Source organism: Juglans microcarpa x Juglans regia, chromosome 5S (genome assembly GCF_004785595.1).
Source record: "Juglans microcarpa x Juglans regia isolate MS1-56 chromosome 5S, Jm3101_v1.0, whole genome shotgun sequence".
Classification (NCBI taxonomy): Eukaryota; Viridiplantae; Streptophyta; class Magnoliopsida; order Fagales; family Juglandaceae; genus Juglans; species Juglans microcarpa x Juglans regia.
The window spans coordinates 21,306,199-21,378,287 of NC_054603.1; the positions used below are offsets into that span (position 1 = coordinate 21,306,199).

General features: G+C 37.3%; 1 protein-coding gene across 2 annotated transcripts; it reads right to left on the reverse strand.

The window, feature by feature from the left end:
- Positions 1-12,967: 12,967 nt before the first annotated feature.
- Positions 12,968-38,892, reverse strand: LOC121267424 (proteasome subunit alpha type-3-like). 2 transcript variants are annotated; one of them, XM_041171286.1, is made up of 12 exons: positions 38,628-38,892; positions 38,399-38,438; positions 38,231-38,314; positions 37,309-37,382; positions 31,958-32,044; positions 31,789-31,873; positions 31,594-31,640; positions 30,128-30,193; positions 18,539-18,629; positions 17,669-17,745; positions 15,178-15,188; positions 12,968-13,010 (listed from the first exon to the last, which is right to left on the reverse strand). In XM_041171286.1, the coding sequence occupies exons 1-10, from the start codon at positions 38,729-38,731 to the stop codon at positions 17,674-17,676; spliced, it is 750 nt and encodes a 249-aa protein (XP_041027220.1). In that variant the 5' UTR covers positions 38,732-38,892; the 3' UTR covers positions 12,968-13,010; positions 15,178-15,188; positions 17,669-17,673. The 2 variants fall into 2 exon arrangements, with proteins under 2 accessions (XP_041027220.1, XP_041027221.1); XM_041171287.1 differs by lacking the exons at positions 12,968-13,010; positions 15,178-15,188 and having other exon boundaries at positions 17,435-17,745.
- Positions 38,893-72,089: the final 33,197 nt, after the last annotated feature.

Sequence of the window (72,089 nt, forward strand, 5' to 3'; positions counted from 1 at the left end):
CCATGTTGTTAAAGAAGAATTGTTTTGATTGGACTGAGGAGGCTAAAAGAGCTTTTTTCCAACTCAAGCATGTTGTGGCTCATCCTCCAGTTTTGAAACTGCCAGACCTTTCTCAAGAATTTTCCATCGAATGTGATGCCTCAGGAGTTGGTTTGGGGGCTGTGTTTGTGATGCCCCCAAATTCTGATTGGGATCGGACGGACATCTGAAGCGTCAGGACATGCAACACAAGGTTACCTGCCCCCATTCATGACATATAAGATGAAATGTTCCTAACATGCATATATCATTATGCAATATTCGCAGCAGATAATTTTTTTTTTAGCAATACTATGCACCAAACTTATAATATCTCAAATAGTTAAAACATAATCCATGCATACTTAACAAAATCAACATCTAAGATTACAAGATGGGTCTCAGAAGACTGTAATCTCAATACAACGGAGACCTGACTCCATAATTACATTGCCAAAATACACTATTGGGCTAGTTCTTTGAGTAACTCGCGTAACTCGACTAACGATGCCAGAATACTATCCAAAGACCTAATTATGGAGGCTGCAGGCTCTGCGTTGCGTCTAGTCAACCTCCTCCAGTCTACCAGTGTTTGTTCTCTACTTTCATCCTGACACATCGCCTACCATTTGGGGGGAATGGTAGTTGGGACTACCACGGTTAATCAAATCTCAACAAGTTAACAGAAAACTTCCATACAAGTTAAAGGTGCATGGATGGTAGTAAAATCATGAATGCATAATCAAAGTCGTAAGTAAGCATAGCATGACTTGACATATAGTATAGCATAAATGACATAACTTGAACTGAAACTGAAACTTAGCTTGACGTGACATGACATGTATGTGAACTTAAAACATAACATGGACTAGCAACATAGCATGAACGTCAACTTGAAACATAACATGGAGTTGAAACGTAGCATGAACGTGAACATACATAATTTGAACATGAACTTGAACATAATATGAACCTGAGCATAACATAATATAAACGTGAACTTGAAACATAGCATGAACGTACATAATTTGAATATTAAATTGAACATAATATGAACCTGAGCATAACATAATAAAAACGTGAACTTGAAACATAACGTGAATGTGAACAAAACATAACAAGAACGTGAACATAACCTGACATGAACGTGAACTTGAAACATGATATGGACTTGAAACATAGCATGAACACGAGCATACATAACATGAACGTGAACTTGAACATAACATAACGTGAAACATGACTTGAACGTGAAATACATGAACCTGGAATCTTATTCACTAGACTTAATTAATAAAAGTGATCATATGGGTGTTACACAGGTCCCCTTGAGCTGTTTGCCCCTGCTGATTACCGCATCACAACACAGGTGTCTATACCAGTTGTGAGTGCGTTAATACGTACTCCACAGTTGCTATGGCCCCACGTATTCTACGTGTCACAATCGCTGTGTCTAACATAATGTATGATACACAGTTGTTGTGGCCCCATGAATTGTTTGGATCACACTTATTGTGGACACATGTAAAATAAAGTGTGGCTCCATCGGCGTTAAAGCCTGGAGCGCTCCGGTGATAGCTAGTTAGGCCCCATTCGCAACCTGTTGATTGTACTTCGTCAACCCAGGAAATTTCACACCTATTTAGACACTCCAGCATGAGCAAAGGAGTTCCACTAGGATATTACCCTCTCCTAGCGCTTAGGGTCGTGATTGACATGAATAACTTAACAAGACTGTTCTTGAGATACACAAACTGTATTTGAGATGGGATGACATGAATACGAAAAGACAGAAGTCCTGACGTAGCGTAATGTGACGTGAACGTAAGACGACATCCATGACATACCTTGGGACATAAATGGAACAAACAATATTTTTGTAACATGGCATACATATAACATGTAATATTTTGTAACATGGCATAACATATAACAGACAACATTTCGTAACATAGAATACATGTAACAGGCAATATTTCATAACATGACATAACATGTGACAGTGAATATTACGTGACATGACATACATGTAACAGATGGCATATGTAATGTAACATACTTGAAACAGGTAGTAACATGAGACAGAATATATTGTGTAACAGATAAGTATTTCATGACAGAATAATTCGTGTAATAGATAAACATGTGATGACATGGCATGGCATGACATATATAACAACATAAGAACATAAATTATAGTTCTCTTACCCATCACACATACACAGTATACTGATAGTAAGTTAAGAGCTAGCTTACCTCGATTGTTGCGATCTACAAGAATAAAGCGCGAAACACAAAAAACTGTAAGAGGGTATTCTAAAAGTTAGAAATTTAAATAATAATAATTAGAAATGTAAAAAGAGACAACTTAGAGTAAAATCATCATTTTACTCTCTACATGTGGAAAAATGATCATTTTACCCCTAAGTTAAGGATTTCACATCCAAACTCCAAAAATTACCAAAATTTACATTTCTCATGTAAATTTTGTCCTAGACTTAAATATCAATTCAGAAAAATTTAAAATCATTCACAACTATGGAAAACTCTCTTTGGCAGAAACATTTGTCGGTCATTTCTCTTGATTTTGGTTGCAATTTCTTTCATCTTCAAAACCCATGCTTAAACCAAAATTTTGTATTGAAGATCTTCATATCCAAAGTTTTAAAACACACGTAAAATTTCCATTAAGAAAAAGCTAATCATCAACACCAAACTTTTTGTAAGAACACCCAAACTTTTTAACAAAAAGTAAACCCTTAAATCACAAGTTTTGACCTTAATAAAAATCTCCAAGAATTCCAAAAAGTCAAATCTTACTTCTAACATATTCATAACATCATCCTAAGATCAAACATGCTTTAAATTAGCAAACAAAAGTCACCAAAAATCACAAAACAATACTTGGAGTTTTTAGTTTTACACTTAGTCCAAAAACAGAAACTTTTCTCTCAACTAACTTTGATCAATCTCTTGATCCATGGCTTAAAGATATTTGATCTTCAAACTAAAACATCACTTGGTTTAAAGATGTGTCCTAAAGAAGATCCAACCATCAAACTTAAAATCACATGACTAAAACTCAATAAAACATGGATATAACCCAAAACATCAAATCTTAGGCCTAACCAAAATCCTCTTGCATAGAAAAATCATATCTTTAAAACTAATACTAAATATCTTCAAAATAACATCCTAACATGTATATAAGAGACTTAGGATCATCATATAAAAATATCAAAACTCTTGGAATAAAATTAAACCATGAAATATTCAAACTTTCACAAAACGAAAACTGTTTTTCCACTTTCAGTTTTCAAGTTTCTAGATTTAAGGAAATCTATCATCAAAAGTTTTATTCATGCAACAAAAACTCAATTAAAATTCATAAACACATGCTAAAAACACTCCACAAAATTTTCGGACCAAGATATGTCCATTAGTTTGGTCAAAAATTCCAAAACATAACATACTCACTCTCCAGTTTCAAGCCCAAAATGACTTTTCCATGGTTAAAAATACTTTTGACTGACCAAATGAGCATGGAATGAGACTAATAATATATCCACGGAAACTAAACTCAAAGATGAACAATTTTTATGAAGGATTAATAGTGCGAAAATACCTAAAAAGGATCGAAAGTCTCCACACAGAAGGACCTAGAAATCTTGCCGAGAGAGCTCTTTTGAGTCTCTCTCTAAGAACGGGGTGAAGAAGTAATGAAAGGGAGTGAAAGGTTTCTTGCATGACTTTAAAATTCTGGAGGGGGAAGTTATGGGATTGAATGACCCTTGATTGGAGGTGGCTATGTAACATAAGGTGGAGAATAGAGAGGAGCAAGGACTGCCTGCAGCAGCTGTGAGATATGGAGGTTGATGGGGTGGATTTCTTCTTCACATCAAGGCACTATTGGGTGCAGCCAATGATAGTGAATGGTATGCCATGTGGGGGAGGAAACTTCTTCAAGAAGCTTTGCCAAGGTGGCCAAATTCGTGGGCCTTGGTGGGCTTCAACCAAGTGGGCTTCAATTTGGGGTTTAAAGGGGGTTTGGTTAGAGTTTGAGATGCTATCAAGTCCAAATCCAATATTTATTGGCCTAATCAAATTTCCAAGGTTTAAAAGGTTGGATAATGATGTCATAATAAGGATTTTATTAATTAATACCATGTGGAAGTGATTTAATTAAGTGATTAAACACAATGCTAGAAATCGGATTAAAAAGGGTTTGGAGGCCAACTTTAAGGTTTGGGGAAACCGTTTAGGGTTTCAATTTCAACCAAGCTTTTGGGGTTTCAATTGGATCCCAACCATTTAGGGTTTCGCTAGGATTGAAACCCTATTTGGTCTAGCAGAATTTGGTTGATCAGATGAAACAAAGCTTTGCTTAGGTGGCATGATCTCACACCTTGATTTCCTTCACAATTCTATCTAATGGTTCCTCTTTGTGTCAAGTGTCTAATATTATTCACTATGTGTGACTAAGATCTTGCCAAGTGTCTAAATAAAACTTCTCTAACCTAATTTGGACATTCCACACTGTAATTTTGAAAATATTGCACTGGCTCATCGAGGTTACTATTCACTTCAAAAAAATGCATAATAAACTTAGTACTGAAAAATCCTAAATATTCATATTAACCTATAGTGAAAATTGTTTACCGAAATTCAACCCCAAAGTGCTCTTAAAAATAATTTCACAATTTCGAACAGGCGTTTCGTCCGAAATTATGAAAATAGGTTATTGCGCCATAAAATTCTAAATAATCAATTGAGTCTAATGGCATAGACCATAACGCATTCTGACACTTCTAACTATCTCAAATAATTATACTCATATTTCTAGCACCACAGTGAGTGATAATACTGACTATGTTGACAGACTAAAACTTGTGCAATTGTTCGATTCGTAAAAACTTATGGAGTTTTTACGAGGTTCCTAAAGTCAATAGAAATTTCACTAGTGAATTTCTAGCATGTTGTTACAGTGTTGATGCAAAACAGCCAGCCTATAGCTTATTTTAGCTAGGCACTTAAAGGTAAAGCCTTACTTTTGTCAACCTATGAAAAAGAATTTCTAGCTAGCACTTGTGAGTGCAGTGGGAAATGGAAACCTTACTTACTTTGTCAGCCATTTAAGATCAAAACTGATCAACAAGCTTTAAAGCATTTGTTGGAGCAAAAAATAGCTACAGAGGCACAACACAAGTGGATCTCGAAGCTCATGGGATATGACTTTAAAGTAGAGAATAAAAGGGGGAGAGATAATAAAGTGGCTGATACACTTTCAAGGAAGATGGAGGAAGATTCTGCTACTTTGGCACTGATCTCTTTTCCTACACCTGTCTGGATAACTGACTTAAAGCAAAGCTATTCAGAGTCTTCTCACATTACTCAATTAATTGAGGCATTGAAGAAAGGGGAACAGGTTCCTAGAGAGTTTTCTCTGCAGCAAGGCCTTCTTCTCAGAAAAGGAAAAATGGTGATTGTTCCCGGTTCATCATTTCAGAAGAGAGTATTGCAACACATCCCCTATAGTCCAGAGGCAGGACATGTGGGTTACCATAAGACTCTACAAAAAGCTAAAGTTGATTTTTTCTGGCCTGGTATGAGAAAGAATATCAGGAAATTGATGAAAGAATGTCAAATATGTCAAATATGTCAAGTCAACAAGTCTGAAAATGTTCTTCTAGCAGGGTTGCTCCAACCTTGGCCTTTTCCTCAGAATCATTGGCTTGATATTGCTATGGATTTCATTGAGGGTCTTCCTAGTTCTAATGGCATGACAGTTATTTTCATAGTGGTGGATAGATTGACCAAGTTTGGTCATTTCTTTCTTTTGTCTCACCCATACACAGCATCTAAAGTGGCAGAAGTTTTTTTCTCTGGGGCTTTCAAGCTTCATGGTCTGCCTAGGACCATTATATCAGATCGTGATGTTATCTTCACAAGTTTGTTTTGGCAATAACTCTTTAAACTGGGGGGGGTACTATCTTGGCCATGAGCTCAGTTTACCATCATCAATCTGATGGTCAAGTTGAGGCTTAAATAAGGTTGTTGAAGCCTACTTGAGAGCATACAATGGCTCTAAACCAAAAATCTGGAGTACTTGGCTACCTATGGTTGAGTGGCGTTATAATACAACTGTGCATGCTTCCACAAGTGTTTCTCCATTTTAGGCTTTATATGGAATGCCACCACCAAGATTATTGTCTTATGTAGCAGGTACTACTACTAATGCTGCAGTAGATCAGCACTTGAAGACTCGAGAACAAGTGTTGTCCTTGTTGAAAGAAAACTTGAGTAAAGCTTAGAATAGAATGAAGGTGTATGCTAACAGGAAAAGGTCAGAAAGAACTTTTGAGGAAGGAGATTGGGTTTTTCTTAAACTTCAGCCTTATATACAAAAATCAATGGCCATGAGACACAACATGGGTGCTTGGGGGGCAGGTTCTTGAACAGGAAGAAGGGTTGTGTTGCTGTGAAGAGGGGTAACAGGAAGGGGATGAAGCAGTAATGACTTTAACTGCCATTGGGATGAAACGGGGAGTTTTGGTTTAAGTGATACACTGTGTATTGTAAATGGAGGTTTGTTGGTGTCGTTTTGTTTGTGAAGTCCTGAGTTTTGGTTTCTAGTTAAACGGTGTGTTTTGTCTTTAGGAGTCATAAGGTGCATTTTACGTTTTAAGTCCTTGTGTTTTGGTATTCCTTCATGCTCTGCGTGTATAAAAGTAGTGCATGGCCTATGTAAACTTCACACTTTGATCATTGAGCTTAATACGATTGGGAGGTTAGGAATTCGTTGAAAATTCCCTGTCAAGATTCACAAAGGGAATCTTACATTGAAGTCCAGTTTTTGTCTCGTTCTGTAATCATGTTTTCTCTTCTCTTGTGAATTATTCTATGTTCTGGTGTTACGGGCAGTGCAGTAGTGTTCTTGATATCAAGAACGTTACAATTTTTTTGTTAATATTTTTTTTAGATTTCTTTTATTTGGCTGATTTTTTTTATATCGGCATTGTGTAAATTTAATTGGCAGCTTCAAAGTCTGTATTGTGTAAATTTATATGGGCATTGTGATTAAACTATGCTAGATTTACACGAAGTCGATTTTCTGTAAATAGGATATTTTGCTGCTTTTGTATATTCATGGACCTGCAGAAGATTTATATACTCAAAGAAGAATTAAATCAATAAACCAGACTTCATGAGAGAAAGACAGTAATGACTTCAATTTTCCTGCTTAAATCTATATAATATTTTTTATTAGTATCATTAAGAAATCAGAGAAGAGAGAATCCTTTGATACTGAAGAAGTCTGTAATGGGATGGTAAGCCTAGCTTTCATGAATGAACTCGTATATCATGAAGTTCATTATACCGAATAGGATAAATTCGCCAACATACTAGTACGTGAAACTGAGCTTTGTAAAACAGAAAGGCAAACTCGATATCATCACAGAGCTCATCAATCATGATATCAGGGTGCATGCTTGTAATATTGTAGTAAAAATATTCAAACTTTTTCAATCATTTGGGCTTTACTAAGGATTTCTATTTATTCTGTTAATGATGCCATTGATAATGAACTAATGAAGCAGAACATTTGGGGAATGTTGCATACATGGAAGCCATCTCTCTAATCTCACCAACTATGCTAATTAATTAGACTTCATAAAAAGTCGTAGTGATTGGCAAAGTTTCAACAGTACTTGAGCAATCAGTGCCATGCTTTGCATTGCACTTACCCCCTATAATCTTCTGTTTATTGTGCCGATAAGATAGAAATAAGATAGAGAGAAAATAGAGAAGAATGCACTTGAACAATATTCTCATGTCTCACAACAAAGTGGTATTTCATAGGTATAGAAGATGTGAATATATTACTATTCACCCCTTTTTTCAGTAAGTACATGTTTTTTTACATAGCCTCGAAAAAGTTGGGTTTTCTAGTTGTGGTTGTGATTTTTAGTTGTGATTTTTACAGATGGATGAGGTCTAACAAATGGATCCTCAACATCATGCCTCTCTCGACAATTGATGAATCAATTTTGTTCCTACTGCTGCTATAGAAGATGCAAGCTTGTTCAGTTGATGATTTTGAGTCTTGTTGTTTATAGTTTTGGATTTCGAGTTTTCTCGAATTGATGTATTGATGTATTCGATCTTGCTCAGTTGATGATTCGAGTTTTTTATGATGTATTCTCATATTAGTTCATCCATTGTATAGTTTTGGATTTCTAGGTTATGATGATGTATTCTCAGACTTGTTATAATTTTCGATTTCAAGTTTTTAATGAAGAATTGAAGTGCAATTTTTACCATTGGCAGTTTTTGAATTTGCTTCTGAAGTTACATTCTTGAGTGATGTCTTATAGTTTTTATTTTGCTGCTTCTGGAAAGTACACTGCTATTTTTATTTCACATATGCAATGTTATGTAAATAAACCACAAAAGCATAGAATTTGTGGAAAACTTCAGTTATTTATTGTAACATCATAAGTTTAGTACAGTGTAGCACATAAAGTAACATCACAACAACTTTAGAAGTGACCAGTCTAACTACAATGCTTACAAACTTAACCAATCAGCTAAGTCTGCAACACAACATTAACAACATTAATTTTACTCTCTTTTGGATTTTTTTAGTTCTCCCTCTCTCTACTGGAGATCTGTTTCCTTAGCAACTGGACTTTTATTGTATTCTTCATGAAGGTTCTAGGATGTGCTTGTGGTTTTGAGGATTAAGATATGTAACATTTCTGCCATGAAAAAAATGGGCAAAATGAGAAAAGAAAAGTTATATTTGTCTTGCAATCCACTGATTGTGGAAGGGACTATACTTTGAATATTATTTCTCTCACATAACCAAAGATATACATTCATTCCACCACTACAAAAGGATAACAACAGGTACAAGTAGTTAAGTTGTAGGGTGTATATATTGGCGAACGATCACAATTAGTCAATCTCCTAAAGAAATTTCTCATGTCGGGGTAGATGGAAGCATATTCTATAATACTAAATAATTTGTAAAGCCATAGGATGTACATAAAGTAAATCAAACATCACGCTAATCCTAACCTAGATTGAAGAGGAGCACACTTGAGCATTCAAAGCATAAAAAATAAAATGCCAACTTTACCAGGCTTTTCATTGATGGTAATGGCCCAAATAACCCAATAAATTATATCCATCCACAGTGCTTGAAACTACAGGAGATGAACCTAATTACAAGCTAAGTGCAGCCAAATTTAGCAAAATGAATTGACTGATTTATGCATTTGGAGGAAATTAAAGATGCTCATAGACAAGAGTCAATAAACTAGTTTACCATGAAACAAGCCATAAAAAACAATATATTTTATAACCAAATACAAATAAACCCCTATTGCAAACCTTTAAAAGTTCCTTCAAGCTTCTTTGTTGCAGCAAGCAACTTCTTCTCATCAATGAACAACAACTTGAAAACACCATGTTTTCCACAAAATACACCTAATATAACTTCCATACTTTGTCAAATGAACAAAAGAAAAAATATCAAATCCATATAGTAAATGACAAGAAACTACCTTCCATGCAAAGCACTTTCCATTCATATCAACCTCAAAATTTGTCCCAAAAGAAGCCTGATTAATATTGAAAGATATATATATTTTACCAATGAAACTGTGTAACAGCCAATCTTACAGAAGGATAGAATTGGACGATAGGTGATGCGGGGTCGATCATTGTGACGACCTGATATTTTCACCCAAAAACCTTCACTTGTTATTTTATTTTTAATTTTGGTTTGATTAGAATCTGTGGCCCAATGGTTGATTAACTAGGATTTGTTTAGGGGATTACTTGGGCCTAATAGCCTAGGCGTCCAAGCCCAATAGAGGCCCAAAACAATTAGGTGGTAATCTACCATTGAGGGGGGGGGGGGGAATTTGGGAATGAGGCAAACCCTAACTAGGATTTAGGGCCATGTGGTGCCTACTTGGAAGAAGAATGGTCATTTTTGCTCTGTCCATTCCCTAGGAAATCTCATCATTTGAAACCTAGGGAAGAGGCACTCTTGGTAAGCACCATGTTGCCACTTAGCAATCATGCATGAGGACTTCTAGAAGAAGCCAAAGGGAGAGAAGGGCATGGGGAGTCGGCACACCCACTCACCTACGACTTGGCACACATGCAAGTCCATCCCTTAGATGCAATGAACCTAGAAGCAAAAGTGGGAGAAAGGAGAGAGGCACATGGGAGATGTCAAAAGCCATGCGCACAAGCTTCCAAGAGGCCTTAGGGTTTCGGCCAAGGGACTTCACGCCTACCTAAGAGAGATCAACCAACACCTTGCCAAGTGTCATGCATGCACTAGGAATGGGGCTTTTCTAGAAAAAGGTGATGATGAGGAAGATGAAGGGTTTTCATGGGAAAGGGGTGCATACACTTACCTAGATTCTAGAAGAATTTGGATGGGAAGAGAGGAAGAGGAAGGGACAGCAAAAGGGGCACAAACTCACATACACGCAACTTGCCATTTGGCAAGCATGCACACGCCTAACCCTAGGTTTTGGTTTTGGGTTTTTGTAAAAAGACATACATGCCCTGAAGGTTCATTGAACCTAGACACAAGATGAGGATGCAAAGAGACTTTTAGGGTTTCGCATTGGGGCAAGAAGACGCCATTTTTCATGCAAGAAGAAGAGTCTTTTGGTTTTCCAAAGCAAGGCAATGATCATGAGGGAAAGTGGGAAGTTTCGGCTAAGAGAGGAAGGGCATGCCGCATGGCACTCATGCACATAGACTCTTGAGTTTCCAATGTCATAAATGATGATAGGAGAAAGAAAGTGTGTGGGAAATTGAGAATTATATAAGGACTTCTTTTGAGGGGCCAGTGCCTACACCCCCAAAGAAGACACCCAAAGGTCATTTTGTGTTTGCATGAACTTCTCACTTCCCTTTTCTCTCTAGCACGTCCACCATAGGGGAAGAACAAGCACTTCTCTTTCTATTTTCTCTCCAACCAAAAAGTTATCTACACTCTACGATCTCTACCCATCCAATCACACGGTGGAAAAAAGGAGCAAGGAGCCCACGTTGAGAGGAGACCCGCACTATAACAACAACTAAATATCTACTATGTTCCTTTCATCGAAACACACACGTTCACGGGGATTCTCTTGGGAAGAAAGGGTTCAATTAGAGTGAAGGGAGACACACTCCATCCCGAGACTTGAAGGAGATTCGAGTGGTTAGGGATTTCGTTTGATTATTGTCAAACCATGGAAGAACTAGGGTTTTCTTCAGGAGGACGACCAAACCACCACTAGCATATACACGTGAGCATGGGACCTTGAAGGGAAGAGAGACCACGGCCACCATCTTGAGTTCAAACTAGGGTTCAATTCTCTAAAAGGTTTCAGTCATAAGAGTAATGATCACACACAGCTATGCCATATCTCACACGTCATGCAACCCCATGACCGAGCCTTGGTAGGAAACATAAACATCATTTTGCCTAGGGAAACCTCTTCTAGGCCGAGCACATGGAAAGCCTAGCTAACCTTGGAATAAGCTCCACAACCATCAGGGAGCAAAACCCTAGACACGACACAGACCTACACCTACTCAAACTAGGGTTTGTGTTGATTACTACGTCTAATAGTTCAAATTCTATTTTCAGCTTGCTTAATTGTGAAAATTATATTGCTACGGATATTTGTAAGCAGACTCTCAACCTACTTTGGAAAATATTTGTATATGCTGCGTGAACTTTGCATTCTTATGTGCTATCCACTAGTTGATTGATTATAATCTCTTGCTATGCGACATCTTATAATTGGATCTGCATGATGTTCTTGCTATGTTTACTTGTTCATGATATTTCAGGTATGCTTAGAAATATTGGTTCAAGTTTTTTGCTATAACATGTTTGTGTTAGTCTCAAATGACTCGGCCATGCACATGTTTTCGGGTTTAAGATATTACTCTTCTACTTTGATATGCCTCAAATGCTATTGCTTATGTTTGTAAACTAAGTATTCGAGTGTTCTAATATTTTCAAGACGTAACATGAGATGTTCAATGTTGTGTTATATGGTTATATGATTCTCTACATTTACATGTTCACATGATGCATGAAAAGAAAAGTGTCACAAGTTCATGTCACATGCATTTGGGTTGTGTATTGTTTTCAAAGAAAAGAGTTTTTACATATTTTATCACGACTCCAAATGCTAAGACGGGAGAATGTCCTAGTGGAACTCCTTTGTCCACTCTGGAGTGTGTAAATTGGAGTGGTAGCTCCTGGGTCGACAAAGTACCATCGACGGGCCTTGAATGGATCCTTGTGGAAAGGATACCAGAGCGGAGTAGCACCTAAGGCTAGTGGGTGTCTGATGAGTGCACGAAAGTGCAATCTAAATACCCTATTATTGGACTAAAATGCTAAAATATGAATAGAAATTATAGGAATTAATGTGTATTCTTGAATTGAGTTTCTATTTACTTTGGGATACTCCAAACAGATTTTTATGTTTAATTTTAGAGTCTATAAAAGAGCAAGTCAAAGCCCAGTCAAATTCAAATGACTTTCAAGTGGGCAAGACGTTGGAACAACCTAAGAACTTTCAACGAGTGTAGGACTCTTCAAATATGGATAATGATAGGGCTTGAGAGTAATTCGGATCAAGAAAAAAAATCAAAGTCCAAAACACGCTAGGAGACAGTTTGGACATACCTTATTATTTTGCTCATAACTTTCCACTCACACATCCGATTGATGCGATTCTTAATGCGTTGGAAAGCTATTTTAAAGATTTCTAAATTCAACCTCATGAAGCACGTATGTAGCTTCCAAGTTGAGTCCTAAAATTTAGACAATTTTTTTATTCAGGAATCATGAAGACATTAGGGTTTCTTTTCTACCATATATAAGCATATCATTAGCATGAAATGGATGAGTTTTTGAAGAGTGGAGGCACAAATCTAGAGAAGACAAAAATACCGTTTTTATTTTTTAGTTCTTCTATGGAGAGCTAAATCTTGGACTAGGGCGGAAATTGATTGCTAAAAATACTTGACTATATTTCAATTCATAGATTAAGTTTTATTGTTTAAGATTCTAGAATTCAATTCTCTATTTGTTTTGGATATTATAAGTTTAAGACAATTATATTAAATCTTGCTATTGTTTGATTTTGTTGAGCTATAAGATTATGAATATATGATTGTGGCTTAAACAGGCTTTTCATGTCATTGATGTGATCTTTTGATGCATTATTATTTGTGAACATAGTGTTGTCTCTAGATCTAATTTTCATTTTTATATATGAAAACCGTGGTTTGTAAAGGGAGAATAGATTCTACAATTAAATTTGAGAAAGTAGATAAATATAATGTCATATCTTCCAATTAAAAATTTGGTGCTATAATTCTTAATTGTGTATATCGTTTGGATTGAAAAAGTCTGAGTATTGGATCCGGTTGAAGGAAGCCCAAAGCTTTACTTGCTTTCTTATACGTGCCATAATCTCATTTTAATTACGTGCTTTAGGTAGAATTTCCATATTCTTGTCATATTATAATTTGATATTTTCTTTTAAGCTTGTGACTCCCTGTAGATCGACACCCTGAACTATACTATAACACCGAGTACTAGTTTGGGCGTAATCAGTGCCACATGTGTTATATGTGGTGAAGGCGAAATGGCGAAATGCTGCATAGTAAGGATTATGATGTAGTCACCACGATTAAGTGGGCCATTGGATAATGTGGTAACTAGTGGAGAACCAACGGTGCATAGGGGAGTCGCGAGGTATCCAAACTACATGTTACAAGAAGTAAACAAGGCAAAGAATTAAAAATGTGTTATATGTATATTGTTCAATGTGCAAAAATGAAAAGATGGTTTATGGAAAGTTAAATTGCATGAACCAAGTTTTGTGTCAAGTACATGTCCATGCATTCATTTCATGGTTTGACTTTATATGCCTATGTTATCTGTGGTATGTTGTCTGTTTACTTACTGAGATTTCTCGAAATCTCACCGTGGTAGTTTTCACTATCATTCCCAACCTAGAATGGTAGAAGTTGTGATAGGTACTCAAGACCCTAAGCAGAATGAATAACATTAGTGACCTAGTCGAGGACGAGTACACTCTTGAGACCCGCTACAATTTTATTATTGTTTGTTGAATGAATACTTCACGATACCTTAAGGACATCCAAGATACTCTAAATAAGGACCACGACTCACCAAGGTCATCCGAGCATAAGGACGCACTCTCCTTAGGAGATCGTATGGATTTTGTAACGAGTCATCTAAGACAAGCATGGTAGTACATCGTAGAAGCCCAAAGGGTTGCTCAGAGTTTGGGGATTCAACAGCCCGAACCGCCTCAAAAGGAAATGAGTCTCTGTATGTATCTCAAATGAATGGACGCTTGGATTTTTATGGGTCATAATGTAAAACACTATTTATTTTGAGGAAATTTGAACAATGAAATCTTTTGGGATATTTAGTTTTTTATGGTACCATGATATTTTTGGCAAAAATTGCTCTAAATCTTACTTAGATTTACATATATTTTCACTATGATTTATTGCATATTGCTATAATACAATAGGTGCATTACATCTTAACTGTCATGTACGGGGGTATGTAGTCTTGAGTTACATCTCTCGATACTTCAGTCACCGTCCAATCCCAAGCGGTGGCTGGGGGCGTAAGAGTCATCAATTTTCTGTATGTTTTGGGCAGAGCACTTGAACTGTAACTTGAAAGTAACAGGTTTACCCACCACTATAGGCAGCAAAAAGAAAAATAACTCAATAAATTAATCCCCAAAAAAAGAAGGAAAAAAAAAAAACTTCTTGTTGGTAGTGTTCCCATGAGTTGATCAAAGGGTTTAAAAGGCTCCCCCAAGAAAAAATTAATTTCTAAATAATAAGATCTTTGAGATCAGAAGCAAAAGGAGGATATTGGTAGGGATAAAATCTGAGAGAGGAAGTAGATAGATGCAAATTCGAAGCTCAATGGTCGTGAATCAAATTTACACGAAGTCAAACCTTAATCGATTGTTAATCAAGAATGGGTTTCGCTAATTCGGGGCTTCAAAAGAGGGAGGGATGGTCGTGAATCAAGGTATGGATTTCGAAGAATCGAGGCTTCAAAAGAGGGATGGAGAAGGGTTAGGGTTTCAAAGGGAGGGGGAAGGGTTTCAGAGGGAGGGTAAAGGGGTTTTGGGGCTTCTAATCCAGAGGGTTTCATCTCTCTGGCAATGAAACAATTTGTTTCATCTGTGTGCACGCAGTCCCTATTCGGGGACTGCATCCAAAAATTTTCAAACTAGAAAGCAAATGGATCTATTAGGAATGAAGCTTCCAACAAATGCCAATCTCTAATGATGGTTGTCGAAAGAAAGCTTTCTATTCGTAGACTTAAATGAGGTTCACAAAAATCGATGGCCTTGAGAAGATTTATTGAAACGAGGTGAAGAGAATTTGGAGACTTCATTGGTTTGCAAAGTGAGATAATCTCATCTTATCTCAAAAATTTTCATAATTTTCTTTCCAAACGTCACTTAAATATAAAACGCTTTTCAATTTCAAATTTTCAACTTTTTTATCTAATCATTACAACTTTTCAAATAAAACACAAAACTTAATACAACTTTTTCAAATTTCAAAACAAAAATAATTTTAAAAAATAATATTCTAACAAAATTTTAATTTTATAATATTTTTATTCAACTTTTTCTCTTTTATTTTTGAAAACCCAATAAAACATCTTAACTCAAACCATTTTACTATTATTCACAGAATTCTTATCTCATCTAATTACCCAAACATGCCCTTAATTGAAAATATACACATTTGATTGAGTAGGGCTGAACAAAAATATGAAAATCCAACTCCGAGTCTGACTCCGCTCCAACTCCGCTCCGACTTCGCTCCGACTCAAACAAAACAAAGTCGGAGTCGAATTTATTTTTTAATTTTTCTGTCGAAGTCGGAGTCAGATGTGTTGCTGAACTGACTCCAACTCCAGTCCAATCCAACTCCAACTCCGATCCAATCCAACTCCAACTCTGACTTTGCCCTCTGACTCCGACTTTAATATTGTACATATGTTATAAAAATATGTATTTATCTGTATATTTATCATATATACTGGTATAGTTATATAGTTATATAACTAGAACTTATATACCTAAATTCAATAATATTCTAGTATGAGCTAATTATTAAAAAATAGTATAATTATACTATAATATAAATAGACTAATGATAGTTTAGTATATGTAAATATCGTAGTATTATTAGCATATATAATCAAGTATAGAAATAAGTTAGACACTAGTATTTAAATAAGTCTAGTATAATAAGTTAATAACACATATACTAATTTCTTAAAGTATTATAACATGTAATTAGACACTAGAAAGTCTAGTATATAATTAAGTTAGAAATAAGTTAGATGTTAGTAATACATTTAATTAGACACTATACTATAAGTCTTGTATAGAAATAAATTAGACACTAGTATAGAAATAACTAATAAGTCTAGTGCAATAAGTTAATAACACATAATACAAATTTACTAAAATATAATAACATGTAATTAGACACTAAAAATAAGTCTAGTGTAGAAATAAGTTATAAATAAGTTAGACACTAGTATAATATAATAACATGTAACACTATAGTATAAGTCTAGTATAAAAATAAGTTAGATATTAGTACAGAAGTAAATTAGCAGTGAATGATTTAGTTTTAGTTTTCAATTTTTGCAAAAAAAATTGAAATTTGATAGCTCACAAACTTTTTTTTAAATGGGCTAATTATGAAGCTAAAGAAAAGTCCAAAGTTAAAAGTTCAAATCCGACTCTACTTAGACAACTCGGAGTCGGAGCAGAATCGGAGCTTACACAAGTCAAGAGTCAGAATTCGAGTTCATATTTGAACTCCAACTAAGTCGGTGCTCACCCCTATGATTGAGATCCCCTATAGTTCTTGACTGAACTCTAAGGTCTAAAGTGGAAGAGAAATAGATGCATGAAATGACTCCTTGGCGTTTATAACTGCCCGAATAAGTTATTTGGACAATATTAAATGCTTTATAAATATTATGACGTTCATTTTATATATTTATCTCTCTCATGCTTTACATCCCAGTATTAAGTCAAAGAACTCTAAAGAATCTAAATCATACGTCTTTTACCTGACTCATTTGCCTTTTTCCATAAATAAGCAGACAACTCATCTACAACTTACACAAATATGTATTAAGTATATTCAAGTTATATTTTATTTAATTTTGATAGATTTGAATTGAATTTAAAAAATCTAATATTTTAATAGAAAGTTATGAAAGAGTTGTTGAGCGACTGTCTATTATCAATTATCTTTTTCCGCGAGATTACCAAACTTTCAAAGATCAACCTCATTGAGTCATTTCTATCATGCAAAGAGTGCAGTTTACTACAATAGTTGTTAGTTCTTGCCGGTATGCAGTTAAGCCATTCAGATTGGAGCAAGAGGGTGATTCAATTTTTTGTTTTTGGTGGTGTGGGGGCAGTAAACAGATTTCGTTTGATGTGCTTTCTCTTCTCATGTCTTCTTTCAATTTTTCTTTGTGCTTTCCTCTTTCTCGATGTCCATTCTCCTCTAATCAGCATCCATTTCTTCCAGAGCTGCTTTAGCCGCTGCCTTAGCTTCATGGAGAAGCTCCTCTGGAACCTGAAAAGGATTTAAAAGAAAAAGAAATATCCTAAGATGATGGCAAAAGAAGCATGAAGTTAACCTGTTGGATTAGTACTAGAGTGATAAGCAATGCCACCAAACCAAATGGATAAACTAATGGCCGGTCAGAACAATAAATAGCTCTGAGGTCAAATCAATCCAACATCGACAGGTATGGGATAGGAAACAACTAGGTTTGGTTTACACAACTGAAGGACGTGATCATGAGAGAGAGCCTTTTCCTTGCAGGAAGCTACTACTTGATCATGCATGCCTTCAAATTTCAATGGATATTTGATATTTCCAATGATACAGGAAAGCTGGTGCAGATCTGTAAAATGGCACTTCCAGCACCATAATCTATGTCCGGCCCTCAATGCAAATAAAGGGAAAACTCTAAAACTTAATAAAAATAAAAACAAAAACCTTTGTCAAGGACTCTAACTGGTCTTCACCTGCTCTTTATTCTTTATCTACCTCCCGAGACAAAACTATCTCCAGTTCTTTTTTTTCTTAAGAAAAAAACTTCAGCTCTGCAATACTTTCTTAAAAACAGAAACAAAACAAATATAGACAAACAAACTAACAAAACTGAACCCTCAAAATAAAATTTGGTGACTTTCAGCTATATATGATTAATTGAACTAACTGCAAAAGCATGACACCCGCAAAACTGGCAGACAACTGCTGTTTAGACTAATATGCAAGGGTGACAGAGAGAGGATACAATATCAAAAAATTAACTAAAAAAATAGTAAGCTTTTTCACTGCAATTGAAATTTAGTGATACCTTCTGATGCTGACGGTTTGACTCATCACAGACCCAGCTCATTTCCAATTCGAAGTCCTTGTCCTTCGCCTCATCATGTACTCCATAAATGCTGCTTAGCATTAGCGTCAAATTGTCAATCTAATCACTTTTAGAAACAAAATGACCAAAATAACTCATATTTAACACTTAAATAGATACTGCCCATTTTAAATGAAATGAGAAAAATCCTACTCCCAAAACCCACTCTGCAAAGCTACAAATTCTTTTTTCCTTTACCATCTCTTAAATATTTAGCTTCCAAAGAGACCTCCAATGGAGTTTTGGTAATGTGGGATGATAGGCTGGTGGAGAAATAGGCAGAATGTGAAGGAATTTATGGTGGCTTGTTCTTTTAGAAATGTAGAAGATGGTTTCTTGTGGGCTCTTGCAGATGTTTAAGGGCCCAACTCCGACAACAAAAAGGTATTTGTGGGAGGAGCTTAATGGTCCTTATAGTTGGTGGGAATTACCGTGATGAGTTGGCGGGAATCTTAACATGACTTGGTTCCCAAGTGAGATCTGGTGAATCTCATCTTTGTTCCACTATGGTGGTGTAGTGTTCTGGGGCAAGCATGAAAAAGACTAGAGTCAATTTTAAACTTCTCTAGAATCACTTATGAAGTTGAGTTTCACCTATTAAATAGTCAATGTGGGAATTAGCACCCATAACTACCTTTAAAACTTTATCAAATCTACGTGGGTTATTCATAATCCTAATGTTGTGAAACTAGGGTGTTACAGACTTACAGGTGGATTTCTCATACTTCATTTCTTGAGCATGATCTTATGGATATTCTCATCACTGGAGGTACCTCCACGTGGTCTAAGAGACAATCCCTCTTAGTCTAGACTTTGTAGATTCTTTATTTGCCCAGATTGGGAAGCATATTTTCATTGTCGATGTCAAAAGAGACTCAGATCATTTCCCCATTACTCTAGACTGTGAAGGCATTCATGGCGGCAGAAGATACTTCAAATTTGGGAATATGTGGTTAAATGCAAAAGGCTGTTGACAAGGTCAGACAATGGTGGTCTTTCTGCCGATTCCAAGCAACTCAAAGCTTTATCTTGTCCCACAAACTTAAAGCGTTGAAGAATTACTACAAGACTGGAAATGAGCAAGCATTTGGCATTGCGGATAATCACAAGAGGAGAGAGATAAGAGAAGATACGGAAAAACCAAGTAATCACTAATCTTGAAAGAGGTCAACTCTAATGGAGACGTCTTGGAGGCAAAAATCCAGAACTATGTGGTTAAATAAGGGTGATAGGTGCACCCCGCAATTCCAGCAAGTGGCTGACTTGTGTACGAGGACAATGATGTTTTTGGTTGATGGTTCTTTTGGTCGATGGTTCAGTCTTCTCTGATCAAACTGACATGAAAAAACACACAGTGCAGCATCACAAACATTTGTTTTCAGAACATTTTGCTTGGAGGCCTAAGCCTGCCGAACAAGCTCTTTAGCCCATTGAGGAAGACGTGGTCAAGTGACTTGAGGCATTTTGAACAGAATGAGGTTCCCAAATTGGTTAAAAGTATATTTGGTAACAAAGCACGGCGCCTGGATGGATTTACTATGACTTTTCATGTATGTTGGTATGTGATTGATGTGACATACGAGGGCATTCCAGTAGTTTCAATGGAGACCCATGCTGCTGCTACACAAAAACTTGGAGTTCTAACCTGGAATATAAACCCTAGAAACTTTGAAATTCTTGTTTATTAGCCCTAATAAATTGTTTTCTTCCCAACCCTGAGGGTTGACTCAAGTGGTTAGGGCCTTGGTCTTGGTGGTATACTCTCTCTGGGTCTAACAATCGAACACTTGGATGCAAATAATTTCTAGGGGCCACATCCCATTCTTTTTCAATAAAACCTAGAGATTGTTACAGAAATTCTGCTCCAAAGATCTGTTTGTGCCGCCAGCCTCTTCATTCACAAAACCCTGACCGCCATAGACCAAAGACAGTGAGTGACCTACACTTGCCGCCTGCCCTCACACCCTTTCTTGAAGATTTCTTGACAAATTATTGGAAAGAAGTCATCAACAATCTCAGTGTATCTCTCTGATAGGACCCAAATATTAAGTGTTAGTTGAAGCCTATAAACCAGTTACTGATTGCTGCCCAGGTACCAAGGAGATTACAGCTGCTAAGCACTACAAATTCTTGATATGGCTGAAACCCTAGGTGAGCAAGTTCGCCAAGTTTTCATGTTCATAATGAAATTTAGACCATAGGGCTTGCATGCACACACACTCATCCATGAAATTCAAGTCAAGTTTTGTCACATGGTGCTGTCCCAGTTTTTAGCATCAAGAACAACACAAAAGAGAGATTTTGTCACCAATTAAATATCTAAACCTTGACATGCACAGCCTTTTAAATTCTGTCAAACTATCATCAAATTCTGGAAGGGGTTCCTGTGAACAACACCAATATACCTTAGAGGCCAAAATTCCAGCATGATAGTCATCATTGACCTATGACTGAGAGCCCTAGATCTTAAGTTTCCCTAAGAAAGTCATAAGAACATGATGAAATTTCTATCAAGCATGAAAAAGGGGGTGCTGTCAGTAACCCCAGATGGCCTAAAACCAAAATTTCCCTCATATTCCTAAGACTAGGAATGAGCAAAATCCTGTTACCTGTTAGGGGTTTGAATAAACCCTCAAAACCACACATAGCATGACATTTAGATGGATGCATGAATATGTTACAGCTGCTGTCAAAGTTTTGACAGCAACCTCTACACTTTAGACAATGATTACAAGATCCCAAATCGTAACATACAGGCCCAAAAGTGGGATTAAAATTTTTGTTTTTATTATTATTATTATTTTAAGTAGTGTTATCTATCGGTTTCAAACTGGTAATTGTTTTGAATTAGGACTCTTTCACACTTCGAAACCATTATCCTTTCAGTATTCATAATCTCGTAGGATTGGGATCCTTTCACCCTTCACACCTCAATCCTCAGAGTCTACGTTTCCTTATAGTCATCCATTTAGTTTCCTAGTTGCATAGTTTCTCAATTGAAAACAAACTCCCAACTCCAAACTCTATCCAATCTCGTTATGATCCATGATACCCCTTCTCCTTGCCTATAAAACCCACCCCAAGACCCTCCTGAAATAAACACAAGAAACCTTATACACAGCCACCGTAGCAGCCTCTACAAACCAAGAACCCACCTACCTCAACCAAGCAGCCACCACTTCGCTGGAAACCACCACGGAAGACATCGCCGGCAAGTCTCCCTTCCCTCACAATATGTTCGAAAAGTTCATGAAGCCTAATAAATTCTCATGCATTAAGAAAGATAAGTTTTAAGGTGACACGGACCCAAGCGTGTTCACCACAAGTTATGCAAGTCAGGTGAAATATGTACTCAAGCACGTTTCACTTCATGTAATGACACGATATGCAAGATAAGTGAAACACAGACTCAAGCTTATTTCACTCCATGTTATGACACGATATGCAAGATAAGTGAAACACGGACTCAAGCATGTTACGACAAGTTATGCAAGTTAAGTGAAATACGGACTCAAGCGTGTTTCACTCCATGTTACGACAAGGTATGCAATTTAGGTGAATCACGGACTCAAGCGTGTTTCACTTCATATTAAGACACGATATGCAAGTTAGGTGATGTTAACGTATACAATTTAGGAGTTTATACAATTTAGGACTTCTATATTAATATTAGCTGTATAGATATATTACCCTGTATATAGCCTAAAAATCAGGGATCAGTTAGGGGCTTCCCATGTATAGCATTTGACCTACTTTCCTTTGTAAAGATATAGAACAGATTGATAATAAACGTGGTTGAACACACTGTGAGTCAGTTTTTCCAAAGTTCTCTTGGTTTTGACATGGTATCAAGAGCAGGTTCCTAAGTCTGTGGCTTTCCGATTTTTTTTCTCTTTCGGGGGGGTCTGAGTTTGTGGCTTTCGACACTTCCTATTGGTGCATTTGTGGCTTTTGGTGATTTCTATGGGTGCTGTGGGTTTCGATCACCTCAATTGCTGCGTTTGTGGGTTTCGATCGCTTCCGTTGCTGTGTTTGTGGGTATCAGCGCCGTCTATTTCTGTTTCTGGTATTTCTAGTATTTCTGCACTTTGGCGTCCTCTGTCACATTGCTGAGGAGAGGTTTCTGTTGCACTTCGTTGCACTCGGTTGCTGTTTCTGGCCTATTGTCTCAACGCCTATGTTCTAAGTTCTAGTTTGTGCCTGTTTCAGTGCAATTTTTTTTTCTATTTCTTGCGTGGCTATCTTTTTCGGCAATTTCAATTTGTCTTTTCTAGTCTGGTTGTTCTCGGCGCTATATATTTTGTTTCTCTGGGTTGGATCATGTCATCCGATAAGTTAGATTCGTTTCATATTCGATTTACTGGCAAAAATTATTCTGTTTGGGAGTTTTAGTTTCAATTATTTGTGAAAGGGAAAGAATTGTGGGTCATATTGATGGGAGTGTTCCCGCACCTAAAGATGCAGAGGCTTTATCTAAATGGGAAATCAAGGATGCTTGGGTTATGACCTGGATCCTTAGCTCGGTTGAGCCTCACCTTGTTCTCAACTTGAGGCCTTATAAAACTGCCGTTGATATGTGGAATTATCTAAACAAGGTTTACAATCAAGAAAACACAGCTCGGCATTTTCAATTGGAGTATGAGATGGCTAATTTCACACAGGGAAGTCTCTCTATTGAGGAATATTTTTCTGGTTCTCAAAATCTTTGGGCTGATTATTTAGATATTGTTTATGCTAATGTTCCTGCTGCAGCTCTCTCTGCTATTCAAGCAGTGCACGAAACAAGCAAGAGAGATCAATTCTTGATGAAGCTCCGTTCCGATTTTGAAATTGCACGTTCTAATCTGATGAATCGGCATCCTGTACCATCTCTGAATGCTTGTTTGAGTGAACTTCGTGAGGAGCAACGTATAGTAACTCAGGCTGCCATGGAACATCAGGCTAATGTTAGTGCACCTATTTCAGTAGCTTATGCAGCACAGGGGAAGAATAAGAGTAGAGACATGCGTGCTGTCCAGTGCTTTAGTTGTAAAGCTTTTGGCCATATTGCTCAGGATTGCCCCAAGAAGTTCTATAACTACTGCAAGAAACAGGGTCATATCATCTCTGCTTGTCCCATTCGACCTAAAAGGAAGCAGGGTACTGCTTATCTTGCCTCCGTCGGTGCCTCTAGTTCTGCTGCATTGTCTACTGCCTCGCCGGTTGTTCCTATTCTTGCTCTTACAGCCTTAGCAAACCCGAACACACTCACTCCTGAAATGGTACAACAGATGATCAGTTTCGCTTTTTCTACTTTTGGGCTCTCAGGTAATCATAAAGTTTCTTCTAAGCCATGGTATTTTGACTCTGAAGCCTCTAACCATATGACCAATACTATTGTTCCTCTTTCCAATGTCAGAAATTATGATGGAAATATGAAAATTCACACCGCTGATGGCAGTTCTCAGCCTATCAGTGTTGTTGGTGATCTTTCCTCTTCCTTAACTGATGTTTTTGTGTCTCCTGACCTCTCCACAAACCTTATTTCTATTGGCCAATTGGTTGATAATAATTGTAATGTCAATTTCTCTCATTCTAATTGTGTTGTGCAGGATCAAGTGTCAGGAAAGGTGATCGCGAAGGGGCCTAAAGTGAGACGACTATTTCCTTTTCACGTTTTTCCTTCCACCATTATTCCTAGTTTTCCTTTGCTTTCCTTTGCATGTAATGTTATTGGTTTTGGAAATAAGATGTGGCATAGATGTCTAGGCCACCCAAACTCTGATGTACTTCGTACTTTGTTTAATTCTAGTTTATTGGAAAATAAAGCATGTTCTTCTCTTGATCCTTCTTTTGATTGTACATCATGCAAACTTGGCAAAAGTAAAGTTCTACCTTTTCCTCATTATGTATCTCGTACCTCACAATGTTTCGATATTATTCATAGTGATGTTTGGGGGAATGCACATGTTGTTTCTCATGCGCATTACAAGTACTTTGTTACTTTTGTTGAAGACTATAGTCGTTTTACTTGGTTTTACTTCCTACGGGCTAAGGCCCAAGTTTTTTCAGTATTTAAGCGCTTTCTTGCACTTCTTGAGACTCAATTCTCTGCCAGCATCAAGGTCTTGCGCTCTGATTCTGGCGGTGAATACATGTCTAATGAGTTTCAAGACTTTCTTCAAAGTAAAGGAATCATCTCTCAGCGTTCTTGTCCTTCGACACCGCAACAAAATGGTGTTGCTGAGAGGAAAAATCACCTTCTTGATGTGGTAAGAACCCTTTTACTTGAATCATCTGTTCCTCCTCCTTTTTGGTGTGAGGCGCTTTCTACTTCGGTTCATTTGATCAATCGCTTACCCTCTCTTTTCATTTGATCATGTTTCTCCTTTCTTTATTCTGTTTGGCCATTATCCTTCATATTCTGATCTTCAGGCATTTGGTTGTGTTTGTTTTGTGCATCTTCCTGTTCATGAACGACATAAACTTACTGCTCAATCTGTTAAGTGTGCGTTTCTTAATTATGCTATACCTCAAAAGGGTTATGTTTGTTATGATCCCCATGCTCATCGTATACGTGTTTCTAGGAATATGGTTTTCTTTAAAAATCAATATTTCTTTCCATCTCATATTGAGCTGCCATCTGCATCTTTATCTCTTCTGCCTAGCTTTTATGATTCCCCGACAATTGTGGAAAGGTTCAAACCTGGTTTTGTGTATGGAAGACGTAGTCGACATGAGTCTGGTTCCACTTCCTCTGTGCCCCTCACAATCTCGACCCAGCACCTGATCCTGCTCCTGCTCCTGTTCCTGCTCCTGCTTCCACCACTCTTCGCCGGTCTACTCACCCTTCTCGACCCCCTGATTGGTACGGTTTCTCTTCCACTGTCTCTCTTGCAGCTACTTTATCCTCTATTTCCATTCCTTCTTGCTACAAACAAGTCATGGAACATGAGTGTGGGCAAAATGCAATGCAAACAGAACTTCAAGCCCTTGTGGAAAATCACACTTGGGATATTGTTCCTTGCCCCCTACAGTCAAGCCTATTGGGAGTAAATGGGTTTTCTCTGTAAAGTTTCGTTCTGATGGCTCTTTGGATCGGTACAAAGCTCGTCTAGTAGCTTTGGGAAACAAACAGGAATATGGGATTGATTATGAGGAGATATTTGCTCCTATTGCTAAAATGACCACGATTCGAACCATCTTAGCTATTGCCGCTTCACAGTCATGACAATTGCATCAGATGGATGTGAAGAACGCCTTTCTTCATGGTGATCTCTAAGAAGAGATCTACATGAAGCTTCCCTCTAGTATAACCACTTCTTCTCCTCATAATGTCTGTAAGTTAAGGCGTTCTCTGTATGGGCTCCAGCAAGCTCCCCGGGCTTAGTTTGAGAAGTTTCGCAATACAGTATGATTCTTCTCTCTTCTTCCACAAGTCTGCATCGAGTATAGTCCTTCTCTTAGTTTATGTGGATGATATTATCATTACTGGCATTGACTGTGGTTTGATTACTAAGCTTCAGCAGCTGTTGCATGCAACTTTCCATATGAAAGATCTTGGCCAGCTCACATACTTCTTAGGACTGGAAGTACATCATCGGGCCAATGGTATTTTCTTAAACGAGCATAAGTATATTCAAGATCTTATTATCTTGGTTGGTTTGGAGGACACTTCTACTGTTGATACTCCTATGGAGGTAAATGTCAAATACAGGAAAGATGAAGGGGACCTTCTGGATGATCCTACTCTCTATCAACGCCTGATTGGGAGTCTCATCTACTTGACCACTACTCGCCCAGATATCTCATATGCCGTTAGGTCAGTCAGTTTATGTCCTCTCCTCTCCTCAGCATCTCCATCTTGCTGCAGTTCAACACATCATCTGCTATCTTCGAGGTTCTTCTACTCGTGGGTTATTCTTTCCTACAGGTTCATCTCTTCAACTTGTTGCCTATAGTGATGTTAATTGGGCTGGGTGTCCGGATACACGTCGATCTACTACGGGTTGGTGTATGTTTTTAGGTGATGCCTTAATTTCTTGGAGATGTAAGAAACAAGATCATGTTTCTAAATCCTCTACTGAGACAGAGTATCGGGTCATGTCTATTGCTTGTTCTGAAATTGTATGGCTAGGCGGTCTTCTTGAGGAGCTTGAGTTTCCTCAGACTACTTCTACCCCCCTTCATGCTGATAACACTAGTGCTATTCAAATTGCCACCAATCCCGTTTTCCATGAACGCACCAAGCACATTTGAGGTTGATTGTCATTCTATCCGAGCTACCTTGGAGAGTCGGGTGATATCTCTTCCTTACATTTCTTCGGATCTCCAAGTGGCCAATGTCTTCACCAAAGTAATGACTCGACAATGGCATCAATTTTTGGTTGGCAAATTGTTGCCAACATCAATTTGTGGGGGATTTAACGTATACAATTTAGGAGTTTATACAATTTAGGACTTCTATATTAATATTAGCTGTATAGATATATTACCATGTATATAGCCTAAAAATCAGGGATCAGTTAGGGGCTTCCCGTGTATAGCATTTGACCTACTTTCCTTTGTAAGGATATAGAACAGATTGATAATAAACGTGGCTGAACACACTGTGAGTTAGTTTTTCCAAAGTTCTCTTGGTTTTGACAGGTGAAACACGGACTCAAGCGTGTTTCACTCCGACAAGTTATGCAAGATTAAGTGAAACACGGATTCAAGCGTGTTTCACTACAAGATAAGTTATGCGGTGTCACGGACTCAAGCATGATTCACCACATGTAATAAGTAAAAGACAAAATGAACAAGCCATGTATGATTGTTAGAAAATGCATGAAGCCAGTCATTTATGCATTCATGTTACATGTTTGCCATGACTATGTATGATTCTGCTCATGTTAATGATGAATAGATATGCTATGTAAATCTGTGATGATATATGTATGCATGTAAAGTTTTTCAAAAATTAAGCCTACGTGAACTTAAGTTATGTTTACGGTATGATTGTGAATATGTGATGCTGTATGTATGTTATGAAGAGTCTTCAAAAATTAAGTCTATGCTAAGCTAAGTTATATTTTACGGTATGATGTGTTATTTACTGAATATTCGACTCATTTTTGTTTGTTTCTCTATTTCTTCTACGTTTAATTGTCATAGATGATGATTGTAAGGACGCAAAGCCAGAGGGCCAGGAATAGATTTAGTGCAAAGACTTAGAAAGGAAAAAGTGTTATTTACACAAGAATTAGTTTAGTTTATGTTTTTACTTTATGTTTCTAATTTCATGTTTCAAAAACAGTTATGTTCAGTTTAGTGATGTTTTAATAAATGAGGTATTTCAGGATATGAATCTCTTTACCGGGCACTATGCTATGAATGTTAGTAATATCTCTATCCTACAGGAAGGAGGTGTTACACAAATCCTTATCATAACATCACGCACGCAAAGACAAAGGATCTAACTCTAGATTATCACCAAAACCAATGGGAATTCATATAGAGAACCCCACTGCACTTGCTGGAAATTTTAGAAAGCATGTCCAGAATGAAAGATCGAATTTCATGGAATGTTGAAAACCTTTGTTAGGAAAGAAACAGCACCAGAGATGCCAAACTTTGACACTCAAGTCTGTCCCTTAGTTAAGAGATGGAAGTTGTATAGACATTGAGGTGATGATGTACATATGATTGTATAGGTGTTGTTGCTGTTATTGTTGAGGTAAGTAATTGTGATCATATTACCCTTCTTGTTATTTATGTAAACAAATGACAAAATGCTCTTCTTGTAAAGTTATAAATATGTAAATGTTTCGATGATGATATGATTTATAGTCCATTCATTGGTAGCCCATGTTACATGTACCTTTTATTATAAACATAATGAATGCAAAATGAGATTGTATGAATGCTGCCACTTGCCATGATATATGTATAGAAATAGCATATGATAAATGAATGAAAGATAAAGAAAGGAAAGGAAAAAAGAAAGAGAATGAATGCATACTTAAAGTTGGTTGTTTTCAGAATGGGCCATGAGTGTTGAAGTTTTAAGGTACGAGGGGAGAGCAGTGATTGCAACACCGGGAATGACTCGCTGGCAGTGTGCCTAGTGATGCCCTTCACTAAGGAGTACTAGGTTCTTTCCTGAAAGTCATGGGAGGAGCCATGACCACAAGGACCACTAACCCTTTTGCAAGGGTGTAATAGTGTGTTGGCCATAGACAGATTATAGAAAAGTCTATATAAATATGTATTTGACTGAAAGTTCGACTAAGAATGCTCTTTTATAACTAAAAATCTATCTTATTATATTGTTTACTATATGGTGTACTTGCTTACTGAGTATTCGACTAATATTTGTATTAATTGTCCAGGTGAAGGAGATTGTGAGGATGAAGCTGTAGGACAAGACATAGCTCAAGAGATGAGATGGAGGTCTCAATCAACCGAAAGCTAGCATTAGAGAAAGTAGCTTTTCCATGCTGTCTCAGGAACCTTTTAAATAATGATTTCATGATTATTATTATTTGAGATGTTTGGAAAAAGCGAAAGACTTGGATTTTGTTAATAAATGCTATTTCTAACTCTTTTATCTAATAAATTTCAGTTTGTTTTTTATTTATAGAATCTTTTATACCTGACTTGTATGAAAATCTTTTTAAATGTTAGTGGCATTCCTAACCCTAGAGCATGGGAGTGTTACACCAGTCGCTACCCTTAAGTGGACGGTACAATAACTACCTCCAAGAGTGATAGTTTAGGAACAAAACGTAGTCATATCATGCTGGAAATTCAAGCAAGTAACCCCATTCAATGAAAGTCCTTTCCTTAATTAGATAGTAAGAATTTGATCAAGAGTTTATTTTTACCCATAAAAAAATGATTAGGAATTGATGTGGTAATATGTGTATGCTTGAATGGTGATTATTGACAAGCTCATTTGTTGCTTGAAGCTAAGAGGCAAGTAACTATGACCACACCTTCATATTTTCAATATATATATATATATATATATATATATATATAAATATATATAATGTCCCTTCTAAAGTGTGGCAATCATGAATATATCTTTATTTCTTTTTTCTTTATGGCAGGGGAACCACCCCACAGCAGAGCCCTTAGGACTCACCCAGGGAACCTAAATCCCTGGGGAGTATCTTTATTTCTTTAGTATAGATGTAATGTTCTTTCTCTTAAATCTTGGGTTCAATTATTATGAAGTAAAGATTACCTGTTGATAGCACTTTTGATGTACCCTTTATTATAAAAGCATGTGGATAGATGTAACGGAATTTTTTTATTGAAGCTTCCGCTATATGATCTTTTTATATGTAGTAATTATTTTCAATGAATGGAAGAAAGAAAAGAAAAGAAAAATTATTGAATGATTGCATATCTTTTATGATTGTATGTATGTGTTCTTCAATAAGATCTTTGATAACTTATCAAAAAGAAAATCTATAAAATAGAAAGGAAAACTCTACAACTAGATATTGACATCAGAGAGGCAAGATACAAAATTTACATAACACTAGTAGCAACACTCACATTTTGGCAACTTCAATAACCCCTTGACGGCAAGTCAAGTCTGAAAGCCTCAACTTTTCGATCTCTCTGAAAATATTATTTCATTATATGAATCAGCAGCATCATTAGTGCAAAACATATAATCAAAATTCAATTAAAAAAACTATAATTAGAATAAGTTGTATAACTGATGAATTAAAACATTGCAACATAACATAACAAAGCAGCAGCACTCATCCAGATTTTAAAATCCTTATGGACAAAATTTAGTAGCATTACACACCCCACTCCTGATTTACTACCATAAGATACCTTTCTATGAGTAATGTAGTCCCATAGGATATTTTATTTTTTACTGGCATTGGGTGTTTGGAACAAAGTCCCGACAAATTTGGGGGTGCACAAGCCCTCAGCAATAAGTTTTCCGCAAATGCACCTCAAGTAATTCAAGGAGATATTCCCCCAATCCAATGGCCCCTAGCAATTGTTTGCAGCCAAGGGTTCAAATCTTAGACCTGGAGGGAGCATGCTGTCAAGACCAGACTTTTACCACTTGAGCCGACCCCTAGGGGGTTCCATAAGACATTAGCACGGGAATAACAAAGGAATAGGGTATTCTTCACTAAGAAGTCATGATTATAATTTACAACCATGTGATTGTACTAGTTAAGACTCACGAATACGTTACTTACATTACTAATAACTGGATAAACAATGACACCACCAGATTCTTGGGTCATGTTTGGGAACAAAGTATAATAGTAAATTTGATCAAAACTTTCTTACTCAGTACAAACCTGGTTTACACCAAAACAATCTCGATCATCAAAACATCTTATCTTGATTTTCTTAACAAAATGAAACCAAAACAATTTTCACAACTCATAAAACCTCACAAAAATCTTCCTTCAAAACATATTTCCCCCCACCATTTTTATGCATTTTGAAAAACTTTTTCAATCCAAATATATTTTTAATGGGTCTTTCCAATTTCACAAAACCCCATAAAGCCTATGTTTAAAAATTTTCTAAAAGTTACACACTTTGAGAAAATCTTACATACAAACATCCCATTAGCTTTCGTCCAAATAACCAGAAAAAGATAGTTTATTTAATAAGCACAGGAAATAATCCTGTGTAATTCTGAAGTGAATTAACTTCATTTTGATTTTAGTTGTGGCAGATCTCCGATGCAAGATATACCAATTACAGCATTGAAAAGTACAATACCCATTCAGTTTGTCCTAAGATCAAACTTTTGTAGAAGCATAACCTTAGTCCAGGTTGGGATGAAGTCACCCACAGGCAGGATTAAGGCATGACAAGCATTATGACAAAAAGAGAGCGAGAGAGAAGTAAATTTGTGGAGTTAAAAAGTAGGGTCATGTTAATATCGATTGGAAAATACGTGTTCAACGAAATTGTCAAGTTGTAATACATCATTTAGCTGCTCCTAGAATTTGATAAACAGCTATAACTCAACTTACGTTTTAGCTGCCTGCCTGCCCTTTCCAATTGCAGCACCAAAGTACCTCTAGAACAAATGCCAAAAGTCATTTTGGAACAAAAAAATACAATATAACATAAATATTACAATTGATTTATGGATAATGATTATGTAAAAGGCAAAAGAATTGACCTTCTACATTTATTGTCCAATTTTACTAAAACAATTGACTCACATAAGAAATACCGGAGGGTTCAACCATGTAAAGTTGTGGTCCATCTCTGTCATAGCCACCAAGAATAACTCCACATCCAAAAGGTCTGCAGCACCATCAGTTATTCACCCAAGGATAATAATAAGAAAAAAATAAAAATGAATGGCAACTACTGGTTGTCTTGTCAAACCTTAGCCACCAATAGAGTGTACACAGATGAACATAACTAGCTACACGATCAGCAAGCTCCTTGACAGGAATTGGTTCACCATATACACTGCATAAAGGTCCCACGAAAATGAGATAAAAATGTGACAATGTAAAAGGCAGATTTGAGAATTTTTGGGGTTTCGTATCATGGATTTTGCCTAAATTATAAGGGAATATTTTCATTAGGGGTCTTATTTTTTACTTTATAAAAGCAAATAGGAGCATGTAATTCCATGATGCGAACACCTATATGAAGTTCATGGTTACTAGTAATCAAAATACACATTGTTTCTTTCCCATGCCATAGTAGCTGGCATCACATAGCATATAAGGTCTGAAACACAACCATCAAGTAGGTGATACCAACCAGTTGAAGGGTAATATATTGTTTGAAACTTACCTATAAAAAATATATGCATACATGCATACATACATATATATATATATCAAGACTTTGGAGCTGCAATGGGTCCGAAACTAAAAAAATGGTTAAATACTAAAATAGTCCCTGTGATTTACCTTTTGGACTGAATAGTCCCTATACTCTCTTTTAGACTTCTACTTTTCATGTGCATTCAACCTTGATCATTTTGATCCTTCTATTAATATGCCGGTAATATTCCGTTAAATTTTCCATGTCAACCCAAATGATAAATTGACATGTAAAAAAAATAAAAATTAAAAAACAGTTTATCACCAAAAATTTAAGTGGAAATCTAGGCACCTAGGTTGCGACCCAAGCCACAACCCACATGGCCTAGCTCACACCCATGCAACATTTGGGCGCCACGCTAGGTTGCAAGACCCAGCTGTGACCTAGACAGCACTTGAGTCGCAAGAGCCAAGTCACCACTCGAGATGCCTGGGGCATGACCCAAGCACAACCTAGATCTTGCGACCCAAGCTGCCTGGGTGCAACCAGGATTGCAACCAAGATCACCATCAAGGCGATGCTTGGGTGGGGGTCACTAGACCCAAGTCACCACCCAAGCTTTTGGACCCAAGTCGCAATTGGGTCTTGCAACACATGGTCTTCCTAGGTCGCAATGACCAATGTCACCTAACTCACCACACAACTTGGGTCAAGACCTAGGGCACTAGCTTGCAACAAGATTTTATTTTTTATGTAATTTTTAATTTTAGATGAATTGTTAATTTCTTTTACAAATCAATTTGCCATTGTGGTTGACGGGACATATGCAATTGACTATTAACAGCATACTAATGGAAGGATCAAATAAATCAAAGTCGAAAGTGTGGGGATTACAATGTTTAGAATTAAAGTATTGGGAAAAATTTGTCCAAAAGGTAAACCACGACGACTATTTTTGTGTTTAACCCAAAATATAAATTAAAATATCATAACATTACAGAGAATGTGTAATAAGCTAAGAAAAAACCAAGTCATGTCTAGTTTTAGGAATAAAACTAGTCAATATTACAATTGGAGTTTCTTGAAATAATTATAAACCGCAATAATTTCACCCTCCCAGACAATACGTAACACTCCAATGGAAGGCCCAAGCCAAATGGCCTATACTCCAAAAGGACTAGTAAATGACAATTGGAGCCCAATTGGAACATTATAAAGAGCAAAAACTTCTCCTTCCCAAGCAATGTGGAATCTCATACACCACATACCCTCATCACTTATCAGAATGGGGTATGATAATCTCCCACTTTACATTCCCGATGTCCTCATTAGGCTAGTCGGTTGGGATAGGCTCTGATACTATTTGTAACGCCACAATGGAACGCCCAAGCCACATGACATATACTCCAAAAGGAATGGTCAATGATACAATCAGAGCCCATTGGAATATTATAAAGAGCCCCCTTATATTCCCGACGTCCTAGTTGGGCCAACTCATCGTAGGTGGCACAGCTCAAGTCCCACATTTCTAGTTGGGATAGACTCTGATACCATTTGTAACACCACAATAGAAGCCCCAAGCCACATGGTCTATACTCCAAAAGAACTAATCAATTATACAATTGGAGCGCCATTGGAACATTATAAAGAGCAATAACTTCTCATTCCCAAACAATGTGGGATCACATACACCACCTACCCTCATCACTTATCAGAATGGAGTATCACATAATATTAGATCCCATTCAACACCCGTTCTATACTCAATCTAGGGTGTACAATTTAGACCATTCAAATCCTTGACGTCCTCGTCAAGCCTTCCTATGATGGTACAGATTGAGTTCCACACTTATAACAAGAGATAGACTCTAATACCATAATGACCTAAGGAATGTTCAAAACCACATTTAGGCTCATCCTCCAAAAGGATTAGGCGAGGTTATAATTAAACTTTGATAAAATTCTTATCTCAAACAATGTGAAATCTCATTCATCATCCTTCCTATACTCACTCCAGAGTGTTACAAAAGGTCACGAGACCGAAAGAAAAAAAATGAAGGTTTCACACATTAATTGCACATGTACTGTAAAACCAGACCAAGTCCATGTAAAACAAAATATCCAAAAAAAGACAAGAATGCATGAAGATAAGCAATTATAAAATATAAAGTTTTCCATAGATGCATATTGCACTCACACACTAGGTACTTATGATGAAACCAACTGTAACTTTTCTCCCTCTTCTTTTTCTTAGGATAAATACCATCTATGTTAGGAGCCAGCTCCTTACCATCATATCCAGTAACATGATTTATGAAAAATGAGTGCATGACATATGCTGCAAGTGACTGAAAACCTAGTAAGCTAGGTAAGAATGTCCAATTTATTTACTTGCATGGCATTTCAACTAAAGAAAAATGTAGCCACGTGATTTTGGCCAAATATGTGTTCCCATTATAGTTCGTAAGTCTTCATACCATAAACAAATGGCATCATCAGATAAAGTAAGCCCTTGGATATGTGCCAACACAACATATTGACTTCCAAGATGTATCAGGTCAGTAACTAGAATATCCCTTGGATTTTTGACACATGTTGAGTACTAAGTGTACGTTTGGGTAGTGAAGTGATTTCAGATAATCTGTGAATAGTGGTGAAAAAGTGGTAAAAAATTAATAGTAAAATATGGAATAGTAGTGAATACTCTTGTACTGAATGGGGATTCTTTAAATGTTTCCCTTTTAGACTTTGCTGGTTTCTAGTTTCATAGCTCGTATTCAAGTGTTTCTGCTTGTATACTTCCTGTGTACTTGGGCTATGCTTATCTACTGGCATTAATAAATTTCTTATTACTTATCAAAAAAAATAGAGGTAAAAAGTAATGAAAAGTAATGATAAAATATTGAATAGTAGTCACTACCCAAACACAGCCTAAGTCAACCAAGGGCAGGCAAGATATTGACGTTTTGCTATACTCTCTAGCGCCCTGGAGACTATTTATTTACACTATTACAAAGTCTGGAAGAAGAACCAAATTCAGGTCTACAACACTAATAAACCTTTCATATTGATCATGTTTCAAGTAGGAACTCAATAATGGGCAAACAAAAAGCCAATCACCTGACCCTATGATATACTCGTGAGTACCCCAACTGCTCTTGCCACTACTACAAAGTCTCAAAATAAGAATCACTTTCGGATCATCTCTCTCCTCTACCTCAATCTTTACATGGCATATTTACACATACTCCCTCTCCCTCCTTGCCACCTCAAGTGTAACACCTCAATTCCACATCTGGAATATGAACAATGCACATACAGTTGATAAGTTATAAAGGTAGCCATGGGTGTCAGATTCCACATTGACTACATACTAAGTGAAAATGGGCTTTATAAATGATTTACTTTAAGATAAAACTTTTCATGTGTATCGGAATACTCGAAGATGTTTAATAAGAGTCAACCTCCGGAGGAAGACAATTTGCTTTTCCAACCAGAAATTCTCTCATTTTCTCTAGTGCTTTCCTTGGGTTGTTACATATGGTATTAGAGCCACCTAATAAGGTCAACTATGAGATATTGGAGCATTGCACAACATGCCCTAGACCCCTTAATGAGGACATCAGGAATTTTTTTTATGAATGTTTGTAACACTCCAATCCCACTGTTCCACATTTGTACAGACCTAGGGTGTGCAAGTCGTACACAAGCCCTTTGAAAAAAAGGGGACCAACATGAAAAAATCCACTTTTTCATAATGGTCCAACTTTTTTTCAAAGTGGGTCCAACTTTTTTTCAAAGGGTCTACACAAAACTTGCACACCCTAGGCATGTATCTAGCATTACTCTATAAAGAAATGCATAGGTGCTAAGTCCCACATTGGCTACCTACAAGCTAAAGTGGGCTTTATAAGTGTCTCTATAAATGTTTCAAATTAACTAGTCTTTTTAGATTTTTTTTTTTTTTTTTATAACTAGTCCTCCTTTTAGAATTATAGCGCAAATGTGGCTAGCACTTTCCCAGGGTTGTTACAAAAAGGGTGTTGCTTCAGCTCGAAAGGAAAATTTCTCACTTCCGAACCTTGTCAAGTCAAAAGGCAAAAGGATGTTTTTTGGGCAGATTGGGTTAAAGAACAACCCCAAGAGCCATTGGTTTTAATAAAAGTGATGGCATAAGTTTATATTGTGAAAGGAAAGGAACAATTTACCATAATGAATTACGTCAAATGGCATATGCAAGGTCACAAAGAAACCATAATTTTGGCTATCCTAGAGGGAAAAGGAATAAAATACCATGAAATAAAATACTGTGTTGAATTGCTTTTACAAACATGTACATGGCTGAAGAACTTTCACACAAACAACTCAATAGCCATTGATAAGTAAGATACTAAGGATGTAGAGAGTAAAGCAATCAACATGGAGTCCCTCTGTTGAAACAAGATATAGATCCCAAATTTCTCTAATTTAATCTGAATTTCAGCTAAAAAAAAAAATTATTTTAGAGAAAATCTATAGTAGAATCCCTCTAAAGAATTACACGCAGTTACAGATGAATGATTTGTCTTACAACTATTGTAAATGGCACGTGTCGATGCATTCAAGATCATACTGTAAAAAAAGGATTTTAGATAGTACTAATCTTGACATTGCATGATTGAAGATTATTCCATAAAAGAGCAAAGTGTCCAAGTAGCATAGTATGTATGGGAATAGAGAGAGTAGGTGTGATGCTGTTTTCAAGTAGCATAGTCACAATTAATTGCAAACATATTTATATTTACAATATGCAAAGATCTAGCAAATTAGTTTGTAAAATTACACTATATCTTTGAGGCATTTTGGTGAAGGATAGCAAGTAAAAATGGGAAAAAAAAAAAGAAAGATTTATCCTTACATATAGAAAGAGCTAGAGGTGAGAAACTGTGACAAACAGATATTCAGGTGCAAATACAAACCTTTCGTAATTAGTAGCTTCAGATTTGGCACGGGCAACAATTTGCCTCCCATCTGCTGCCAGTCCTGCCACAGCCTGTATTTGAAAAAAAGAATATAGATCGAAATAGTATCTAAGAATAAGATGCTGGATAAGAATAAGATTGATTCTAGCTCATTTAAGAACAAAATTATCTGACACTACAATAATCATTCTACCCTTATTGCTTAGGTTATAGATTCTCCATGCATTTAGGCAAAAATCTGTTTGAATGTAAACCTCAGAACCGAGTATAGCACAACAATTGCCACCTCAAAGAATGTTCTTTATAAATCAAACATGGCTGGTCTTAACTCTTAAGGAATGAAAGCTCCCATTCATGACAAAACCTCCAATAAAGTCAGCTTTTACTCCTGCTTCTTCCAGCTTTCCAAAAGCTCGCTTGATCAAGTTTCATTATTTCCTACTTATTTGGAAAACTTACCGATCAAAAAAAACTTATTTGGAAAATAAAGGAGGAAACAGAAATAAAGGTTACCTTTTTGCAAAGTCACATGAAGATTGGACTGTAAAAATGCTGTTAGATATAACCCATAATCATCACAAAAAGTCATTCAAGTATTGAGTGAGTGTTTTGGAGATCAAATATTTACATATAGATACTTATGGTACATGTTCCTCTGCATTTCTGCAGACATAGTTGCCTTATCAAGGTTCAATTCTAAAGAAACCCAACAAAACCATGGGTAAGAACACTAAATCAAGTCTCACTTGTAACAAAAACATATATCACATAAAAGTGTCATTTGCAATGAAGGCAGATGAAATATCCAAAATAATTACGACAATTTATACCAGAATATTATATAGCAGCATTTACATCCGATCAAAATGTCACCATATTATAACTAAACAAAATGAAAATTTGGAACATATAATAATACCATGCCCGAGTGGCGATGAACAGAATGAATTCTTCGATTGGAACCAGGTAGCATCATCTTCGAAGCTATTAGTTTCTCCACACCCTAAATTCCCCGTGACAATATATCGACATCAGAGACTGCCCGATAGTCAAATAAATAAGGAGATAAATTAAAGAAATACTTTACCATTACAATCCCATCTTTGCATTTGATGCCAATCACAGTCCTGGAATAATAAGAAAAATCAAAATCACCGAACATAGAAAAGGTTTGAAACTATGTAGCCAGTAACATAGTTGGTTCTTGGATAATCTCAGTTGGACTAATAAGTCTAGGGTTTTGTGGCTCGGGCACCAGATGAAGTGAGAGAGAGAGAGAGAGAGAGAGAGAGAGACAGAGAGAGAGAGAGAGTAACCCGCTGTTGTCGACGGCTTTGGCGGCGTACTCGATCTGGAAGACGCGGCCATCGGGGGAGAATGTAGTCACTGAAAGATCATACCCTGTTCCTATGCTGCTCATACTGTCGCCTGATCCTCGTTTCGATTCTTCTTGCTTCTTCCACTTCTCTGTGTGTCAGTATTCAAATGTACTTTTCGAGCTCGAGCTACGAATGACAAAAGCCTTCCCCAGCTAATTCTTTCCTCGCAAGAAATTCACTCAGCACCGGACTTTTTTTTTTTTTTTTTTTTTTTTTTTTCCCAAGCCACTCAGCGCCGGACATGTTATTATTAGAAAAATACTAATCGTACAAAAATTATATAAAAATAAATTTTCAAAATAAGTAATACCATGTATGATGTTAGGTTATAAAATTAATATTTATATTTTTTTTATTTTCTACCATTTCTCATAGTAAAAAGGCTATAAAATACTAAAAATCATTAGTATTGGTTTAACTAAATTTTTAGAAGAAAAATAAGCTGCTTTTTTTGTTTATTCTTTAAAAGTTATCAAGCGGTTAATGGGCTGTAACACGAGACAAAAATGCAACCTTTGTAATTTTTGCATTTAAATTGTGCACACCCTGTATAATTGTCTACCCATAAGCAATAATGTTAACGTGTTTCGCTCAAAAAAAAAAAAAGAAAGAATAATGTTATTTGTCCCAAAAAATTGGGTCCCGACATGGGTTCCAATAATTTTTTTTATTTTTTACTTAGACTATTTGGATATAGAAACGGTTTTATCTCATCTTATTATTATAATTTTTTTAAATTTTCACACAAAATATAATAAACAATTCAATTTTTTCAAATTACAAAACAATAATAATATTTTATTCAACTTTTAACTTTCATATAAAACAATCTCATCTCATATCACTATCTAAACGGAACTTAATGATTAAGAAAGTGCTTTTGAATGATGTTGTGAATTTTTTTTTTTAAATATATAAGGATATAAAAAATGAATGAAAAAAAAAAAAACAAAATAAAAAGACCATATGGCCTTATCAGAATCCATTCTCAGACTACACCCTCGGTGGATGAATGTGTTTATGTGCATTGTTTTTTGTGATAGGCAAGCACTTAAAACCAGACTTGGATAATATAAACATGTACCAAAAAAAGCTTTGCAATCTACGATTTAATGACACAGAGCTGCAGCAGCTCCCATGATTCTATCCAAAAGTAATGGCACAGTTGTTGTATCCTTGGATCATTACCATCTTGAGATCCTTTTATCTCCACCACTCTTTCTTTCCCAAATATTTCGCAATTGATTTCTATCAAACGTGATAGCACCAACTACTTATTATGGCTGTCTCAATTTCTCATCTTAGTTTCTTCCATGTGTTATGGCAGCAATGATCTTTTGCATATAATAGATGGCTCAAAACCACGTTCATCTATTATACTTCCAATATCAACATTGCCTAATCAATACATTCTTAGTTGGATCAATGCCACCTTCATAGATGGAGTCCTCTTAATTATCTTATATGGACGCAACTCGATCGTTTCTCTTCTCATTCTCACTCAAAGATTGCTCATCTATAAAGGAGACTTCAAAATCTCAAACAAGAGTCGATGTTATGTTCTACCTACCTTGCTAAAGCCAAGACTTCAGTACTAGCTAGCCACATTTGAGAAAGCCAAGGATGTTGCAGACCTCAAATCTTTCATCACCAGTTGTTTGCAGAACTCTTCCTACATGTCATTTGGCACACTGCCTTCTAATTTCAATTTTCAAACATGGATCATTCATATCAAGGTTAGCACTCTCCCACACAACTAGCTTCTATGGTAGTTAAGAATAATTCTTTGTTAAAATCACAAGATGTGATAATCTCTTCCCATAATCAAAGCATATGTTCAATAAAATTGAGAGTTCATACCTTCAATAGCTTGTGATGGATTTTTCATAAAGCTTTATAGTTCCTACAAAAGAGAGGAAAAATTTCTTGCTATGGAGAGAACTACTTTCTACCCCTTTTTATTTTTCTTCTTACCCTAAGAGAGAGGAGAGAGAGCAAGAAGATAATAAAACTCAATGGGCTATTTCTATTTTTAAGTAGGGTGAGAGTAGAGGCCTCTAGATATGTCTATTAAAATGGTCCATCCCATTATGGGTCAATGACTAAATATTAATGCTAGTCCGCTATTTACAAATAAATACAACAATCTCTGACTTAGATAACATTACATTTAATATCAACATAAACACAAACAAGCATCTCAAAACCAAAAGCCTTGTTCAAAATGTGCCTTCAAGTACAAGCTAGTGAACGATATACAGACAGGGCATACGACACATGACCAGTAATTACAATCACGTAACTCAGGTCGATGAGATGTAAGTACAGTATGGAAATAATCAAAAGAGTGACAAACACTCATTTCCATAAGAAGCCCTAAAGACAAATCTGAATGTCTTTAAAGCAATAGGCCTTGTCCAAAATGTAGTTGCAACACCTAGTCTAATGACTATATCAACAGGATATATGACACCAAACTTATAATCACAACCACTTGATTAGGCATAGACTAAAACAGATTGTCTCTTGTAGGTAACACACCTTGTCCATAATGCGAGTGACACAGGCACGAGACTAGCCGAAATGTCTCAATACATAAAGTACGCCCTGTCCAGAATACGCGTGACTAAGACACAAGACTAATCAATATGTCTCAATATATAAAGTACGCCCAGTCCAAAATGCGCGTGACCCAGGCACGAGACTAATCAAAATGTCTCAATATATAAAGTACGCCTTGTCTAAAATAGAAACAGAGATAAGATTTCTTTTGATGGAAGGTATAAAAGTAGTATCAGACAAGTTCAAAACATGCTTAGAAGCCAAAATAAGTTTGACTATACCAATATGTTCAATTTTAATCTTCACTCCATTGCTCATATTTACTACTAACTCTGTATCAATTAGTCTTCTGCAATTCCTTAATTCATGCAAAGAATTTGTAATATAAATGGTTGCACTAATATCTAGCCACCAAGTATCAAAAGGCACATCAACTAGATTAGACTCAAAGTATACTAGTAGTGAATGTGTATCTTTCTTGTCAAACCAAGCCTTAAATTTCTTACAATCAACCTTCTTGTACCCAAACAAATGATAGAAGTTACATATTCCCTTAAAACCTTCATTCTTAGGCCCATTTAGAACACTCACACTAGCTTGCTGAGGAGGCCTCCCAGATTTCTTCATCTTGCAGAAGTTGCTACCATTACTCTTGAATAACTTCTTCTTCTCTTTATCAACGGTAACCATGAAAACAGCATGAGACTTAGTCCTTTTTATCATCTCCTCTTTTTGAGTTACAATATCAGTCATTTCACTCAAACTCTATTCATCCTTCTAAGCATTATAAGTGATCTTGGGTGCATCAAACTGAGGTGGCAAAGATTCAAGCACTTATCATACAAGAAAGCTATCTGTTAACTCAACTTTCATTCCTTTGAGCTTGTAAAGAAATGAGTAAGTTTCATGATGTGCTCTCGGACTCCACTAACCCTATCATAGGTTGTGGTAGTAAGAAATTTTATCAGAGTTCCATTTTCTGCCTTATCAAACTTAGTAAATTTCTTCTCAACGGCATCAAGATATTCTTTAGCATTGTCTGTATCAGCTATGCTATGCCTAATAGACTTGTTAATAGTATAATTCATAATCATGAGACAAATCCTATTGGAATGCACCCACTGCTTATAACGAGACTTTCATTTGCAGAACTTTTACTAGTGGGCTCAACAAGCACATCGGCCCTCAAGGCCAAATCCAAATAGATGATAGCCAAATTAATAGTAAGAGACTCATACCAATTCTCATAATTGGTTCCCGTTAGACTCTTGATGGTAGACAGAGAGAGATAGAGCTACATTGCCATAAACTGAGGAGAATATAACAAAATGTGTTATACATGTGGAACAAGAAACATGCACCCATATATGTTTCCATTAGGCAATCTTATATTCATGCTAGACTTTTATTCAAAATAGACTCTTACGCACTAAACTAGAGCCCAAGATACATAAAAGGCTCTTACGCATGATAAATCAAAATAATTAAATACAAGGACTTAAAATGACCCACTATCGAAAGGATAGGACTAGGCTACCAAGTGCCAAGCACTTAACTATATCTTTATCGTCCTAAGCATCCTACCAAATAATAGTTTGCTGACAGGGCAAATTCACTATTCGTATAGATCTTAGTATAATGTCATTAAGCGGAAGCATGATCAATATGACAACTCTGATAATTTATCATGAGTAGTCCCATGAGAGGTGGTTACATAGCCACTCCAAACCAGTGGTATTACAATAAAATGACATAACCTACATGAACAAAATATCTATTTATCTCAAAAGGGATTATTTATTCATTTTCTCAATTAACAAATATGTAGTAATATCAACGAAATCATAAACATGTAAAAGGAGGAACTTTGCAATACAAGATTGTATCAAAATAGCCAATCATTAATCAAGACCATAAACTCTTATCAATGCTCAAAGTTTAAACAATTATCCAATCATATAACAAATGGTTAAATGGGTATAAATTGTTAAAAGTTAAAACAAACCAAAAGTTTGACCAGAAAGTTTGACCATAAACACATAAACGGTTTGTTAAAAAAAATATCCAATGAAAAATCGTCTCATGTGAAAAGAAATAAGGACAAAATCACCTCATGTGAAATGGAATAAGGATAAAATCACCTCATGTGAAATATAAAGCAATGATTTACAAGATGTCCTGAAGAAATATCCACCCAAATGCCAACAAAGACCCAAATAGAAAAAACGGAAGCTTTTTGATAATGGAGACAAGCATGGACTATTGAGAATTCATGCCTTTCTCCTCGAAATAGCAAATCACAAATCGTAACAACGAACAAAAATAAAATAAAAAATAAAAGAATACAATCATAAAAAATAAGAAGGTAGCTCTGATATCAATTGTTAGAATCACAAGATGTGATAATCTCTTCCCATAATCAAAACATGTGTTCAATAAAATTGAGAGTCTATACCTCCAATAGCTTGTGATGGATTTTCCATGGAGTTTTAGGGTTCCTACAAAACAGAGAAAAAAATTCCTGCTATGGAGAGAACTACTTTCTACCCCTTTTTATTTTTCTTCTTACCCTAAGAGAGAGGAGAGAAAGAGCAAGAAGACAATAAAATTCAATGGACTAGTTCTATTTATAAGTGGAGTGAGAGTAGGGGCCTCCATATGTGTCTATTAAAATGGCCCATCTCATTATGGGCCCAATGACTAAATGTTAATGTTAGTTCACTATTTACAAATGGAAAATTCTATACATCGTACTACTCATCTTTCTTTTATCTCATTAAATAAGATGTGACACATTTATCACCATTAAATGATCATTTATTGCATGATTCTTTATCATCTAAATGTGATGAATGTACTACTACTACTTAATATGATCAAAATAGGATGAGAGTATGGTGTATAACATCACTCTTTACAAATAAATACAACATTCTTCCCTTGACGATGAGGAATAGTATGCCAACAGTGGAGCAAACACCCACATCCCAGCAAGTCTTGATAGTCTATATATACAAGAATCATCTCGAGGGTATGATACTGTAGTTTCTGGTAATGGAGCGTCACCCATTTCTCAGTGTTGTACCCGACCTGCTTTTATCGCATGCTCACTCTTCTTCATTGAAAAACACTTTCGACTGTCTCAGTGATACAACCAATTTCGTATCTATTCAAAAGTTACGTGAAGGCAATAAATGCTTATTTGAACTAGCAAGATCTTATTTTCTTATTTTTTTATTAAGCACCTTCGAACTAAGAGAGCTTTGCACCATAGATACAGTGAAGATGGCTTGTACCTCCTCGTTAAGCTTTAGGGGCATTTATGTAATCCTGTAAATTCGTCACTATAAAATATATATTCATTTAATTATGTGAAATCATCAGTTATCTCAAAATCTTAAATTGATGGGAATAGACAAATTTATTTATTTTTATTATATTATTAACACTCTTCTTCATGTATGAGCCATCATAATCCCCCTCACTAAGTGATCTAACATGTGAAATATTTATTTAAATAGGTAAATTATAGAATTAAGATTTGAACTCAAGATTTGTACTCTAATATCATGTGAATTAATCACTACTTGTCGACAGTTATCTCAAAAGCTTAGCTTTTGAGAACAAGCAATAATTCAAAAACCCAAACGATTGGTGTAGACTTCGATGATAGACATTAATGCATGGTTGATGAATAAGGCCATAATTGATAATAAAGAACGTCGATGGTCAGTAAATAAAGCCATTAACAACAACAAGATGTAATGAGAATCTAAAGACTTTTCAAGCTTGAGTCACTATTATGGAAGTAGAAGTGTAGAATGGGCACCTACGGTAGATCAGTGAATAATACATACATAAATAAAAGATAGAGATATCCCTGCACTTGGTTTGGTATTTCTCGCAACCCTGCTGGAAGTGTTGTCAGAATGAGCCTTACTAACTCTCGCTTGCAAGATACACTCCATGGGTTTCCTTTTTTGTCTTTTCCAAATCTTGCGTATCTTGATTTCTCTGTGAACGCTTTATTTGGGAACATTTATCATCAAATTAGCTACCTGTCCAAATTCATCTACCTTGATTTGTCCATTAACCTATTGTGAGGAAAAATCCCACCAAAAATTGGTCTTCTAACAAATCTTAATCGCCTTTATTTTTATGAAAACCAGTTAAATAGATTTATTCCTAAAGAAATAGGCTGCCTAAATTCTCTAACCAAGTCTTTTCTTTCCCAAAACCGAATGTCTCATCCCTATTTCTTTAGAAAATTTGAAAAATCTTACCCTTATATGTCTTTTTCAAAATCAGCTTTCTGATTTTAATCCTGAATAAATATGTCACCTAAATTCTCTAACCTAGCTTGATCTTGATCAAAACCATTTAGAATGTCTCATCTCTACTTCTTTAGGAAATTTGAGAAATCTTACCCTTATATACCTCTTTCAAAATCAACTTTATGGCTTCATTTATGAAGAAATAGGTTGCCTAAATTCTCTAAACCAGCTTCATCTTGATCAAAACCGTTTAAAAGGTCTCACCTCTACTTCTTTAGAAAATTTTGACTACATTCCTAAAGAAATATGTTGCTTAAATTCTCTAGCCCAACTTGATCTTTCCCAATACTATTTAGAAGATTTCATTCCTACTTCTTTGAAAAATTTGAGAAATCTTATTGTTCTTCATCTTTGGAAAATTAAACTTTCTAGTTTCATTCCTAAAGAAATAGGCTGTCTAAATTTTCTAACTGAGCTTGATCTTTCCCGAAACCAACTTTAAGGTCCTATTCCACGTTCGTTTGTTAATCTGATCAGCAATTTACAACATTTCAATCTTTGTGATAACAAACATTCTGGTCCCATCCCACAAGGAATTGGAGGTTCCATGAACATAGCAAGTTTGCAACTTGGCAAAAACTAATTTACCGGCTACTTGCCCAAAAGTATTTGTCACGGTGGTTCACTTCAAAATTTTTCAATATCCAACAATGGTTTAAGAGGTCAAATACCACAGAGCCTAAAAAATTGCATGAGCTTAGTGAGAGTCTACTTGAATGCAAACCAATTCACTGGAGATATATCTTAAGTCTTTGGTGCCTATCCAAACTTGATCACCATAGATCTAAGCCACTTTAATAATTTTTTATGGCAAGATCTCAAGTAATTGGGAACAGTGTCTAAAATTAGGGACCCTAAAAATGAGTGGAAACAACATTAGTGGTAGCATACAACCAAAGATTGGGAACTCGATTCAACTGCATGCGCTTGATTTTTCTTTAAATCATATAGTTTGGGCAATTCCATAGGAACTCGGAAAGTTGACTTCTCTAGAGAAGTTGTGGTTGAATGGAAATCATCTCTCTGGTGCTATACCTGTAGAAGTCAAATCATTGACCAATCTCGAACAAATTGTACATGCAAGACACTTCCATATAATATTGGGAAGTGCTTCTCAAAATTAAACCACTTGAATTTAAGCCATAACAATTTTAGTGAAGAACGTCCTATCTCGCTTATGAGCTTAATTCATCTCTCCAAACTAGATTTAAATTGTAACTCTTTAATTGGAGAGATACCGTCAGAAATCAACAAAATGCAAAGCTTGGAAGAGCTCAATCTCTCTCACAATCATCTTTCTGGCATTATTCCGACTACCTTTGAAGAAATGCATGGCATGTTGTATGTTGGCATATCCTACAATGAGTTACAGGGCCTCGTCAAACTTTATGAATTCTGTTATTTGTTTTTGGTTTACAAATATTTGGAAATGGGTAGTTTGGCAAGAATCTTGAAAAATAAAGAAGATGCTAAAAAATTGGATTGGAGTAAGATGTTAAATATAGCCAAAGGTGTGGCTTATGCCTTGTCTTATATCTCGTTGGATTCTCAATACAAGGCTCATGTTTCAAATTTTGACACTACTAAGATTCTAGAGCTAGATTCATCCAATTGGACTTCCCTTGCAAGCACATACGAATATATTGCACCAGGTAATTTCTTTTATTGCATCAGATTAACAATATTGAAGGTGTGCAAGTGTTAAATTTTGTACTTTTTTTTTTTTTTTTTTTTGTAGAACTTGCTTATACAATGAAGATAACTGAGAAATATAATGTATATAGCTTTGGTGTGTTGGCATTAGAAGTGATAATGGATATTCAACTGAAATGTGTTGGACCAACGCGGTGAGCCGATGGAGCTATTAAAGACCCAACCATTGATCCAAAAGCCCTAGAACTGTTGGATACTAGTTTGATTAAACATTTAACCTTCAGGATCATAACATTGTACCACACTTTTGAATCCGATGTCCAAGGCAACCCACTCTATTGACACTGACCAGATGGTAGCTCTTTCTCTTTTGGCGGCTTCACTCATCTATTAGTATTCAATGACTTAACACTATGCCCATACAAAGTACCAAGACATTTTAATCCAGCCTATAGGTCGCCCCTTCCGTGACTTGAACATGTGACGTGGTCTCTAATCTGATACCAATTGTTAAACACCCAACCATTGATCCAAAAGCTCTATGACTATTAGATACTAATTTGGTTAAACCTTTAGCCTTCAGCATCATAACAGGAGCCAATCTGAATGTTGTAATGCATTCAGAGCTACAATTAATAACGCATTAAGAACCCAAATTTAGATACTATCTGAAATGGCCGAAACCTGACGAAATACTCAATCCAAAATAGTAAACAATTAATAGCAAAACAAAATAAGGATCTTTTTTTCAGGGGAGAGGTCTAGTATAGTTATTGTATAATTTGTTAGGAACCCAGCTAGGGAAGGGATCGTGCGAAGTGAATTGAAGATAAGTTTAACAAGAAACGACACCGTCTGATTCAAAGAATTAGTCGACCGATTGTATGAAAACCATAAGGTTTTGACACAACAAGTACATAAAATCTCCTTGGTCTGGGAAGACCAAGCTGTAGATGAGGGAGTAGAAAGGGCAGTAGAGGTGGAGGAGTTTGTGGCGTGCTCACAGAAGCTGTTCTCAAAGAGATATCCAAAGAAATCACTCCTTCATTTGTTATGAGAAATCCAACTCCAAAATTAATTCCTAACCTCTCAGAAGAATGAGTTGTCTAGTCCAACATTGCCCAATCCCCTCTGATTCTAGATGGAGAAATTATTAAGTGGGAAGCCAACACTGTCTAGTCTCATCTAAAAACTGACATTTACAAATCTAGGGGCGATGTTCATTGAGATGGCATTACCTTTGAGTTCTTCATATGAGAATTTTTGTTGAAACTATTCAGGTTTCCTATTATGGTTTATGGAATTTTGACCCTGGTATTCGCACTTGCTATTTCTCCATAAGTCAAGTTCATCTGCTGTCTCACTCTATTTACTATGCTGACTCCAAGGCCTTCATAACGAGTAGTAGCCTTGGATTGAGCCGCTACAGTCAAATCCTTCACCCCGATAACTTCAGGTTCGTCTACACTGGAGTGTCGTGCCTACTGAAGCACCATTTAAAATTTCTAGTTCACACAGGGGTGCAGCAGGTGTGTGTCGTTCCTGCTAGAAGTGTTGATTTTGCCCATTTCAGCACCATCCTTCTTAGCATCAATGTCGGCACCACCAACGCCTATGCATGTTTGTTTGAAGAGAATCGAAAGCTTCTGAGTTCTTCTGGTAGCCCAATGCAGATTTGGGAAGACAACAACTACGTTGAGCAATCCTCTGCTAATATAGGGCATGCCAATTGTGTGACGGTGAAATCAACATGGTCCCTTGATGATGTTATGGCTGGCAAAGTGAAGGGTTTGGGGATTACTGCCACTTGTTCTCTTGTTGTGATGGATGTCGAGGGCTCTCCTATCATAGTTACTTAGAGTGGTGAGTCAAGAGGAAATATTATAGAATGGATGGACCATAGAGCTGTAGAATAGGTTGAAAGGATTAATTTCCACAATTCACCAGTGTTACAGTACTGGGGTGGATCCCTTGCCTAGAAGTTGTTCGATGAAAGGTTTGAAAATAATCTTGAAACTTCTCATGGATTCTCCAAGACCAGGTTGCAATGATTTTCAGAAACATCAACTCTCCGACCAACTGATTTATTATCATCATTTACCATAATTAAACCAGTCAGGAACAACTTATATGACGGTCTAACAGAAGTTCTTCTCTCACTCCTTAAAAATATGGACACCTGTGAAAATGTTCATGAGAATGTTGCAGAGGTGATCAATAAAAACACTTTGAGGGCTCATATCCAGGTTGATCCTTTATCTTTTGCAAGCTCAGGCAGTAACATATTAGATTTAAGAGCATTGACTGCTCTCCATGCATCATCAGAAGAAGTTGCTGAATGGCTGAATAAAAGCAATTTGGGTATAACTGATGGCTCTAGACAAGATAATGAAGTTGAAAATCTGTTGCTACAATCTCAAGATGCCACTAGTTCTGGCAATACGGCCAGTGGATCCTCTAATGCAAAGTTGGCATCAACTGTTCAGGACATTCAAAGGTGCAAAGATACTCTCTCTACTCTAGAAGCCATGTAAGGGCGTGCTCCTACATCAACAGAGGAAGCTATAGAGCACATACCCCAGTTCAATTAAGAAGCCGTGAAGTTGGAAATGGATGAGCTTGTTGATTTTGGTGGAGATAACTCCAACACTAACACCCACCTCCTTACTTGGAATTGTAGAGGTAAGAAATTTTTTGTACCTTATATATTTGAGTTATTGCCACTTAAAGGGATTTTTGCGCCCTTTGATAGAGGAGATGAAAGAAATCTTGTGGATTGTAATGTTGGTGTTGTGGTCTTTGCAATAGATTTGACTAAGAGAATACTTGGATTGGCTAAAATTCTTGATGATAGCCACTTTAAAAAATTGGAGTCAAAGTTGAGAGTTTTCTCCTTTAAGAGACTATTTCATTCTGTTTAAGACCTAAGAAATAATTTGAATATTGTCTCAATTTTGCATCTGAAGAGATCAGGAATTTAGCCAAGTTGAAAAGATTCATGCAAACCATCATTTCCCTGGATAATGCTTTGAACCATGGAACTGCAAGAGGTTTTGCAATTGGATTTCGATGGGATAGTCTCCTTAAACTCACTGATACACGAGACGAAATAACAAGATGACTCTCATGCATTATCTTTGTAAGGTGCATATTGAAAAGTTGCTAGAACTTCTTGATTTCTCAAAAGAGTTTGAGAGTTTGGAGGCTTCAACAAAGATACAATTGAAATATTTGGCAGAGGAAATGCAGGCTGTTAGTAAGGGGTTGGAGAAATTTGTATAATAATTGTCTGCCTCAGAAAATGATGGTTGTGTTTCGAATGAATTTTACAAGATTTTAAAGGAGTTTCTTAGTTATGCTAAAGCTGAAGTTGAAGTGAGTCTTTGGCTTCACTTTATTCTAGTGTGGGTAGAAATACAGATGCATTGGCTCTTTTATTTTGGGGAAGGTTCAGCGCATTGTCTATTTAAGCAAATCGTATGTACTATGCTAAACTTTGTGAGGATGTTTGTACAAGCACACTGATAAGTGTTATTTTTATGTGATTTTTATCACTCTTTTATTTATGAAAAATATCATTTTCCCTTTAATACTATTGATTTTATTTTATTTCTACATATTTTATTTATTTTCTTGGATTTGAAGGAATGAGAAGATTTAGTACAAAAGGAGAGCATTTAGGTACAAAAGAAGAGACTATGGATCCAGACCGATAGGCAGCGAGATTTGAAAAGAGCCGATGAGATTTGGGAGATGAGCTTTGCCCCATGGGCTGATTTTTCTCGCCCAAACGTGAGAAGACTTACCTATCGGTAGGCAAAGAGATTTGTAACCAAAAGGTGCGACCAGAAGGTGCGAAGACTTGGCAACAAGGCTCTAGGTGGTTAGATTGGGCGACTAGTCTAAACGACCAACTTAAAAGAGCAACCTAAACAATATCGTGGGCAACAACTAGAAAAGGCGAGATGAGTCTTTCATTCCGATCAGGAGTCTTTCCACTCGGTAGGCGAGGAGAGGCATGTTCATTTGTGACCTCCACGCCTGTTCATTTGTGACCTTCACGCTCGCTAGTTATATTCAACACACACGACATCTACTCACCTCTACCCTTTTGAGTTCTGTAATCCATCTATTGGAGACCAGATTCTCCCGAACACCGCAAATCAAGCCGCATATCACTAAATTTTCTATTTTAGATAATTCTGATATTTTTGGGATAATTTCCTTTTATGTTAACATCTATCTTTAGAAACTATTTTCTATATTTTTAGCCGCATTTATTTTGTTTCTGGATTTGAGTTTTGACATTTCTTTCATCCCGTCTTATGGGATGAATAAAAGGTCTTTTGGTTTTTGAGTTTTTAGTTTTGAGTTTTAGATAGTCTGAGTTTAGGTTTCGATAGTTCAGAGTTTATTACTTGAGTTTCTTTCAAGGAGGTAGATCTGGGGAAGTAGAGGCAAAAGCCGCATGTTTCATCAACTGACTCCAACAAAAAACACCAGTTTTATTCTTTTTCTTTTTAATTTCATTATGAACTAATTTTTTTTTCTAGAGTGTTGATGTAGCCTAGCATTGAATACACAATTTACATTCCAAGTTATTTTATTTTCAATATTTCCATGATTGAGTGTTTATTCCATATTCTTAATACTTACAATTTTCTAGCTAACTATTGTTCGATCTTTTGGATTGCAATGAGACCGAGATGTGATTTGTGATTAAAGCTCTAGGATTAAACACCATTAGTAGAGCGAAAGCAAAGATGTTTTACCGTGACTAGTGTGATTTTTAAGCTTGCATATACAATTCCCAAGTGGAGACTGCAAATAGAATTTCTCTTAGTTAAATTCACATAGAGATATAGAGTTATTAGTTAGAGACATTTTTGGTATTGTTCAAGATAAAATATTGAATAGTTAAGAGATTTTTATCATCAACTTGGGATAATTGAGATTCTATAACAAGAAAGAATAAACTGTGTGAGATTTGCTAGGTGAAGTCAAATGCTCTATATCTATTCTTATTATTTTTAAAATCTTAATTTTAATATTCTTTTCTTCAGTTTAATTTAGATAAACCATTTTTCAAATTTCAGTTCTCTAAATAGTAATTAATTTAGTCAATTTCAATACTCAATAGCTTAATTATTCTTTGTGGGTTTGATATTCGTTTTCTTTAAAATACTTTAATACTTGTTACGATACTGTACACTTGCAGATATATTTTTATGCAAACACAATTGAAGGACACTGCATTGACTTCATTAATGGATAATTGCGAGGAGCTGAGTTCCGATTACCTCGTTGTTGTCAAGAGTGTTGCGCTTTTTTTTTGAGAACCTTCCACTACTGACGGAGTTGTGTGTTTTTTGTCAAGAGTGAAGGGGCTAAGCGAAACGGGGACGTTTGAGGAATTGAAGATTGAAGAAGCTGTGCAACTGGGAGCAATACACAGCGTTTTATAATTAAGTCTGAAGTCAATAAGGGTCTATGTAATGCGCAACGTTTGGGAATTAAAGACACCAAACGGTGCGTTTGGTGTTAGTGAGGGTCAGTAGTTATGCTGTGTTAAACGCAGCTTTTGGAAGTTAAACACCAAACGGTGCATCTTGATGATTGTGAGTTTTCTTCTAGTTAGTTTGAGTCAGTTTATCAAAAGTTAGAGTTAGTTATAAATCTGTAGTGAATATCTCGAATATAGTCAGGATGCAGAATTAAAAATGGGTCTCTGAAGAATATTGTAGAAGACTGGATTTTATGGAGGTTTAGGAATTTTCTTGAAGAACCCTATTATCAATACAAGTTATGACTCTTTGAGTCTTTTTCACGAACACCTTGTGTTCATCTCTGATTTCCATTTCTGTGTTCACCATTACAATTTCAACCTAATCTCTTGCTCACAATCTCAAACCAAAACAGGACCATAACGTAATTTTTGAAGTTTTGGTCATGAGAATGATAAAAAAAATGGAACGAAAAAGGAAAAAAGATTCTAGTGGCCTTAGTTTTCAATTATAATTTATTGGTAATAAAAATTTAAGGCCCTAATATGTCTCATTCATCTTAAAAGAACGAAAGTTTCAACCCATATTTGAAATACCGAAAAAAAAAAACTCACATATGCATCTAGACTTGAAAAAACAAGACAATAGTAATAATTCACATTGCGTCGCGCGAAAGCGCTTCTTGATCAAGAAATTCTTTATTAGTTGGAGGGGCGCCCACGTGGGGCTGACCCCTCCTGCTAGGTAACGCATGGCTTTAAGCCATGCGTTACACAAGACTATTGAAGGCTGGCCTTTAAGGCCAGCCGTGCATAGGAGGACTATATATAGTCCTCCTCAATTGTGCTTTGGGTGCACCTATCTAAAAAATAGAAAAAAAAGACTCTCTCTCTTTTTGTTCTCTCTTGATAAAATACTTAGGCTGTGGATTTGTAAGTGTTACTCTAGTTCTATACTACGTAGTACACTTTTGCCACTAAGAGGAAACGCTTGGAGTTTATCAATCTGGAAAAACTTGTGGAGCAATTCTTTAAGCTGAGCTTGAGGTACTTTTCCGCTGTGCATTCTAACATTGGTATCAGAGCCATTTTTTGAATTGCTTCCAGTTTTTTTTTTCTCGCATATGCTTGAGATTTGTATGGTGTTTTTTTTTATCCCCTTTTTTTTTCTGTTAAAAAAAAAAAAAAAAAAAAAAGGCGCAGCAGGTGGTGCTGCGAGCACCAACGCAGTGGTGCTGCGCGCACCACCGCAAGGCGCTGCTGCACCACAGTGGTGCAGCGCGCACCTGCGCGGTGCTGCGAGCACCAGCGCGGTGCTGCGAGCACCAGCGCGGTGCAGCGCGCACCAGCGCGGTGCTGCGAGCACCAGCGCGGTGCAGCGCGCACCAGGGAGGTGCTGCGCGCAACCCCGCGGTGCTGCGCTCACCCCCGCGGTGCTGCGCGCAACCCCGCGGTGCTGAGCGCACCAGAGAGGTGCTGCCCGCACCACGGAGGCGCAGCGCGCACCGGCGAGGTGGTCGGCAGCACCCTACTGCTTGGACCGATCACTTCCGCCGCCTGCGGTGCTGCGTGGGAGGCTCCAGGGCGTGCTGCTTCGAACGGCTACTGTTCACGTGAACAGTAGCCGAATGGGAGGAAGAAGATGACCCTTAGGTCATCTGATTTCCATGGGCTGGGCTTGGGCCTCATGGCCCGGCCCACTCTTTCTTTTTTTTTTTTTTCTTTTCCTTCTTTTTAAATATGGGCTGGGCTTGGCCCAACATTTTTTTTACTGGGCATTTTTTTTAATAGCCCAACTTTGTTCTAGCCCATTTTTTTAAAAACAGAAAATAAAATGAGGGGATGAAATTTGCTCTAAGATATATTGTTATATTAAATGTGATTTTTTATTTAATTGTTTTTAGATTAAATGTGATCACATGTGAATATATAGTTATATTCATGCTATTTTTTTTTTCCATTATGTTATATTACATGTGATCTTTTATTTAATTTGTTATATTAAATGTGATAACATGTATATGTGAATTGAACATGTGGATATGTGATTATTTTTATCATCTATGAATGTTAGGCTTGAATGTTTATACATTAGTCTTTATTGATAAAAATAGAAAAATTCCCACTAAGTAGTCTTAGTTAGAAATGTCAGTGTAGATGATAGACTGAAAAAAAATTGCAGTGACCCCAGTAAGAACTGTAAATGCACTGTATAGCCAAAAGACCACAGTAACCCCAGTAAGAACTGTAAATGCACTGATGGAACAAGAAAAATGGACTGTAATGGTCTTATATGAACCATCTTTGTAGACTGGCCCAACAGGTTACTGTGGTTGGAGTAGCTGTCCTTGTAGACTGGCCCAAAAGGTTACTGCGATTTTAGTAGGTTATGTCTTTACATGTGACTAGGACTAGATGACTACTTAAGATAGTGGGAGTATGGTTGAGAATTATGATTAATTCTCCCATATTTTTTTTTTGAATTTGCGCGGGAATTAAGTTAAAAATTTAATAATTGGATATTGTGGCGCAAGAGATGATTCTGAAGCCTAGCGATTTTTCGATCTTGCGACATGTCTAAATTATTTTTTTTTAACTTGGATGGACGCGGCAGATTTCTTAGGTGTGTGTGTAATATCCCTTCTTTGCGTATTGTAGTGAAATGGCATCCAAGAGTATAGTTGCCGATTTAAACAAATGGGAGAAATTGGATGGGGAGAACTACGACATTTGGCATCGCAAGATCCAATATGTTTTAGATGAGCAAGAGATCTTGGAGGCCTTATCTCACTCCCTTACTGAGCCCGGGGAAGGGACCTCGGAACAACACAAAATAGATCAACTAGCCTATACTCAATGGGCTAAGAAAAGTCGGTGCGCGCGCATAATAATGTTAAGCAGCATGCACAATGATCTAATGTGTGAGTTCGAGGTCTATGACACTGCCCAAAGCATGTGGGAGGCTTTGAAGTTGAAGTTTGGTGGAACTTCAGCCACTAGGTTGCGTGGGTTAACCATGAGGTTTGACTCCTATAAGATGCGCTCTGACCACACGATGAAGCAGCATCTTAGGGCTATGTCAACTATGATCCGCGAACTTAAGTCGGCAGGAAACAACCTGACTGATGAACAGCAAGTCCAGGCAGTGATAAGATCACTGCCGAATTCTTGGGAAAATATGAGCCAGAACCTGACGCATAACGAGAATATCAAAAACTTTGATGATGTCTCGCGTCACTTGGAATTGGAGGCTGAGCGCCTAGAGGCTGCCAAGCCCAATCACACGGCCTATGTGGCTGATTCTGGTTCGCGTAAGGCATCAAGGCCTAAGCGCAAGAAGTCTAAGAATGGAGTAGCTGCTGGACAAATTAAGAAGGTGTCAGGAACTTCTCAGCCCAGCAAGAGAGGCAAGCGCGGGAAGAACAAGTCGAAATTAGAGTGCTTCAACTGTGGAAAGAATGGCCACTTCGCTCGTGACTGCACTGAGCCGAAGAAGGTACACTCTGACTTTTCTCGCATTGTTTTTGTAACTAGCCATGTGATGGTTGCTCACTCCTATCCTGTGTGGACTGTTGATTCAGGAGCGACCGAACACATAGCGCGAGATAGAGTTGGATTTGTTGAGTATCGCCGGATTCCAGCTAGGAGTCGTGATATCAAGGTGGGGAATGGAGCTAGCGTTGAGGTACTGGGACTTGGTACCTACAAGCTGGACTTGCGGGGTGGCCGCACTCTTTTCCTTCACAATGTGCTATACGCTCCCGAGATCCGACGAAACTTACTTTCTGTAGTCACTCTATTAAGACTTGGTTTTCGTATTGTATTTGAAAACAATTATGTTTCCTTTTATTTGGGCCATGTGTTTTATGACAATGCTTTTCTACAAGACGGTTTTATGATATTGAATTTAGATTATTCAAATATAAATGAGTCAATTGCTTTTCTTTCTACATCTGATAATTTGGATTCATATAAATGGCATGCTAGGCTTGGCCATATAGGGCAAGATAGAATGACTAGGTTAGCTAGAGAAGGCCTTATAGGCAATCTCGCTAAGGTCATCTTACCCACATGTGAACATTGTCTAATGGGAAAAGCTAAGAGAAAACCGTTTGGAAAAGCCACAAGGGCATCTTTTCCACTGCAATTAGTCCACTCAGACATCTGTGGTCCAATGAGTGTGAGGGCAAGACACGGAGGTGTCTACTTCATCACATTTATAGATGATTTTTCACATTACGGTCATGTCTACTTAATCTCCCATAAGTCTGAAGCATTGGAATGCTTTAGGCGATATCTAAGAATGATTGAGAATCAGTTAGACAAGAGTTTAAAAGCTCTAAGAACTGACCGAGGACGAGAATATCTTTCTGAGCAATTTAAAAGGCTCTGTGATGAAAAAGGAATCAAAAGACAGTTGACGATGCCGAATACGCCCCAGCAAAATGGCGTGGCGAAAAGGAGAAATCGAACACTGCTTGAGATGGTTAGGTCAATGATGGCGCAAGCAAACCTACCAATTTCTTTTTGGGGGGATGCACTTTTGACTGCTGCCTACATTCTTAACCGAGTGCCCTCCAAATCAGTAACTTCCACCCCATATGAACTATGGACCGGCGAGAAACCCAATTTGAGTAACTTGCGGCCATGGGGTTCAACGGGTTTTGTTCACAATCTTTCTCATAAGTATGGGAAGTTAGGCCCTAGAGGGAAGAAGTGTATCTTTATAAGGTACTCAGAACACTCTAAAGGGTATGTATTAATAGGTGAACAATCTGATAGAAGTGTGACTGAGATTGAGTCACGAGATGTGGATTTCATTGAAGATGAGTTTCCAAGTAGAGGTGAGGTTGATAGGAGTTTAGAACTTCATGAGATTGTAGAACAAGAAGAAAGTGCTCCAAGGAATTTAGTTGAAAATGAGGAAGAAATTCTTCAAGCTCCTACAAATTATTTGAATCCGAGTGGGAGCACATCACTTGTCAATCAATCACAACAACCTCAGCCGCGTAGAGCACACGCGAAAGTATTCCCCGTCGTCATTTTGAGATTGAAGGGGAAGCTTTTATGGTAGCTCCGCATGATGATGACGAGCCTAGGACAATTTATGAGGCTCTCTCATCTTCTACAAAAGATGAGTGGATGAAAGCTCTTAATGATGAGATTGAGTCTATGAAGATTAACCAGGTCTGGGATCTGGTTGATCTACCAATAGGACGTAAGACTATTGGGAACAAATGGGTTCTTAAGGTCAAACGCAAGTCGGATGGATCAATAGATAAGTACAAAGCTCGCTTAGTGGCGAAAGGATATACCCAACAGGAAGGTATAGACTATGAGGAGACTTTTTCACCAGTGGTGAGGTTTGCCTCAATTCGCCTGATTCTAGCTATAGTAGCAAACATGGATTTGGAACTCTACCAGATGGACGTTAAGACAGCATTTCTCAATGGAGAACTAGATGATGAGATCTATATGGATCAACCAACTGGTTTTGTGGTCAAAGGTCAAGAGCGCAAAGTGTGCAAGCTCAAACGATCTATATATGGCCTAAAGCAATCATCTAGACAATGGTACCTCAGATTCCATCGAGCCATTCTCTCGAATGGGTTTACGATGATCACAGAGGATCATTGTGTTTATGTCAAAAGGTCTAAGAAGAGTTTCATTATGTTGTCATTATATGTTGACGACATACTACTAGCTGGAAATAATAAAGGGTTGATAGTCGCCACAAAAGAGTGGTTATCCTTCAATTTTGAGATGAAGGATATGGGTGAAGCAGAATACATTTTGGGAGTTAAGATCTACAAAGATCGCTCAAAGAGACTTTTGTGTTTGTCTCAACAGACTTACATAAAGAAAGTCCTCGAGCGCTTCCTAATGAATGGATGTAAACCCATTGACACCCCTGTTGCAAGGAGCGAGAACTTGTCTAAAGTGATGTGTCCTAAGACTCAAAAAGAAAAGGAAAAGATGGCTCGTGTCCCTTATGCTAATGCTGTGGGTAGTCTGATGTACGCAATGATGTGTACTCGACCTGACATATGCTATGCAGTTGGCTTAGTGAGTAGATTCCAATCAAACCCCGGACTAGCTCACTGGAAAGCGGTCAAAAGGATTATGCGATATCTCAAGGGAACTGCGGACTATGTGCTGTGCTATCAGGGTTCAGATTTGCAGCTAAGAGGTTACAGTGATGCCGATTGGGGCAGCGACCTAGATGAGCGCAAATCAACCACTGGGTATGTCTTTCTGCTCAACCAAGGCGCCATTACGTGGAGCAGCAAGAAACAACCCTGTATAGCTTTATCCACCATGGAGGCAGAATACATAGCTTGTTCTGCAGCAGTTCAAGAAGCTGTTTGGTTACGGAGGTTCCTCAAGCATTTAGACATTGGCACGGATACTTCAGATCCGGTGACAATATTCTGCGACAGCATGGCAGCTCTCGCATATGCTAAGGACTCAAAGTATCATGGAAGAACCAAACACATAGATATCAGATATCACTACATCAGAGACATGATAGCGCAAAAGGAAGTGGTTCTGAAACATCTTTCTACGAGTCGCATGATTGCTGATCCCTTAACGAAGCCTATAGCAAGAGATGTCTTCGAGGCTCATGTTAGGAATCTAGGACTGCGTAGACTATAAATGTAATTTGTGTTTCAAATGACATAAAGATGTAACATTTCCTTTGGGATATTAATACAATATGATTCAGTTCTTGTCTTTATCGTATTGTTTTTAATACGCATACACAAGATATGTCAACAGGCTTAGATTGGCTCACTCACACGAGCGATCGCCTCTAGCGCTTAAGTAGCGAGTAGAGATGAGACATTGTGTCCCTAGGTACTTGTCCAAAGGGATAAGTTGGTTGACACAAAGTTATGTCGCCTTAGTGGGAGCTAAGATGAGGTCCATTGATAGGACTATGCATGGGTTACCCCACCATCCATGTAACCTGTAGTAAGCCAGATGCGAGTTCCTCTTTGACGTCTTGGAGACGTGCAAATTGAGGAATTCGGGTTAGACGCTTAAGGAGCGGCTAGACTAAGATCTGTACGGTGTTGATATAGACATATGCTCTTTGAGAAAGAGAAATCCACCGTAGCATGTGTTTCATACTATATGTGCTTATACGACCATATGAGTAAGTGAGTAAAATATTTCCCTCTTTCTCACTGTGTGAGTCTCATTTCTTAAAAAATGTCCTTTACTTTTGACTATGTCACGAGATGGAGGTTGTGATGTTTGCTACTTTGACATGCTGTCTATGGCCATGATTGATACGGTCTAAAGAGGCATTGTTGGGAAAGCAGTTCGACCAAAATTGAGTGATATGAGTGTAAAGGGAAGACTATTCGATATCGTATCTTCGATAGTGTTTGCTGACGTCATACAAATGACGCTACATCTTGGTAGCGGCTAAAGGTTGTGAACACATTGAAATAGTTGGAGGTAGTCAAGCATTGTTCTGAGTTTTTTTTAAAACTCAAGAGGGTTCGAAAATGCTTGATCTTGATGCGATCGAATAAGTCTAGGACATGACCAGACACTTTAGGGATGTTACTATGCTGGTCTTCTCTGGGAGAGATTTGGTGTATGTACTCCCTCCTTTCTACAAATGTGCTTGGTGGTCGCACGGCCTATTTATTTGTATGAACAAGATTGAGAACATTAGAGAGATGCTGACCTGGGGTCATGCCCACTGTGTGCGAGTGGAAGATATTAGTTGGAGGGGCGCCCACGTGGGGCTGACCCCTCCTGCTAGGTAACGCATGGCTTTAAGCCATGCGTTACTTGTAACGTATCTTGTGTAACGCATGGCTTAAAGCCATGCGTTACACAAGACTATTGAAGGCTGGCCTTTAAGGCCAGCCGTGCATAGGAGGACTATATATAGTCCTCCTCAATTGTGCTTTGGGTGCACCTATCTAAAAAATAGAAAAAAAAGACTCTCTCTCTTTTTGTTCTCTCTTGATAAAATACTTAGGCTGTGGATTTGTAAGTGTTACTCTAGTTCTATACTACGTAGTACACTTTTGCCACTAAGAGGAAACGCTTGGAGTTTATCAATCTGGAAAAACTTGTGGATCAATTCTTTAAACTGAGCTTGAGGTACTTTTCCGCTGTGCATTCTAACATTCTTGAATTCTAATATTTTGTAACTACTATATATATGAATTATATTTAGTCTTAATTTGAATACTCAGAATACTTCATTACTATTCGTTATTTTGTTATTATTTTTTATTACTATTTAATATTTTATTATTATTTTTTATTATTTATTCACTTAATATCTGATAATACTTTACTAATCAAATGCAACTTTAGTGTTGAAGGCGAAATATATTGAAACCAAATCTGCCTCTTGGGCCGAAAGCCAGAGGGCTTTGGAGAGCATTGGACTGCCAAATGAGTCGGTAGTGAATCTTGCCCATAAGTGCAGAGTCAACCTCGCCCAGAAGTGCTCGTTAGGATTGAACCTCACCCGAAAGTGCTTGCTAGGATTGAACCTCGCCTGGAAGTTAGGAGTGAAACTCACTTGGAAGTGCTCGTTAGTAATGGATCTTGCTCGGAAATGCTCGTTAAAGAAGATCTTTGCCTCGAGATGCTCGTCCGTTAAGAATCTCGCCGAAAAATGTTCACTGACGATAAACCTCATCCCAGAGTGCCTGTCAAAAAGAAGCTGTATCCAGAACGAGCAAGGTAGACAGACAAACAAAAAACGCATATTTAATGCAGAAGTGACATTGAAGCGCATTAAATAAGTATAGGAGTGGGGCTTACGTCCCACACTTACTGTTCGGCTGTATTTTTTTTTATATTTTTTTAATATATTTAAATTTTTTAAAAAATAAAAAAATATAACAATACGTTTAAAATCATTTTTTTAATTATTAAATAAAAAAAAAATTTACCAAACGACCAAATAGAGTGATATAAATAGGAGGAAAAGTAATGTTTGTAAGTATAGATATAAAGCCTGCTAAACGTTAAATGAGGCATGAATCCGACTGACCAGATTCATGGAAAACAAAGGTAGTAGCTAGTAGCAACTCTTATTAGGGATATGAGAGCATTGCTGTCAACCGTTTGGAAGCCTATAAATACCACCCAAATTCCAATGGAAAGGTTCAGTGAATTCTTCCATGCTTCCCACTTATTGTATTAATTTTGAGCCCATTTGAGAACTAACTAACTAGGCATCATGCTTGTATTTGTTTTTTTTATCGTTTTGTTTAGAAATTTAAAAAATTTATAATATTTAGATAATAATTAAATGAAAAAGTTGAATATTTGAAATTGAATAATATTTTATGTTTGAATGATATTTAAAAAAAAAAATATAAAAATACCTAAGAATACGTGTATATATATACAAACATGGCCTCACTGTCTTGCACAAGTAATATCTGCAGCATGCAGGTCATTCATTTTAATTCATGCATAAGTTTGAATATGCTAATAAGTTATTTTTACATTAACATATTCAACGGTCATAAGTAACAAATAACTAAGCACGTGAGAGGGATTCATAGATGTACACAGATGTCTAAGAAAACGAAAAAAAGAACGAAGAAAACAAACAAACAAACAACAAAGACATACGAGGAAAGTGTCACCCTCGAGCAAGAGGAAAGTACTGCAGACTCAGCAGCAATGCAGCATATATATTGCTATTCAAATACACCTAAGGCCACCACTTTATATTCATGAGCTCGTTACTTCATTTTCACAGATCCACTTTGGAAAAGAAGAGAAAGAGACAAGAAAGAGGAGAGAAAGAGACGAAAAGTTCAAGTTGGGTGACCAGCAGCCAGCTTGCACGTGATAATTAAAGAAAGAAAAATGTTTCTCGTGAAGAGGAAGCTTCTATATATAGAGGTTCAGGTAGCAAACCTACAAAACTATTAACTAATTGCTCTTTCCTTTGGTGTGTAGTACTTTTGATGCAGACAATTAAGCAGGATTGACGACAACTTAGGAAGGGAATTATTAAGAGAGAATACATCCTAAGAAAGAAAGAGAAAGGGAGGGAGAATGAACTAATCCATTCAAACTATGACTGTTCATTTGGGCCAGGTTTTTTCCGGCCTGAGAACCCGGGAAATCGGATTCCGGCCTGGATTTAATTAGATGAAACAATGATTCTACTGAATAGTTTTTTTTTTCTTGGTTTAGTAAAAAGTATAGAAGGATCAGGTAAATGGAGGTAGCTTCTTAGCCAACCTATACATTATTGTAGTATCATCGATCTAAAGAAATTGGACAGGAAGAGCCTAAACTGCTGTAACACCCCGCTTAATTAACCATTAGATCAACGCTTAAACATTCTAGATTAGGTTTTTAATTTTGGATTATTACTTACATTAAGGTTGATAGTTATGAGATTAGCCTTAATATTGGCACTTAGTACTGTTAAGCTAATGATTAGAAAAGCAAACCCATTAGTGAATTTAGTGAGACTTTTAGGACCTTAGAGCATTCATGGGCTAGCCCAAGAGCCCTTAAGCCATGAACCCACACACTTGGTCATTTTAAGCCCACAAGGCCTAAAGCTATGTTTGCCTTTATTTCACTATTCAACTTGAAAGCTCAATACACCGTACCATTAGTTTCCTTAAACAAAAATCATACCCTAAGTATCCAAATTAAGTTTTGAAAGTTGGCTAAGACCATTAACCATCATACTTGAGGTAGTGAACGTTAAGCCATGCTTTGAGGCTTATTTCGTCTTAATCTTTTATTAACCTTTTAATCCAAAATTTTCTTGATTTATTATTCGATTTCATCATACTTAGACCTTACTAATACCCTAGATGAACCTCCCCACGTGTCATTAAGGAAAATGACATACCAAATCCCAAACTTGAATCAATCGGCTCATGTGTATCCCCTTTGAGTGCATGGATTGTTTTGCCCTTAAACCCAATAATTTTGTAGCATTTCCTTAAGGGTAATATGGTCCTTAGACACCTCATGAGACTCCTTCAAATCTATAATAAGCCTTGGATGAAATTGGTTTCACAAACCAAACGAAGAAGCCAAACTGATTGCACCTTAGTCTAGTTTGAGTGGGAACCGGTTGGGTTGAGATTTAACCAACCATCTACCTTGGTTGAGCCACCACCTCAAGCCACCTCCTTCACCACCTAATCTCCAAGGGGCCCCATGACCATCATGAGAAATTGGAATCAGATTTTCTCGCCCAAAACCATCCAAAAATCGAAGCTCAAATCTACCAAGCAGAAACCACTTGAATTGGCTGGTTAGCATAGGTGGTTTGCTTGACTTTTTGTCACCTAAACTATGCCCCACGACCTAGCCACCACTGTAGGACCATTGTAGCCATAGTAAGGAAGAAATCATGGTGGTTTTAGGCCACTATTCTCCCTGCACAAGAGGACACAAAATGATGAAGGCAATTTGAAATTTCAACCACAACCCTCCATTGCATAATCTTTTTTCGAACTGCACCTCCATGATCACTTGGCAGCCAACCATCCACCTCCTACCACCAAAAAAAGCCTTCAAGAAGTGACCTTGCACCTGCACAAATCAGCCATGATGATGAGTCAAAAGGATGAATCAAGAAGTGACCTTGCACCCTCCATTGCATCATCTTTTAGTATTGTGGCTCCAAACGAGCCAACACTTGAATAGATCTGAAACTGCAAGTGCTGCCACACTACTTCAAAAGATTTTGGGTGAGGAGGAACTCACGTGTAGTGAGGTTAGGGAACTCGGAACCTGCCTCTCTAGCGTTCGTCGCTAGATGATGCAACACGATACTAAGATCCTCCACGCATTTTGGTGGAGTTGGGCGGGTGCCAAGTGCAGGTAGTCCAGCACATCTCTAACTGGACGACAAAAAGGCAGCCTAAGGCCTTTGGAGCACATGCTAGGGTACACGACCACCTTCGACACGTATCCTTCAGAGTCCACGACGCCTTCATTAGGAGATGGCACCTCAAACTCTACAATGCCAAGCACCTTATAAGTTGACTTCAGCAACTCCAACTCACCAGGAGTCACAACCAACTGCCACGAGAACCCATTGAATCTCTGTGACTCAGTGCGTACCTTAGGAGGATCTAGACCCCAGCAACATGCGAAGTACTAGGAGGCTTTGCTAGCTTAGGGTTTTCAAGGGAGGTACGTGAAGAGTTCTTGGGAGCCATGTGAATGTGGAAATAAAAGAAGGGAAAACGGGATGCATGCATAGAGAGGTTTGAAGAGAAAGGGAAAAAGCGCCAAGAACTCTGAGAAGTGGGGACTTAAATAGACCCCATCGACGGTTGACATCCCCAAAATCGTGGGAACGCACATGCCCCATGAAGCTGGCAAGATATGCACGAATTTTGCACAGCATGCACTGTACGACACGACGTGGAGAGAAGGAGCTGCCTGACACCATCAATGCTGAGAGGACTTAAGGGACGCAATCAAGTACGAAATCCAATCATCAGAAAACATGCCAATAAATTTGGAAGGGGAACCGTTACCTGACAACGTTAAAATCACGAAAAAGCCACACGGGCATGGTCTAGAGCCCTAAACCTGACAAATAAAAGAGCCGGGAGAATAATAACCACCCATTTTTAGGCAAAAGGATCTCAACGACAACAAAAAAGTATATAGCATGAAGAAGAGGCAAAAAAGAATTCCCATCGAATTGGTTCGATAAGAATTGGTGAGGTAATCGTAAGGGGTTTCCCCCCTATCGGCCCTTAAAGCAAGCCATGAGGGACTAGTGGGGAAGTAAATCAGAGAGCCCGACCAAACCCAGTCAAGCCCAACGACCCTCCTCTTAAAAGGAGTCAGTGGGCCTTTGTAGAGTACTCAGCCCATGAGCAAAACCCACCAATGAAGCAACTCATGAATAGGAAAAGTAGACGGTAGGGGCGGATAGGACTCGCCGCCCTGACACCACCCTGATGAAAAACTATCCTCGGGAACTTGCCCAAGTAGGTGGGTGGGAAATATGGAGAACCCGTGACCTCCTGAAAGCAGGCATGGAGAGGCATAATAGGGAATGCTTCTGGGTAAAGTGAGTCAGGGAGCCACACCGCATTAATGGCACCACTCCTCGGACCCCACACCGCATTAATGATGCTACCCCAGAAGCTACGCTGCATTAAAATATTCTGACTAAACGAACAGTGGAAAAGACATGACCCCCTCAAAGTCAGGAATGAGCTATCCCAGTGGAAACCTAGTATAAGAGTTGATCCCCAAGTACGAGAAACTCTCTCTGATACCTCTAAGTAAGCACAAACTACTAAAGAGATATACTGATTTTGACATCGGAGACTCCTCAGCCACCACCAAGGCCCCCTATTTTTTGTATTTTCTTAAGTGTGTAGGTGAAAGCCCGAAGTTTCAAGTTGCTAGAACCCGGTCCAAAGGTGTAAGAAACACGACGTTAACATAGCGGGTAGTGTCATCAATTATGCAGTCAAAATTCAATCTGAGCAAACAAAACTCTAACGTACGTACGTACATGTCAAGCTGATCAACTTGTGATTTATACAAGGAAGCGGAGATCGATATTTGCACACAAATATGTGTTTTCTAGACCAAGCTTGATTTACAACAAAAATACTTCATTTTTTTCTCTCTCACAAAGTTATAGTTTTTTCCACCTAAGAGAACTTATTTACAAAATATGCAAGCTCCATACTGCATGTATATATACGTGTGTGTGTGTATGTATTTCACCGTTGCTTGAGTAGCTAGATCTGAACCAACAAGAATAGCTAGCCAGCCTAACACTTTGCAAGCCCACAATCTCTAATGGAAAAGATATAAACATATTTAGTGAGTCTTACACTATTTATTAATTATTTAATATTGTTCAAAATATTTTTAGGCAACAATAAATACTGCGTGCAGGACCCTTTTGATGTGTCTGTCTCTCTAATTTGAGGCTTTCAAGTTCATCTAAGAACTTGAGGAAATCTTATCCCAACAAAAGATAATTTGTATATACTAAACATAATTACTTTCCCTGATTTCGCTATATGGTCCCTTTGAAGTGTTATTGTAGCAAAACCTAAACTGAAGGAATCTATTGAGGAGCAGTTTTAAGGGATTTTATAAAAGTTTAGGGATGGGGAGGGATATAGGATAGTGCTCTCAGTAGACTCCTCATCCCCTATATTTTAGTTTTACTACAACTAGCATTTAGTAAGGGTGGGCTCTGACTCTGATGGAGTCAGAATGCCCAACTCCGACCTTTGACTCTGACCAAAGTCTGAGACAAAGTTGAGCTCCGACTCCGACTCCGAATAGGAGCAAATTTCGACTCCAATTGGAATTGCCAGAGTCGGAGTCGGAGGCAAACTCGAAGCTAGGCTTTTTTGTTTTTCCAATTTTCTTACAACTCTCTCGGCATCCAAATAACACTCAAAGATTCCACACAACATCCAAACAACACGCGATATATGAAAAAAAATAAACAAATAAAAAACCAACATTAAAACAACATCAAAGACGAGATCAAAATTTAAGGGTTGGACCGAAAAGGCATTCCTAGCATCCAAACGAAATCAAGGGACGAATCTAAAGGAAGCTTCGCGGCAGAGATAAGATCCAGAGTGGGTGGAGACGAGATCGAAAAGGAAGCTTGTAGACGAAAGATAACAAAGGCTTCGTTAATAAGCTGTTGTCGAAATAAAAAAAAAAAATCCATTCTCTTGATCAAGGCTTTTCCTTGATCTCGTGTCTTCATTTCTCTTGCTTTTCCTTAAGGTGAGAAGATTTGTAGAAGAAGAAGAAAAAATAGGAAGAGAGGAGACTAAGCTGAGAAAGAGACTGAGTAGAACGAAATGAGGGTTAGGGTTAGTGAAAAGAAAACGATGAATATATATATTAAGAGAAAAGCGACATTGTTTAAGATAGTAAAAGCAAAAAGAAGAAGAGAAATAGATGTTGTGGGAGTGGGGCCTCGAACACATTTATGGGGGGGGGGGGTTTAAAATGTTATATCCCAACGGACCAACCATTAGGCTATTTAGCAATCCATCACATATATTACAAAATAAAATATATGAACTATATTAATCAGAGTAGGAGTTGATACTACGGAGCCCTATCCAACTCCAAACTTCGAACTCCAACTCCGACTCCGACTCTGACTATTTTTTACCCTCCAACTCCGACTCTGACTTCAAACTTCGAATTTTTCAACTTTGATGGAGTCAGAGTTGGAGCGGATGTTAGTCGGAGTAGAAGCGGATGTCGGTTAGAGTCAGAGTTGCTGAAGTTTTTGCCCACTCAAAACATGAAAGTACTGTAGTAATCCCAAACGAATTTTAAATTCAAAAGAAATAGAAGAGTAAAAAGATGAAACCTTCGATGATTTATTTTATATTCAATCATTCATGATCTTCCATAACTAAATCACAAGCTTTTTTAACCTACTATTAGAGGAAGAGTCTAGAAGACTATCAAACTCAAGAATATGTTCCTAGAGAGAGAGAGAGAGAGAGAATAAAGAGTAAATGAAGAGATATTTGGTTTGTGAGGAATCAAAGGTTGAGGAAAAATATTATAATTTATATTTAAAAAAATGACAGTTAAAGAACATGATTGTTGGACAGGGCTACAATCGAATGAAGTTGAGCCGAATCTAAATTAAGGTTTTCGGATTCGATTAGCATATTTACTTGTTCGAATTTAGATTCGGATATCAACATAATTAATATTCGCTAAATATTAATTATGTTCAAATAAGAATAAACGTATGAGTTGAGCTCGATTTCCTTCTTGTATTTAAATTCAATTAACTAATTGATATGTTGATTAAATTTTAATGAGTAATGCTATATACAGCCGTGGGTATGTAAGCACCGTGCAGTCGCTTTGAAAAAATTAGACTACACTAATAAAAAATTAATTTTTTTCATGTGAGCCCCGTATTTATTCATTTTTTTCAAAATAATTACGTGGCGCTTGCATACTCACGACTGCAACTATGATTTCTTAATTTTAATTATAAAAAAGTAAGAGAAATATTGACTGTGGAGCCCCCAGCCCCCGCTTGAGATTGGGTGACTGAAACGCTGGAACATGCAACACAAGACTACATACCTCTCGTACATGATAGATAAGATGCAATGCACTTATGTATACTAGCATTATGCAATAAATCACAGCGGAATAAGTCATTTAAATGTTGTACCAGAATAAAACTAACATCTCAACTTCTTCATTCATAGCTTTAGATCACACTTCTTAGCAATAGAGTATCAAGCCCTTTGTTTACACTTTTTTTTTTTAAAGAGTGGGCAGTCACCTGTCCAATAGTGACACCCTCCCAAATTTATTAATAAAATCTTCATTTGTGGCGGAGGAAAACTGTGAAAACAAAAACAAGGCCTTTGAGAAATTCCTCAAAGAACCCAAGCCTGGAAAAGACTCTAAACAAGCCTATGAACATAATGAATAGCATAGCAATTGAAAACAAAACAAAGTCAAGATTAACAACATCTTAAAGAAGGAAGCCTGGATAAATCCAACCGTAATAAACCTCTTAGGACCCGAGGCAATAAAGAAGTTTTTGTGTAGACCAAAGTAGCACCATTGGCACCATTTTTGGCCAACCAATCCGCCACTTTATTTCCTTCACATAGAACATGCTGAAAACAACAATTAATAGAATGAGCCAAACCAACAATCTCTTCCCAATAATCCTTCAAGTACCAAACCCCACATCGTCCTCTATGCCACCAAGAAATAATCACCATTGAGTCAAACTCAATAACCACATTAAAAATCTGAAGGGACTTGTACAACCGCAGGCCATTAAGTATTGCAAGGAGTTACGCTTTATTATTAGAACCAAAACCAATTGGAGAGGCAAACACTTTCACAACCCGTCCTGTATCATCGTGAATAACACCACCAATACCACTAGGACCCAGGTTACCAAGATTACTACCATCCGTATTCAATTTAAACCACCCTGATGGAGGTTTGTGCCACTGGACTACCTTACATTGCCTCTCTTTTGAAGGAGTGGGATTGATCCGTAAAGTCTCAAGGATCATGCCATCAAAACGGGACAGGCTGTAAGAAGTATCAATCGCCTGACCAAGGGAACCAATCCATACAGAAATAGATTTGACAACAGCTTCATGCAATTCCAAGGTACCCTCCATTCGAGCTAGGCATCTTCTCTTCCAAAGTCTCCAAGTAACTATGACAGGCATAAGGCTAATTATAACACCCACCTGAGAAGAGGACTTAGCGCGCCGGAACCAAGAGGATGCTTGGTGTTTCCAATTACTACCAAGAGGTTGCAAAAAAATGACCAGATTTTTTTAGGGAAATCTCCCTCAAAGAGAACATGGTTTATGTCTTCATAATGCCCTGCAGCACAACACTCACATTTGAAAACAATGGGAATGCCAATACGACGCAACCTATCATCCACACTCAAAGCCCTGTGCCAAGCTTTCCAAAACTGAATAGACATTTTTAAGGAAAGCCTTTTATGCCAAATCCAAGAATGCCAATGAAGAGAGGAGCCTCTGACTCTAATACAATGCAATGTGGATTTAATGGAAAACATACATGTCTCAGTTTGGGTCCAAACAAGAACATCCCTACCTAAATTAGGACCAGATAAAGAGACTAGAATATCATCTACATTCTCTAAGCCAACCAAGTTCTCTAGCAAATTCACATCCTAGCTGTCTGACAAATGACACTCTTTAATCTTCAACAAAGGTTGACCCACGACTGGCAAGTCATTAATCAAGGGGCCATTATCTCACCATTTGTCATACCAGAAAAAATATCTCCTTCTCTAACTCTCCATTTAGAATTACTGAACGCCAAAGGAATGTAATGAGCAATCATTTTCCAAAATCTCGAACCTTTATCAACATCAATAAGGAACCAAGGTTTTGAACCCACATATTTAGCCTTAAAAAAATATGCCCAGAGAGAATTACCTTGTAGAAGGTTCAGGGCAAACCTCATCTGCAAGGCTGTCTGAGTGTCTTGGAGAAGCCTCAGTCTGAGACCTCCTTTTGCCACAGGCCTACAAATGTGCTTCCAAGCTACTCATTTCTTCTTATATATACCATTTGACTCACCCCAAAAGAATGAGCTCATTACTGATGGATCTTATTTTTTACAACTTGAGGGACCTGTAAAACATTAAATAGGTGAAGGACCATACTCGAAATAACATGACATAACAAAACCAGTTTCCCTCCAGAAGACAGTAGCCGCATTTTCCAACCACTGAGTTTTTGCCTCACTTTATTCACCATGCCATCAAGATGTAATTACTTTAGACAACCAATGATAATGGGCACTCCAAGATATTGGAATGAGAAGTGCCCCTTCACGAAACCAGTGCTAGGGAAAAGACACCTCTTACGAGTAGTGGAGATTTTACTCGAGCAATACAAAGCAGACTTTTATTTATTAATAGCTTGTCCCGACCATTTTTCATATTGGCCCATAATACTTAGAAGCACCCGAACCGATCTTTGGCTCCCATTAGAGAAAATAACCACATCATCAACATACATTAAATGATAAATAATAAGCGTACCTCAAGTCTAATGGAAATGTCCAAATCTATTCTCAGCCACACTCATGTGAATCATCTGGGAAAGAATCTCCTGTTGGATAATAAATAAATAAGGATATAAGGGATCACCTTGTCGAAGGCCACGGCCTCCCAGAAAAATTCTTTTATTTCCCCATTCATCATAACCGAATACCAGGGGCTAGAAATACAGAAGAAGATCAAGTCACAAAAATGAGTCGAAAAATCAAAACTCAACATGATCTTTATCAGAAAATTCCAACCCACATGGTTATATGCTTTGGCCATATCTACTTTTAACATAATGTTGCCGCCATGATTCTTATTATTAATAGAATGAACCATTTCCTGCTTAAGGCTTATATTTTCAAAGATACTTCTACCTGGGATAAATGCTCCTTGCTCCAACGAAACTAGTTGAGGCAAGAGACTAGCCAATCGATTCACAATTATCTTGGAGCGAAGTTTATAAAAAACTGAGCAAAGACTGATGGGACGAAACTTGTCAAAACCTGTTGGAGAGTCCACCTCTGGAATTAGCACTAAATAAGAAGCTGTAAAAAACTTCGGAAGAGACTTAGATGCAAAGAATTCCAACACTGCCTTCCACAAATCGCTTTTAACCACCTCCCAGCAACTTTTATAAAATCCGAAGCCGAAGCCACCAGGGTCAGGAGCACTGTTAACTAGAATAGAGGACAAAGCAGCAAATACTTCCTCCAATGAGGGAGCACTCAATTGGTGGCTCACCTTGGAGAAAA

Coding starts and splice junctions, on each gene's coding strand:
- LOC121267424 (XM_041171286.1), bottom strand. CDS start 38,731: ATGAGCAGCATAGGAACAGGGTATGATCTTTCAGTGACTACATTCTCC. Junction 32,045..37,308: donor GAAGCTACTAATTACGAAAG/GTTTGTATTTGC, acceptor ACCTTTATGCAG/TGTATATGGTGAACCAATTC. Junction 17,746..18,538: donor CAAACCGTCAGCATCAGAAG/GTATCACTAAAT, acceptor AATCCTTTTCAG/GTTCCAGAGGAGCTTCTCCA.